Consider the following 65,534-nt stretch of genomic DNA (forward strand, 5'->3'; position numbering starts at 1 on the left):
CCCGCCATCGGCTGGGCCGGTCTTTGCGCCACTTCCCGCGACGAGCGCCGGAGCCGCGCACCGCGGCGAGAGGCGTGGCCGCGCGCGCACGCTGCGAGCGTCCACCGCCTCGGCGCTCTGGGCACACGAAGTGAGGAAAACGAGGAGAACAGGGCTAGCAGATCGGCCAGCCATCTCCTACGCCAGCCATCGGTCGTGTGCGTTTTCGCGTTTCTTTTTCGAACTTGTTCTGGTTGTCTGGTTGTCTCGGCGTGTCCGCTATTTATTCACCCGCGACATTGTCTTTTCAGTGATTCTTCGCGTCCGGTCTAACGCGGAAAGAAAAATCCGGCGCAGTCGCCAGGCCGACCCTCGCCGGCCTAGCCTGACTTCATCGCTCCGGGTTCGCCGCATGGCGTGGTGGAGCCGGACGCGAGTCGTGTACGCCATCGGCCGCAACTACGTCGCGCACGCGCACGAGCTCAACAACCCCGTCCCAAAGGCGCCGTTCTGGTTCATCAAGCCGGCTTCGTCCATCATCGGCTCTGGCGCGCCGCATCAGCTCGCGCCGGGCGCCACCGACACGCACCACGAGCTCGAGCTCGGCGTGGTCATCGGGCGGCGCGCCACGCGCGTGAAGGCTGCCGACGCGATGGCGCACGTCGGCGGGTACTGCCTTGCGCTCGACATGACTGACCGCGGAGCGCAGGACGCTGCGAAGAAGGCTGGCAAGCCGTGGGCCGCGGCCAAGGGCTGGGACACGTCCTGCCCCGTCAGCGAGATGGTTCCCGCGGCCGCAGTGGCCGACCCCTCTTCGCTCGACATGTGGCTCCGCGTGAATGGCGAGGCGGCACCGCGGCAGAGCGGCTCGACCGGTCTAATGATCTTTGGCGCGCGGCTCTAGGGGACTGGGAGACGCAATAGCGTGCTTCACGCCGCGCCGCCGGTTGGACGCCACTCGAGAGGCCGCCTCCCTGCCGAGGCTTGCGCCGCGTCGGTCCTCACTCGCGCCCCCCACACACCACGCACCGCAGGCGTGCCGGCGCTGGTTGAGGCGGTCTCGCGCGTGCACACGCTCGAGGAGGGGGACCTGCTGCTCACGGGGACGCCCGAAGGGGTCGGGCCCGTCGGCCCGGGCGACGTCATCACCGCGGGCATCGACTCGCTCGGTCTGAGCCTCACGGTACCCGTCGTCGCCGCACCCAGCTGACGCGCGCGAGAGAGAGACGGTGCGGACCTTCCCTCTGTGTGCCCGCACATCCAGTGTGAGCCGTCGCGCGCTCCGGATAGAGGCCGTGGGCATGGGACGGCCCTGACCCTCCGGCTCTGTCGCGGATCGGCGGCGCGCGGGCGCCCGTGTGTGGTGGCTTGTGCTTCTTTTGTGCGCACCTCGCATATTTGTGTGCCCGAACCGGCGCCGGCCGACCATCATGGCCGCGCGAGTCCGTCGCTGGGGCGCACTCGAGCGATTTACTAACCCTGGAACACATAAGTACAAGACACAGCCACTTGTGGTATCCGGGCCGCTCTGCGCGGCACACCCAGACTTACACGCGGGTCACGGCTTGAGTGCGCCCGTGAAGCTGAAGGGCTCCGAGGTGACAGGTGTGGAGTGGGAGAACTGGCGACGGCTCGACCAAGGAACATGGGTGAGTGTAGCGGCGAGAGTGAGCAGCGGTGAGAGTGGCACCTTATGCGAAGCTCAGGTCCACGCCACTCTGCTCGCCCGTCGCAGCCCAGGGAGCGCCACTTGGTGACTTGATGCGATCGTAGCTTGGCGGTCCTTGCGGCTTCTTACGTGTTTGTGCGCCTCGCCTCCGCTTGACGCTCCCGCGAGGCTTCTACCAGGCGGAGGTGCTTTGCGCTGTACGTCCCGTGGAGCTCAAAATTACGAGTTGCCTTGTCGCTCTTCTTGCGCCCCTTGCTCTTGACGCCCTCTTCCCCACGGTGCTTCTGCGGCATGAGTGCGGTGGTTGGCCGAGTGGTCTGCGCTCTGGCACAGATGAAGAGGACGCACGAGGTCGCGGACTGAGGGCGCGGACTGGTCGTGAACTCGTCGCAAGGTGGAATGTGAAGAATTCTATGACCGCCAGCCCGTCTCACAGCAGACTGGCACGAACTAGCACCACAAAAGGCACAGCATGTGAAGAATTCTTGCTGGCCGAGTAGACAACCGGCCAAAAGCGCATGTCTTGAAGGTCCGATCCTGGAAGCCCATATAGGCACCTTACACTCCCAGTGAGACGAGAATACGCACATCTTACAAGAATACATACTGCCCCCACGGAGTACCTGCACTACTCGACGATAATACAAGAAGAATACGCAGCTTGGAAGTTGCAGACGCCTTGATTGATTGATGGGAAGGCGAAACACAGTCCGACCAACGACTGGGACACCAACGCGGTATGGGTGGACGCTAGACGGGCGATGACGGTCACACAGGAGCGACACACAGAACCACAAGACAAGACACTCAGCCAAACTGACTGCCACACATCCTGAGCGAACTTCCCTAGTCACCCGCGGCCGGAAGTTACGGCTGTTGCTGTTACCGGTATTTTGCCGCATTTTCCGGGGTTTGCCAGCAAGCCAAAGGAGTCGCACTTCGACCAGGTCCTAGCCAGGTAGAGCCGCGCCGTCCGCCTCGTGCTGTCTCAACCGAGCCATCAGATAGCACTGCAACAACAGCGCAGCATGGTGGAGCTCGCCCGCCGCAGCGTGCTCCTCAATCTCCTCGCGACGCCGCTCGCGCCACGGCTGGCGCCGTCCGCCCGCCTCACCCTGCCGACCGCCTCTGGCGAAGTCGGGATGGCCGGCTGCGTCAGCTACCCCGATTGGCTGCTCGGCACGTGGGACGTGAGCAACACGCTGCAGCGCTTCGTGATGCCTCTCGGGTCGGCGCTGGTCGACCCGCTCACGCAGCTCAGTGCGATGGACGACCTGCGGAGGGACGAGACGCTGCGATATCTGCTGCGGTGGACGCGCGACGGGACGGGCGCCTGCGTGCAGGACCGCGCCTTCAACGGGGCGCAGGAGGCCGCGGCGTTCCTCGGCGACCTCGGCTCCGTCGCCGCATCCGTGTTTGCGACGCCTCCGGACGCGCCTCACGGGCGGCTTCGCATCGACTTTGAGCCTGATGGAGGCGAGCCTCATCGCTAGCCGCGAGATACGGCCGAGGTCTAGCCGAGATGTGGCCGAGGTGCGGTCGAGGCGGCCTCGACGTGGCCGAGATAAGCCGCGGCGCGGCCGAGATCTAGCCGAGGTGCGGGGTTTCGCGTGCTTGAGCTTCTCCACGGGAGAGGCCTCTCACTTTGAGGGTCTGGCATGGCACGCCCCCTCCTCGAGTGTAGGCGGCGCGGGCGGCGGGCGGAGCGGCGGCGGGAGCGGTGGAGGGGGCGTCGGTGGCGCATCGGTCGAGCTGACCGTGACGTGGCAGCGGTCAGAGCCAGCCGCGGGAGGCGAGCACTGTTCAAGACCACACGCATCGGCGCCGCCGCTCTCCTCCTCCTCACCACCTTCCTCGCCCCACCATACCACACAGCACCCTGAAAAGGAGGGAGGGGCGGCAAGCCGCAAGTGCCCCAACGCCCGCCAGTGTCTCATCACGCCCTGGTCCGCTCCCAAAAAATGGCGCACACTGGCCGTGCATCGGTGAGGGGAGTGAGTGCCACAGAGTGTCGAGCTCTGCCGCCGCCGCCGCCGAAGCGTTATCCTCGCATTCGACATCTGGGTCCAGGGCGCATGGCGCAGCGCATAGCGCCTCGTCCAGCACCTTGCCACCGAGCGACGCTGGTGCCAAATCAGATCTCTTGCTGCTCATTGACGCGACTGCGCTCCAGGCGACTTCCTGACCTCGGAGCTGCTCGAGCAGAGGGTGCGCTCCTCGCCCGACGCCGCAGAGGAGGTGATCCTCGCCGGCGGCCGCGACGAGTCGATATCAAGAGAGCGCCGCATCCCAGGCATCTGTTTGACAGGTGAGCCTTGTCGAGTCTGTCACGCGCTTTTCGCCGAGGCAGCGGCCGGGCGGCGCGGGGTGGCGGAGGTGCCAGCAGCGTCTCTTCTCAGATCGTGGGTGTGAGCAGGAGGCGGCCGGGCGGCGGGGTGGCGGAGGTGCGGGCAAGGAACAGGCCCTCTCGCGGCCTCCCGACAGCGGCCACTGTCGGATCGTCCCACCGACGCTTCCCTCGACCGCTCAGGCTCGTGCAGTACGGCGCCGACGGCGGACCGTCCCGAGGCCTCGCCAGCGGGCGCGCCGTCTCGTGCTTCGACTACAGCTGGGAGCTGACGCGCGTCGACGAGGCGGAGAGGGTGCTGGGCGGCGCCGACTTGCTCAGGGCGGGGGCAGCGTAGGAGCTAGGAGGGTCGTTGTGCGACGCGGCAGAACTTGACGCGCCGGATGGCAGAGGGGCGCAACGTGGGCATCATCCGCACCTTTGGTTTGACGACTCTGCAGATCTCCTGGTTGCGTGGAAAGAGGGCGTCGCGCGGGAGCCCCAGCTTCTGCTCTGCAATGTGCCGAATGTCCTTTGCCGTCAGCTCCGGGTCGCGCTCCTCTTCAATCACCTCGAAGATGAGCGCTTCCAGCGCGTCGGCGGATAGTGACGTATATACCGTGTGCAAGCGGGGCTTGGACACTGGGTGGCGTGAGACCCGCCACTCGCGGGAGATCCGGGGCGCGCGGTGTCACCAGCTCGCGGCGCAGGACGAGGTCGACAAGGAGGCGGCAGCCCCCTGAGTGCACTGTCAACATCGGCACGCTGCTCCTTCTCGGCAGGCTTGCGTGAGCAGGTCCCCAGATGGCGCGCGGCCCGGCGGCGTCAGATCTCTCCCAGATGACGGATTTTTGGCGAGAGAGTGTGAGAGAGGACAGAGGTGTACGGAGTAGCGACGGAGAGGATGCATGGGTTTATCATAGAACTCGCAGACCCCCCCACAACGTATAGTTCGTGTGCGGATTCAGCATTGTGTCGTTCTGGACCGCCCACACGCTACACGGCTAGACAGCCTGTGGCTTTCCTTTCGTTATTGTAAAATGAACTCGGGGACGCGGCACAAACGCGAAACGGGGCACAATCTGCGGCACAAACGCCAGGCCGTACAAACACGGGGAGGCGACGTGTAAGTCGTGTACGGTGTCGGTGACGAGGCTTGCCTCGGTAGAGTATGCACGCGTACGTACGCACGCAAGATATCTTTATGCTACCGAAAAAGTAGACCCGAATCCAGCGACGAGCGAGCTCCCCGCCGAGCACTATAAAGCACACCGCCGCTCGAGCACCGCCTGGCTCGAGCGCTCGAAGGCGAGCACCTGCTCCACTCGAGCTCTTCGAGCACGCCACGCCTGGCTCATGTCCGTCTACCTCATATCTGCCCTTCTCGCTCCCGCCGCGCTCCTGTCGCCCACATGCCGCTCGGCGTCGCTGCGCGTCAGCAGCGGCCGCTCGGCGCCGCCTGCGGTGATGGCAGACTCATGAGCCCCGGGTGAGGCCCGCCCCCCCCCCGTCTTTGGGCTACCCCCTCGCTCACCTCCTCGCCCTCACGCGCCGAGGAGGGTCCCCACGGCGGTTGCGACGCGACGCTCGGCGTCGCGGTGGTTGCGCGCTGCGCGCACGAGCGCCTGGAGCGACACCTCGGCTTCGAAGCCCATTCCGATGAGCTGCGCGTACTCGTCGAGGAGGCCGCGGCTGCGCGCGCGGTCCTCCACCGGGCGGCGCGGCGCCGGCGGCGCCTCGGCGCCGTCAGCGTGCTCGAGCTCCTCGACGGCGGCGTTCCACGAGGGGAAGCTGGGGAAGCGAACCGTCGCGGTGATGCCATCGGGGCCGCGGCTGCGGTCGACCGAGAGCAGCCTGCCGACGTCCTCATGGGTGACGCCGCCCCACTCGAACCGCGGGCGGTGGACGGTGCGGCGGACGCGGACGTGGTCGCCAACGGCGAGCTCCCGCGGCGCCACGCGCTCGAGCTCGCGGAGCTCGGCCCTCCATCGGGAGCCGCGCCTCGGGAAATCGACCACGACGCGGTTCGGGTTGTCGGTGGAGGTCAGCGTGCCGACGCTCTCGTGGGTGATGCCGCCCCAGCCGTAGCGCGGCGAGGTCACGCTGCGGCGCACACGCACGCGGTCGCCGACGGCCAGCGGCCGCACGCTGCCCTCCTCTCGCTCCTCCTCGCTCTCGCCCTCGCTGCCGTCCTCCGCCTCCTCCTCCTCGTCGCTCGCCTCCTCCTCCTCCTCCTCCTCCTCCTCGTCGTCGTCGTCGTCGTCGTCGTCGTCGTCGTCGTCGTCGTCGTCGTCGTCGTCCTCGTCGTCGTCCTCGTCCTCGTCCTCGTCCTCATCCGTCGACGCGGGCGGCTCGGCCCGCGGCACCCGCGGCACGGCGCCGAGGACGCGCTCGCCCGTCCAGTCGGGCCACTGCGTCCATCTGCTGCGGTTGAGGTGGCCACAGTGGCCGCACGACATGTCCTGGCGGTACACGACCGAGCCGTCGCGGCGGTCGCGGACGACGTCGCCGTGGTGCGCCGTCATGTCGTCGCAATTGATCTTGAGGACGGGGCCGAAGCCGCACTCGCGGCACTGCTTGACGCGGCAGCCCTGCTCGTCGCGGAACGTGCCGTCGGGGCGGCGGAAGGCGGCGCGCAAGTCGGCCTCGTACTGCGCCGTCGTCTGCGGGCCGGTCGACGCCGCCGCCGCCGCGAGGTGCTCCTTGACCGCGTCGGGAAGCCGCAGGTGGACGGCGAGCTCGACATTCTTCGCCTGCAGCGCGTCGAACGCGGCGGCCGGCATCGCGGCCGCGAGCTCCTTCAGCCCGAACGCCGCGCCGCAGCTGAAGTCGGGCGCCGCGCACTTGACGTGGTAGCACCGCTGCTCCTTCTCGTGCGTGTCGACCGCCGCCGGGTCGCGCGCGATCGACAGGCCGAGCAGCCGCTCGGCGCAGCTGCCGCACGAGAAGTGACCCGCCGGGCACTTGACGCCGGCGGCGAGCTCGACCGACTCGGTGCAGCAGACGACGCACGTCTCGCCCGTCGGCGCCAGCTCTGGCGGCGACGGCTTGGATGCCGCCTTCTTCCGCGGCGAGCTCTCGGCCGCAATTTTGCGCTTCTGCTTGTGCACGGTCGAGGGCTCGACAGCCGCTTCCGCAGCAGCGGCGCGAGAGGGACGCGAAGGCATGCCGCCGCTCGTGTCGGTGGTGACCTCCGCCTGGCCGCCGCGGCCGAAGAGACGGTCGAATAATCCCATCTGGAGCTTATAAGCCGTGCCGGCAGCGTCGCTGGACACGGCTCGGTCGCAAAGAAGGCGGCAAAATCGTAACCAGCTGAAGTGCAAGTTTGGCATTCACAGCAGCGGAGGCTGAGTGAAGACCGCATGCGATGTGCGCGAGGGCACACGACAGGAAGGGGCTTAGGAGAGGTATCCGTGAGTACCCTACGAAAACTAGAGTCGGAAATGGTTTCAACAGTCCCATTGCGCTTTCTTTCTTCTCCTGTGGAGCCTACGTCAGATCTGAACAAACAAAACAACCCTTGTCCCACAAGACCGGCCACGGCTACGTCAAGGCGCATCGCGGTTTCTACCACGACGCGATCTTTGTCAAGCGCAACAACTTCAACCTGCTGCTCCACGAGACGTTCGGCGGCGGCTTCTCGCCCACCGCCGTTCTCAAGCTGCGCCGCCTCGCGCGCAAAGTCGCGCGCGGCAGCGTTGACCGCACGGCCTACTCGCCCAAGTACTCGCTCTCTTTTATGTCCCACCATGCAGAGCGCATCTCTCTCTCTGTTGTGCGAGGCGTGAACCGCGCCATTCGCTCTCACCTGGCAACCCTGTCTGCACGTCTCGCGCGCGCGTGAACAGGGCTCCAGGCCCCAAATTACGTGTGAGTGTTAGAGTTGTTTGGTATTGCTAAAAATCTCTCTCTCTCCAGGTGGCGTTTATTTTTGCTTGGGGCGGACATCATGATGAAATTCTGGAAAAACCTGACCGGCCCCTGCCCTGCCCCTACCTACCTACCTACCTACCTACCTTACTTATGGGAAACTAAAAAAGAAATCACGGGCTGGGTGAAGGTGGGGTACTATACCAACTAAAGTGATGGCTGGTGGTACTATCCTGCAACCACAGTCCTTCCTGTGACATGGCAGGCCACTCTCAAGCCCTACAAGCACCAGATCAACGACTTGGGGAGGGTTGACATCGTGATTTGGACGGAAAAATTCTTTTTCTGCTGTGAAAATTCCGGCGTGAGAGAGGGAAAAACCCGACGGGAGGGCCCAGACCCTACCCTACCTACCCCGTCATGATGTCCGCCCCAAGCAAAAATAATATACAGTGGCCAGGGGCGGGGCTTGCATTTTTGCCGTCGCCTGTCGCCGCTACAGCGCAGCACACCTATTCTTCTCAGAGAGAGTTTGAGCAATAGCCCTTCTCTCTTTTCTCGCGTTTTCCTCCGTTTTCTTTCGCCGTCACAGGGTTCGAAGTAACTTGAAGCCCGAACCGTGTTATTTCCTCGAGCGCCGGATAAGCGATTCACACGAGGGCCGTCACAACGTGTTTCTCGGCTCGCCCTCGCCCGGCCCGGCGCTATGCCGGCGCGTTCGCTAGAGGCTGCTGCCGCAGAGCGGAGGCGCGTGCGTCGCCTCGCTACTCTCGCGGCGAAGCAGCTGCCGCCGCCGAGAAGCGACGCGGCGTCTGCCGAGGAGAGAGAGCCAGCGCGGCGGTCGCCGACGCCGCCTTCGAGCTGTGTGCCACTTCTCGGGTGCACGACAGCTCTGCGCGGCAGCAGCATCAGCAGCCGCCGCACCGCCACCCGCCTCGCGCCTGTCGCGGCCGGAAGGGAGCACGCCGTCGCTGCCGTGGTACCGAGGGCCGGAGCCCGACTCTCGTACAGTCGAGCGGCTCCGAGGCGAAGCGCTGACACACACAGGGCATGCCGCGCAAGGAGAGCGCGCCTCGAGGCCGGCAAGTGCGCGTACGTGCCGCGCGGTCTTGGTGGCGCGATTCATGACGGTCGCTCTCGCTGCCGGCCGATGAACCCTCGCCGCCCCCGCACCAGCGACACCGGCCGCGGCTCGCCTCCACGCGCCGGCTCGGAAGAGGGGCTGTCGGCGGCGCAGCAGAGCGGCTCGCCTCGGCGCTCGAGCCGCCGACAGCCCCACTCCTCGACGTGACGGCCGCTCCCGGAGCCAGCCGGTGCGCGCCCGACCCACGCCCCCTCTCGCACCCCTCCGACCCCCCCTGCGCGGCGCACCCGCCCGCTGTGCGCCGGCTCGAGCGCCTATCGCCAAATCGCGACGTTTGAGCGCAGCGCACGCGTCCCACACGTCACGCGCGCGCAGGAGAGCGTGCGGCACAGCAGTAGCGTGTACTCGCCGAGGGCATCGCGCCGAAAACCCCGCGCATTCCGCCCCAGCAGAGGCTGCAGCCTCTGCACAAGCTACACCACTGTAAGAATGGTGAGTACTTGGGGTTGAGTGGGCTTGCTTGCTCCCCGAGCCGGGAGCAAAAATGCAAGAACACCTGCTCTCTCTGTTCTTTTCACCTTCTTACCTTACCTAACCTAAGCTGGTGACAGGGGACAGGTAGGTGTCACTGTCGCTGTCGTTTGCTGTTGACGTGAACTCTCCATAGTATCGTTGAGCGGCGCATAAGAAGAAGTCGCGCGCCCCGGTTGGCGTCCGTTTTCTTCATTCCGCGCCTTAGTTGACATGCTCCAAGACTCCTCGCCCAGTGCTCAACGAAACCTGATGGCGGAGGACAGCTCGGACGACGTCGAGCGCACCTCGCTGACCGCAGGCAAGATTCCCGACGTTGCGTCCGCCGGCCCGTTCAAGCGGCCCGGGGTCCTCATCTCAGCAGTCGGCACTCATGTTGCTGCCGTGGCGCTCTTGGCGATGATGTGGCACACGCTGAAGAAGGCCCTCTCTCCCGAGGCACCGCTGCTGACGTGGCGGACCTTCCCTCTCCACCCCTTCCTCATGACGCTCGCCTTTGGCTTCCTGTCGCCCGTCGCCGCGGCGGCGTGGCGGTCGTACGAGCACCTGCTCGGCTTCACCCACCGCCAGGTCAAGGTCTTCCACGGAGTGCTGATGGGAGTCGCGGCGCTGACGGGCCTGCTCGGCGTCATCGACATGTGGCTCGTCCACGAGGACGGCGCAGCGGCACAGGCGGCCACAAGGGCCAGTCCGGGCCCTCGGAGGAGACTGCGACCGGCGTCTCTTCACGGCGTGTGAACTTCCTTAGGTCCGCCTCTCACACCCCTCACTGGCCTGCGATGCGAGCTTCTTGTTTCTGATCAACCTACCTGTCATCAGGTGGCGAAGGGGTGGGCGGTCCACTTCCAGTCGGCGCACTCATGGGTCGGGATCGTCGCGCTCGCTCTCTTCCTCCTCCAGGCATGCACACACACACACACACACACACACACACACACACACACACACACACACACACACACACACACACACACACACACACACACACACACACACAGCACACACACACACACACACGCACGCACGCACGCACGCGCGCGCGCACGCACGCACGCACGCACGCACACACACACACACACACACACACACACACACACACACACACACGCACACACCGCTCACCCACGCGCACCGGGCCTTGTACTTTGAATGCCGTGGGGCTCCTGTCGTCTAGACGTGTAGCCGCGAGGGACTAGCCTGGCCCTTCCCCCACCACCTCGCGTGTCCCGTGGAGAAGTGTACCTTTCCTTACCTCACCTCCTCCATGCGACGCGACGCGACGGACCCCGGACGAAAGGCCCCGAGCCACACACGCCCTCGTGCAACCTCTTGCCCCTCTCTGCTGCAGGCGACGGGGGGTGCCGCCGCCTTTGCTCTCCCCCTCGTGCCTCCTGCCAAGCGTGCGGCGCTGCTCGCGCCCCACCGCTGGCTCGGCGCGGCGGCGGCACAGCAGGCTCGCAACCGCCTCCTCCTAGCCAGTAGAGAAGGTTCCGAGAAGGTTCCGAGAAGGTTCCGAAAAGTCTAGACTCGCAGTCCGCCTCCTGTTAGGGAGATCCCTCCCCAGATCTCCCCACATCTCCCCACATCTCCCCACATCTCCCCTCCTGAGCCAGGCTGCCTTTGTCGCTCTCATCACGGGCATCCTCTCCCTCGCCGGCCGCGGCGACAACGTCAAGGAGAGCGACGTGGGGTACAAGGCCGCGGCGGTGCGTGGCTAGTACGTTAGCTAGCCACCGGTATGCCCCTGCCACCTGGCTGCGCACGGCCGGCCAATCGGCCGAGTGCTCAGTGTCATCTCAACTCGTCGTCGAGGCTGCCTCCTCCCTGCCCCGCCGCAGGTGGTTGCCCTCCTCCTCTCCCTCCTCCTCGGCCTCTTGCTGCAGCGCTAGCGCGGCGGCGCCAGCCCGGCGGCCGGGGCTGGGCTGGCGCAGCGTGGAGGGCTCGGCCTTTGCGGTCTCGGTAGCCGGCGGTCTCGTCGCCGGCGGATGGGCGGCGGCGGTGGCGGTGCGGCGGCGTGGCGGTGGCGGGGTGGCGAGGCCGCGGGGGGGGGGAGGGAGAGGAGGAAGGGGCAGAAGGAGGGGGGGGAGGGAGGAGGCGCTGCGTGTGTGTTTACTTCGTGGCGGAGCGACTGACTGACGCGCGCATGCGGTTGTGTGTGTGTGTGTGTGTGTGTGTGTGTGTGCGTGCGTGTGTGTGTGTGTGTGTGTGTGTGTGTGTGTGTGTGTGTGTTGAGTGAGCGTTGGGTTGTCGCGGGTGTGTGCGCCCTGATCTCCTCTCGCTCTCGCGGTCGCGGTGCAAAGTATGTCCTCGGTGTGTATACGGCTTTGAGGCGTGTGACGTGTCGGTGTGGCGCTGGGCGCCTTTCTCTCCGAAAAAAAGCGTGTGTTGTGTGGTACGTACACCGTATGGCGCCAACGGATCACACCAGCCTCGATCCCGCCTCAAACTGGAGGTGCAAGACGCGGCAACCCGAGCATGCGAAGTGGAGCCGGACGGCTCTGTGCGCATCTGTACCTCTCCACCCCCCATCCCCCCCATCCCCCCCACCCCCGCCCAAACCCAGCTCGCCGGGCACCGCGCCTGCCTGCCAGCCCCGCGCGCTCGCCAGCGCCAGCCCGCCGGCGCCCCTTCTTCCCCTCGAGAGGGCGGCGAGACCGGAACAGGAGCCCGGAATCGGAACCGGAGCAGCCCAGACCCCCCCCCCCCCCCCCCGCCGCCCGCTGCCGCCGCCGCGTCACTCGAGCGGCGGCGGCTCCTCCTCCTCCGCCGCCGCACCACTGCCGCCTCCTCCTCCGCCGGCCGGCTGCAACACAGTCAAGTTTGCCGCCTACGAGCTGAAAACACAAACATCGGGGCGGGAAGACGGCATTGTGCAGAGGCGACGTCTCCTCTCGAGCGCTAGCTGGGAGACAAGAACACGCACTCCGCTTCTACGGGTTGCAGCCTTGAGGAGGAGCTGCTCGGCCGCCTACTCACAAGCAGCGGGTGTGAAGAGACGCTGCTCACACGCCTCTCAAGGCTGCTCGGCCTCAACGCTGCTCGGCCGCCTTTGCCCCTTGGCCGTCCACGAGCACCGCAAAGCGGCTCTTCTCAACCACCCACATCTTGGCCACGCCTTCCCGCCCGTTGAGGTCCGGACGGGCGCTGAGCCCTATCGAGAGTAGAGACGCGCGTCCGCACGCGGACGTCCCTCTGTCTTCCGGACGTGGTCCCGCCCGTGCGCTGACTGCCTCCGATCCGCACACGCGCGAGGAGGATCCGCCGGATCTCAGGAGATAGGCTGGCGTCCGCGATCTGCCGCGCCGCCTCCGCCGCCTCCCGCCGCGCCACGCCCTCCGCCGCCAGCAGCGCCGCCTCGCGCTCCGCCCACGCCGCGTCCTGCGCGCGCGTCACCGCCTTGACTGCCTTCTCCACCTCCGCCGCCGACTGGCCCTTCTCGGCCGCCTCCGAAGCCGCCTGCTGCCGCGCGCGCATCTTTTGCTGCCACGCCTACGGGCCGAATCCGCTAACATGAGGGCGGGAGGACGGGATCGTGCAGAGCATTCAGAGCACCGTGCGAATACGAGGGGCACGAATGCAGCGGAGTACAGCGGGATACGGTCGAATAAGGTTGAGTACGTGTCCTCTCGAGCGCTGGTTGGAGTACAAGAATACGTGTTCCGCTTCTAGGCTGCCGCGCCTCGGCCTCGGCCTGCTGCAGCCGCCGCTGCGCCTCGAGGCGGCGCTTGATCTCTGCGGGCGAAACGCCCGCCGCCTCGGCCTCGTGGTGCGTCTTTTGCATCGCCGCCTGGTGCTTTGCCTGCAGCCGCTGCATCTGCTGCTGCCACTGGGCGCACGCCTGAGGGGGGGGGGGGGGGGTCCCCCGCAAGTAGCCCCGCGCATAGGACACCAGCGTCTGTCCCACACACGCACAGACACGCACATCATGGCCCGGGCACCCCCCCCGGCAGTGTAGTGGTGTGAGCACACGAGTACTAGCAGAGGCGGACGCCTGCACGCGGGCCTTTGCAGCCTCGGGCGTGAGGCCCTCTGCTATCGCCTCCTTGTACACCTCCTCGCGCTCCTGCAGCATCTGCCGCTGCTGGCGCATGTACGCCGCGTGCGACTCGCGCACAGACGCGAGCTGCGAGCCGATCTCCTCGCGGCTGCACCCCTGCGACTCCATGTCGGCCTGCACCTTTTGCAGCGCCGCCTGTGGGCCCCAAGGGGGGGCCGGGGCGTGTGGGCAAAGCAGGCGAGAGGAGGGGAGGGCTGGAGGGAGTGAGCGTCGCCAACTAGTGCGGGGCGCGGGCCTCCACACACACACGCGCGCGCGCGCGCGCGCACCCACACACCCACCACCACCACCCACCACCACCACCCCCACCCCCACCAGCACGAGGGCACAAGTGCGCGGGGAGGGCGGTGCTGCAGCCGCCTGGAGCTCCTTCTCGCCCTCGCGAGCGAGCAGCGACATCGGCGACTCACCGCCGCCGCTGCCGCCGCCGCCGCCGCCGCCCTCAGAAACTGCGCCGCCGCCGCCGCCGCCGACGCCGCCGCCGCCGCCGCCGCCGCCGCCGCCACGCGTCTGCTTCGACGGGGCCTTGGCGGGCGCGGCCTTGGCTTGCGCCGCCGCCGCGTCGGCCTCCTCGGCGGCCCTCTCCGCCGCCGCCTTCTCGTACTCCCTCCGCGTCTGCCACTCCTGGAAGCGGAGGAAGAGGTACCCGATGCCGACCACGACGCCCGTCAGCAGAAAGACGATCCCGTACGCGAGCGACATCGGGTCCTGGCGGCGCGGCTCGTAGTTGGGGACGCCGTACGAGAGCACGATCTCGACCGACGAGTCGACGCCCTTGAAGATCGAGATGATGATGACCGCCGCCGTGGTGAGGAGCTGCACCCAGAAGGTCGTCCCGGTCGGCGGCTTTCCCCACGGCTTGAGCAGCTTGCCGATCCGCTTGTAGCGCGCCCGCGTGAGCCAGCGGCCGTCCTCCTCCTCCTCGGGCTGGGCCGCCTTCTTCTTCTTCTCGGACTTCGGCATGGGTTGCCGCCCAGGGATAAGCGAGGGAGCACGCAACGCGAGGAGCCCGAGCTCGGCAAAAAAAAAGACTGCACCAAAACTCGAAGGTCTCCAAAGTGACCGCCATCGCCCGTCCTGCGTCCACCCATACCGCGTTGGTGTCCCAGTCGTTGGTCGGACTGTGTTTCGCCTTCCCATCAATCAATCAAAGTGTGTGTGTGTGTGTGTGTGGTCTCCAAACTGACAAACATGTTGTGCGAGGCGTGAACCGCGCCATTCGCTCTCACCTGGCAACCCTGTCTGCACGTCTCGCGCGCGCGTGAACAGGGCTCCGACGTGTGAGTGTTAGATTTGTTTGGTATTGCTAAAAATCTCTCTCTCCCAAACTGGCACGGACTACACCACAAAAGGCACAGCGAAAAAAAGAAGCGAAATACGTTTGCTTTTGCTTGGCCCAAGGGGCTGTGCTACACGACGCCCTCTCACCCCCTCGGCCGCGCGGCCGTCGCGCCCCTAGCTTCCCGCGCCGCGCGCGGCTGCTGTAGCCTGTGCTATCTCGCAGAGGCTCCGATTCCGTCGCCCCTTCTCCCGCCCAGGCCCCCTCCCCCGCGCCCCCTCCCTCCCGCTTCGCGCTGCGCGGGCGGCCCCGCACCCCAGCCAGGCGCGTCGACCATGAGCCCTCAGAACATGAGCGGCACGTCCGTGCAGAACCCAGACCCGGCGCAGCGGAGGCAGTCCGTGTACACGAGGCACTCTTCGTTTCCCTCGCACGGCGGGCCGTGCTGACCTGGCACGCACTCGCCCTCGGGGGGCGCGCAGCATGGGAGGCTCGAGAAGAGCATCTTGCGACGGCGAGAGCAATCGACGCACGGTGGAGGAGAGGGGGCGGGAGGAGGCGCAGGAGAGGGGGGGACGGGTGGCGGAAACGGTGGGACGAACCAAGTGCCACACGTTTCGGCGAACTTGTCCACCGGAACCAGGTGCCTGCACTCCACGGGGCCGGGGTCGCGGGTGCGATGATGTGGGGGCTGCATCCGCGGTGAAGGTGCGCGCCACTGGTAGTCCGAGTCGGCGCACGCCGACATGAAGAGCTGGGATGTGCACCCCTCCTGGTCGTCTGTGGTATCCGGGAATCCATTTTCGTCGCACTTGTAGGTGTCGACGGAGAAGACCCCTAAAGGAAGGCTTCCGAGAGCGTCCATGCTAGATCCATGATCTTGCTGTCAAACAGCTGCATGGAGGAGGCGCCGTAGCCAGCCGCCTGGTTGGGGGTGGACACGCGGGGTCGGGAAGCGATCGTGGAGAGCGGCGGAACGTGAATTGCGTGGCGAGGCTCTCGCCAAGTGCAGCTATCTAGGGACGTGGAGGCTTTGGAAATGCACATCACCTCGACTGCGTCCTTCATCTCCAGCAAACTGCCTCCGGTGTCGCGCACGCCCTTCATGATGGAGAGCGGATCCGCCGTCTTGGTGCAGATGGTGTTGAAGTAGTCGGCGGCGTCATCCGCTCCGGAGCAGTACCCGTGCTTTGTCCACCTGGAGAGAGGGCAGAGCGACCACAGCTCAAAGCGACAGCAGTGTACTGGAGTCGAAGGCTGAGGGCCGTGGGCGTGGAGTGCAACCGATTCCAGAGAGGGGCATTCTAGGCTTGCCCCACTCGTGGTTCACAAAGTCGAGTTGGTGCGCCTCGCCGTCGGCATCCGGCGTGGGAGGAAAGTCGTAGCAGGGGGCATTCGCCTGCAAAGAGCGGGATGGCCGGGCTCATGGTGGATTAGGGGCGCGGTTTTAAGGGGAGGCTCTTCCGACGGAAGGCTCACCTTCACCCATGCGTAGTCCGGCACCTCGGCCGTATCGCCAACTGCCGCACAAATTGACGTGCCGTAGGAAGGGGTCTCGGGCCACAGGCCGTGCACCGTCGTCGTCTCCGCCGCATAGTAGCCTTCGCCATAGCCGGACTCCAATGCAACCACGCCGCAGAGCGCCGGGCCGCCGCACTCCATGATCTCTCCAGCGGCCTTCATGCGCTCCATCGTCTGCACGGTGGCGGTGTCCTTTGGCATGCCCAGGTAGAGCTCTGCCTGAGCAACCGTCGTGATCGCGCTGGCCGCGAGCATATCGAGGGGAAGAGGTCGGGGGGGGGGGGGGCACAGAATTCGGCCTTTTTACGCAGCGCCGCGTGACTCCCGGCTTTACGGGCCGCTATCCAGCACTCGAACGGATTTTCTTTTTTACCATTTAGGGGCCGGCGGATTTGCAATAAAGAGAGAGAGCAGTTTCGGATGATTTGATCGTCTGTTACGGCCCCATGGCGGAGCAGTTGGACACCCCCAACGCGGACGCCGCGCCGAGGCCTTCGCGCCGGCGCCGCCCCGTCGTGGCGCCTGAACCCGAGACCGCCGAGGGCGACGCGCCGGCCCCCGAGGATGCCGGCGAGGACCCGCGACCGCAACCGCTCCAAAGCCAGAGCAGTCCCTCGCGCGCGCAGCGGCGTGGCAAGTTGGCAGCTCGAATCCCGGCGCCGCGAGGATCCGGGCTGCTGCTGCAGTCGGAGCAGCAGCTGCTGCTCTCACAGCTGACGGTGGACCGGGCCGACGTGTGGCCGACGGGGTGCGAGGCGCCGGCGCCTCCCCGCTCGCAGCCTCTCTTCCTCGAGGACGGTGAGACACCCACTTCGTCATAGAGACATCTGAGGAGACGCCAGTTCAGCCCAGCGGCCGCCTTTACTTTCCGACAAGCGTATTCTATGGGGCAAGCACTGCAGCCTCCGCCGATGTCTCCCTCACGCGGCCTCACGCTGCTCTTTGCAGGTGCCGCTCCCGCATACATGCAGACAGCAGACTCGCTTTCCTTTCGTAAGCTCAGCGCGGCGGCGGCTGCGGAGGTCAACGAGGCGGCGCGCCGTCGTATCGCCGCGGGAGACGCGCCCACTGCGAGCGCGCAGGTCACGAGCGCTGTCATCGGCGCGACGTGCTATGCCGCGCAGGTGCAAAGGGCTCTACTGCTGAGGAGAGGCCCATGCCTGAACGAGGATGTCTAGTCAGCCCAGCGCGTCGCACACACGCAAGTGGGAGCGATCGTCTCACCTCGCTCCTCCCTGCCACACCAGGGTGTGCTGGCGGGCGCCTCCCTGCTGCAGGCGCTGGCCCTGCCGGTTGGCAGCGGCAGCGACGAACTTTCGCCCTTCCTGGCGTACGCGCCGCTCGCGATCAACCTGCAGGCGGCGCTGCTCTGGCTCGCGCTGCTCGCCTTCCTCGGTGCGGCCGACGCCGTCTGCTGCGCTCCGGCGGGCACACTCAGCGTCGCGGCGGGCGTTTGCGGCTGTTTCTTTGCCGCGGTGCTGCTGCTGGCCCTCGAGCTACCGCTCGACGTGGCGCTCGAGATTGGGCACGAGGAGCGCCTCCCGGCGCTCCGCTCACTGCTCGAGAGTGCCGGCGACGATCCACGGCTCTTCTTCTTCCCTCGCGGCAACACCACTTTCCCGGGCGCCCCAGTGCCGATGGGCTTCGAGGCGGAGGGCGACGACGGCCCGTTCCTCTCGATGCGGCTGTCCAAGGACGCGCTCTCGGTATGGCAGTGGCTCGTCGTGCTGCGGACGATCGCGACCCTAGCCGGCTACGCACTCTATTGCGGCCATTTGTCGCCAGCTTCCTTTGCACTGCCGCCGCTGCTGACGAGGTCAACGACCGGCTATGGTCATAGTGGCGGTGGGAGGTGAGAGCTTTTTGCCTGAACACCGAAATGTACATGCGAAGAGTGTTTTTGTCGCCAACCCTCGGCACCTCGGCATGCGTTGGACCCTGTTGGAGCCTGTTGCTGTTGGCACTCTTCCTGGTCCTGCTCCTGCAGCCAGCCCCCACCCTCTGCGCACCGCTCGCAGACGGTGCCGATGCCAACGCTCTTGAAGGGTGCTGCGCAAGCTGGCTGGCGGGGATGTGTAATCACACAGTTGAAGCAACAAAAAAAACTTTTCCCGCCCGGAAGAATGCTCGCGCTAAGCCGCCACGCTTGTCGGCTGCGATCGGCACGGCATGCTCGGCTCTCATCCAGCCATTTGGGCGCGCACGGCAGCCTCGCCGGCGTGTGGAAGGTGAACCTGACCCCACGGGTGCCCGGAGCGCGCGAGGGCATGCCCAAGCGGCTGCGGCTGCTCGAGGGCGACAGCGATGAGGCTGGCGGTATCGAGGTGCCGTACATGGACTGCACCGCGGGCGGGTGGGCGGTGACGGAGACCGACGATCCGGCGGCGGTGGACGGGAACCGTCGCGTCGTCATCGATGTGACGCTCGCAACTCCGCCGCACTCGATCCGCTTCGACGGTTTGTTTGATGGCGAGCGCATCGCAGGCTCGGTCAGCGCGAGCGAGGCGCAGGGCGGCGAGTCAGGCGAGGCGACCGTCCTCGGCGACTTTCTCTGCACGCGACTGTTTACGTTTTGGGGCTCGCCAAAGCCGAGGGCCATCGACGTGACGTGATCCAAACCGGCCGGATGCTTCCCCTGAGACTTGCCGGCGTCTCCCAGGTCCCCAGCGGTGCTGGGCGCCGTTCCCTGGCGGAGCGTTGCGTGCGTGTGTCATTTTGTGCGCCGCGTCCCGATAGGCCCGTGGCGACACTTCTCGCAATCTGTGGCGGGTGTTTGCGTTGTATCCGCCGTTCTCTCTTGCGTCTCCGTCGCTGCCGTCTCGCGTCTGGTCGTAGTGGTACGTCGGGAGCCGGGACACACTGGCTGTGCCTGTCCCAACTCCCATTGCTTCCTGGCCAGAGCAGCCAGGTCCGGGCCAGAGCTGTGTGTGTTGCTTTGTCGATTCAAACCCTCTTACGTGCCCTCCCACTCACACTCACTCACGAAGTCAACCCGCGTCGTCACCCCTGCGGGGACGGCTCCGAGGAAGTGTACCGCTGCCCGACCGCAGCGTAGTCGACGGAGGGCGTGTATTCGCGCGTCGCGGAATAGTCAACCTGCGCATGGGGCAAGGGAGTAGGCACGGGAGGGCGCGAAACGCGCCCCTGCGCCCGTCGCTTTGTCCCCTCTTGAGCGCGGCATGGCGGGCCAGTGGATGCAGGGAAATGGGCATGGCATCTAGGGCGCCGCCGCCGTCGACGAGTAGTCCGCGGTGCAGGTGTAGTCGCGGGTGGAGGAGTAGTCGTTTGACGCCGTGAAGGCTGAGTGCGCAGAGTAGTCGAGGGTGGAGGTGTAGTTGTTTGACGCGCTGTACTCGCGCGTGGAGTACGTGTAGGGCGACTCGCCCGCCTGCGAGGCCCGGGCGACACGCGGGCGCTTGCGCGGGTGCTGTTCATATAGACGGTGCGCGATAGATCTGGGGAGGTCTCGGAAGGGGCTCGGAAGCGGCGCGCCTCGAGCTGACGCGCGGTGCGCTCTGCGTCGTCGTGCGAACAGGACTCGCCGATGCCGGCAAACTCGCGCCGGCAAAACGGGCAGATGCCGTTGCAGAGCGGCACGCACTCGCGGCACATCACCGCCGCGCAGCAGCGCAGTATCCGCGCGTCCATCGCCGACGGCTGCTCGAGGCAGACGGGGCACTCGGGCGTGTTGCCCGTGGCGATGAGCTCCGCCGCGGCGCGCAGGCGGCGCACGGCGGCGGCAGACTCGGTCTGGGCGGCCGCGGAGGAGTCTTGGGCGGCCGAGGAAGCTGGTTGCGCGGGGGCGTCCGCCATGCGCGGTTTGTCGTGGTCCTTTCGGCTCTCGAAAGAATTTTCCCGCCAGCCGGTAACCCGATCCCGATCATCCGGCCAACTGGGTGCGCTCCTCAGCTCCCCGGTCCTGGATGTGAGGCTGATGACCGCACTCCAAGTGCTCCAAGTGCGCCCCGCACATCTCAGCTCCCCGGCCCTGGATGTGAGGTTACTGACTGCACTCCAAGTGCTCCATGTGCACAACACTGGGCACGGGACTGGCGCGCACTGGCACTAACACAGGTACACCACGGGAGCCGCCAGGCGGCTCCCGCGAGGACGGCGAGGCACTTAGCTCCGTGCACTCGACCGCCCTCGCCGCAGGCAAGCTCATTCACAATCTGCTCTGCGATGGCCGTGTATATTCGGCTCGATCGCGTCTTCGGGGCGCGCGATGCGGCCTCGAAGCGGGCCCGCAGCTGCCCGAGGCTGGCGGGCTTGGAGCCGCCGCACGCGCCGCACGACGCGCGCTCGCGGAGAAGGCCCCCGCACGGGGGGTCCCGGGGGGCACCATGATCGTCCGCCAAGGGTCCGGGGTCGCCCAGGCAAGTGGCCCAAATCCGATGAGTTTTCCACGGCGGGCATTACGACTTCGTGTACGTATCGTGAAAAGAATTTTCACGTGGTCGTGAAAAGAATTTTACAACAAAACGTGAAAAGAATCTACGAGCAAACTCCAAGTGCTCCAAATTCACGAGCCGGAGAGGTCGCCCCCCACTGCCACACAACCTTCCCTGTCCGTGTGTGGAGACGAAGTTAACCTTGACTTACCTTACCTTTATTTGGTACAGAGAGAAGAGTAGGTGGAGACAAGGGAGCGTGAGTCGAGACTCAAGAGAGCAGGCGGTCCCTAGCAATGGCGGAGCGCCTGACGCTGTGACGCTGCATGCTTCCTAGCATGCTTCACCCCGAGCCCGAGACACGGAAGCCTCTCGTCATGTACTTGACGACGCGCCGAGCCTCCTTTTCCAGCGCCTTTTGCACGGCGTACTTCCGCACTTCAACAATGTCGACTACGTCCCTCGCTGGTCCGTCCCTTGCAGGCTTGAACGCGTGGGGGCCGAGTCGAATCGTCTGGCTCGCGATTGCGTGGGCTGCAATGGAAGGGAGCACAAACTCGTCTCGCAGATCCTTCGTCACGCGATACGCCACCATCGCAGGGACGATGTCGAAGCCTTCAAGCAGCTCCTCGGCAGCGAGGGACGAGCCGCTCATCGGGTCGCTCGCCTTGACGTACTGCATCACGTTGATCTTGCACGGAAAGTCCCAGCGAGAGAGCGCGCGCTCGGCGGCCCCGGATGGTCGCCTTGCTTTGAACGTATACGGGTCGAGCGGGTCGTTTCGCCGGAGGGTCAGGTGCACCACCCTTCTCAGAGAATATGATCTCGCCTTTAGCCACCGGTCCGCAGGCTGGTCGGTCACGAGGGCTCGCGCCCAGGACCACCTGTCCTGGTCCGACGCCAGTCCCAGGCCCACACATTCTGCGGCCCCCCACTCCCAACCAGCAGCGTCTGCAGCGAAGCGGTGCAGAGCGCAAATTGCTTCCTGCTTCGAGTATTGGACGAGCCCGTCCTCGTTCTCCATGAGAGAGTAGCCACTGATGTCGCTGCGTTGATCGACACACCACTCATCGCCGCAGCCATGCATGTACGCCAACGACGCCTTGCAGTATGGCACGACGGCAGCGAGGACGGCACCAACGCTAGAGCCGGTGACGCTTGCGTCTGGCTCGACGCTGCCTTCGAGCCAGGGAACCCAAATGTCGACGTCGTCTGGAGCCCACGACGCGTCGATGGCCGCGGGGCACGTTGCAGCGCCATGCTCGCGCGCAACGCCGTGTCCGCCGCACGCAGCGCCATGCTCCGAGAGGTGCTGATAACGGTGCAGCGCGAAGCTGCCAGCGACGTGCACCAGGTTCTGCACGCGAGGATCGGCGAGGGGCATGCCCACGGCGCGTGCAGCAACAGCTTTGAGGCCATGCACGAAGGCCCGCTCGTTGAAGGCGCGGAGAGCGAGCTGGTACAGGCTGGGTGCGGAGTGGAAGCTCGGCTCAACGCGTATGCCAAAGCGGAGCAGCAGGGCACGGAAGAACTCGCCGGTTGGCGCCGACGCCTTGTTCGACTCCAGCCTGAAGGCCCGGCAGACGGAGCGAAGCGCGAGCAGCTCTCGAGGGCCCCACCACCACACGGCGCCCAGCGGAAGCGAGGTGGAGAGCAAAACCTCCGATACGACATCAGAAAAGGTTGCAGCAGCGCTCTGCTGAGTCTCGCTGGCCTGCCACTCGATCACCTCCATTTCCTCGCGCAGGTCGCGAGCGATCGCCTCGGCGACGTCCGATCTCGACATGTGTCCCAGCATCGGCGCGGAGCAGCAGAAAGCGGTCGTCTCTGCGTCCGACCCTTTCGCGCTCTTCTTGAGAGAGAAGAAATCACGCTCGAGTTTGGCCAATTTCTTTCAACGTCTTCCGTCAGCTCGCCCCCCTCTCCTCTTGCGCCTGCTCTCCCTCGAGGATGAAAACGGCCTAAATTATACCTCAGATACACGAGAAAAATTGCCCCCTCTGGCACCCGGTAAGGCTTCTTTGACACTTGAGGCAAGAAGAAGAGAACGGCTGGTAGTCGACAAGCTGCCGAGCGCAAATCACTCTGTGTGACACATTTCTTGTTGGCTTCTAAAAATCTCTCTCTCTCTCTCTCTCTTGAGGCCGTACGTGTTGGAGTATACATTCAAAAGAATTTTTAAACGCACAGCACCAACAAGCGGAATCACAGACAGCTTATTGCGCCGTCGTCTCATAAAGGCCCTCGGGCACGGGCAGCGGCGCTGGCCACGGAGGACGGGACCTTCCACGGAAGAGCGAGCCAAGGGTGCTCGCCCGCGAAGCTGTCTTCGGCTTCGACACGCGCGAGCACGCTCGTGGCATTCATGGCCGTCCGCGGATCGCCGTCCGCTATGTAGCGGCGTGCGAGCGTGAGCAACATCGAAGTCTAGGTCAAAAAGAATTCTTATAAAATACACAAGCCTCTCTCTCACAGACACAGTTAAAGAGAAAGAATTTAAACAAAAGAAAGAAAGAAAAGAGACAGCTCAAGGGAGGGATGGGAGGACGGCACGCCGCCACCACACACACAGATGCACGCCACTCACAGCCCTCTCCGCATCATCTCGCCCTCCAAAATCTCGAGCAACCACGCACGGTCCGCCGCGGGTGGGATCTCGCAGCCAAGCTTGCGCAGCTTGGCGATGAGATCTCGGACCCCAACCTTGGTATCGATCACGAGGCTGGGGTCCTGCAGCACGAGCAACCCAAACCTAGAAATACGCAGGCTGTGAGTGTGCACCGAGCAGCACACCGGAATAAGCATTAGTCGGGCGTGAGTAGCGAAACGACAGGAGTGCGCATTCTCAGCATCTTTCCTCCCATACCCAGCCGACGGGGAGAACCGCTCCGAGCACGAGAGGAGCAGCTCGTGCTTCTTTGTCCGCACAGCGAGGTTGCGCAGCCCGCCTGGCGCGCCCACCGCCTCGGCGGCCGACATGGCCCGGAGCAGGAGCTGGCAGGCCCCCGGGACATGCCTCGCCGCCTCAGACGGCGAGAGCGTCGACTTGAGCACAGTGCCGTCGCCGCGAAAAACCTACCAGGTAGGGCCGCCATCCAGCAAAGCTGCTCGGCGGCGGTGAAAGTGGTGCGATGGAGGAGAGGCGCATCTAGAGGCCTCTCACGACCGTGCCAAGCACGCCGTGGACTGACTGCATCCGGTCGACGGTGGCCTCCATTGCCCGCTCCGATTCACCCGCCCTCTCCACGAGGTCGTTGTGATGCGCTGCATGCCCATTCTCAGCGGGCCCCACAGCGCTGGTGTGCGCTGTCGCCGCGTCCTCGCCGTGGCTGGGTGCGCCCATCTCGTCTTGCTGTCCAGCCTCGTTGTGGAAGCCATTCTCATACGCTTCGCTCGTCATTGAAATCGCCACCGGCGCAGGCAGCCACCGTCTGTTCGATTCGGGAGGCTGGTGGCGGGCTGGGCGCGGGGGGGCCGTGGCGAACTCGAGCTCGGCGCGCTTTGGCCGCCCGACCGAACGCTTCGTTACAGTATACTCCACCCCACACACACACAAACAAAACAAACACACAGTGCGGGATACTCCTCTCCTCATAGGTTAGAACTAGGAGAGCGCAACCAGTAGGAGGCCCGCGCCTGCCCCCGTGCCGCCGGGTGCAACCTGTCCTATACGAGAGAGGAATCCCTGGGACCCTGTCGTGTGGGTGAACCCTGCCCAGCCCCCCTCCGTGTCGCGATGCGCTCCCCGCTCCCGTTCCCCTGTGTCCCTGATCGTCCTTACAAGATCCTGCTCGTGCAGGTGGGGACCCTGTCCTTCTCCCACCCCTCGTTTGGCGTGCCCGTTTTATTTATTTATTTATTTATTCATAGGTTAGGTTAGGTAGAAAGGTGAAGAACAGCCAGGCTCGGACTGGACACCAACGCGGTATGGGTGGACGCTAGACAGATGATGACGACACGCACGAGCGACACACAGACACAAACAGGCCCGCACGAATTCTTTAAATCCATTTTGGCTTTCCGCCGGGCGCCTCAATTTCGGCCTGAACTCACTCTCTGCCGGCCCCGATGCCGAAGCGCGCGGCTCCTGCCCTCGACAGACAGCTACCCTCGATGGTCGTGCACGGACGCTACTTACGGCAGCCCGACAAGGGCTCGTACGTGAGGCCGGCGGTCCCGAGCGGCGAAGCCGTGTCGGTGAGCGAGACTGGCTTCGACGCCGGCGGCCTTCTTGACTGGAGCGTCACTCGCGTCGCCGCCGGCAGGCTGAGCCGGCAGGACGTGAAGGACCGCGCGCTGCTGATGATCTCCGGCGAGACCATCGCACGGCTGAAGGCGGACGCCGCCAGCCTCCCGTTGCGACAGCCGCTCGAGCAGAGCAGTCTCCGAGGCGGCAACTTTGCGGAGAACATCTTTGTGAGCGCGGCGGCCGGCGCCGACTCGCCCTGTCCCGACTCGCTCTGCGTGGGCGACGTGCTCGCCGTCGTCGCGCCGCGCGGCAGCAAGCGCCGCTGCGCGTCGAGTGCCGCAGCCGAGTCGCCAACCCTGCGGCTGCAGGTGAGCTCGCCTCGCCGGCCGTGCTCCAAGATCGACGCGCGCTTCGGGCGCACGTGGAACGGCGGCGGGGTCCGAGCTTTGTGCGCGCGGACCGGTCTGTCGGGCTGGTTCGTGCGCGTGCTCGCTCCGGGAGAGCTGCGCGACGGCGACGGGCTTGGAGCCACGCGCCTGCCGTCGGCCTGCGGACGGCGTCTCTTCACGGTAGCAGTTTGCGTGAGCAGGCGACGAGCTGCGCGTCGTCGAACGGCCGCACCCGCAGTGGAGCCTCGGCCGCGTCTCTCGGCTGCTCTACGGCATGGAGGGCGCCTGCGACCCGCCAGGCGGCTACGCGCTGCCCACGACGCGCGAGCAGGCGAGCCGAGCAGCACATGGAGACAACGAGAGAGAAAGGTCCGCTAGCGGTCGCCCGGTCGTCCCGCGCGCGCGAGCAGGTGCTGAGCCGGTGGCAAGGGACACTCGGCGAGCTGCGAGAGCTCGCGGGCATGCCGGAGCTCGCTCGGTACGAATATCGTCGCGAGCTCGAGCGGCTGTCCGCCGCTGTCGACGAGGAGCCGCGGCGGTCGTGCGCTGTGATGTAATTGGGGCTGTGCTTTTCCGCGCCTCGAATCAGTGCATATTGGCCATTGGTGCCACTCGAGTCTCGACCACCTTAAACTTGTACTTAGTCCGTTAGAGTGCCTCCCCCCTCTTCTTGTCGCTCGCGGCCGCGGCGCGGCAGTGTTTAAAATTAAAACGTAGCTCGTAGGATTTGTTAAGCGTTTCGCAAAAATTAATTGGATTAAGAGCACACACGGGCCGATCACGGGGGTGCACGCGCCGAAAACGACCTCTGGCTCTATAATGGTTAATGCTGCGTGCTGTTCGCAGTGACTCTCGGAGACCCTCACACGCCGACGGAGAGGGCGGAGGGGTGGGCGAGAACCGCCGCCGCGCCGAACGTCTCGTTGTTTATAAAATGAACTCGGGGGCACGTCTCGTTGTTTTGCGATCAGTGACTCGAAAAACACACTCACACGCTGGAGACAAGGGTGGTGTTTAGAAACACCGGGGGGGGTGGCGCGCCGCTTAGGCGTTCGACGTGTACTTGGTGACGGCCTTGGTGCCCTCCGAGACGGCGTGCTTGGCGAGCTCGCCGGGGAGGATGAGGCGGACGGCGGTCTGGATCTCGCGCGACGAGAGGGTGCCCTTCTTGTTGTAGCGCACGAGCTTGCCCGCCTCGACGGCGATGCGCTCGAACGCGTCGTTGATGAACGAGTTCATGATGGACATGGCCTTGGAGGAGATGCCCGTGTCGGGGTGCACCTGCTTGAGCACCTTGTAGATGTAGGACGAGTACGACTCGACCCGCTTCTTCTTGCGCTTCTTCTCGCCGCCCGAGGGCTTCTTGGCGGACTTCTTGGCGGGGGTCTTCTTGGCGGGCGGCATGTTGTTTTGGAGTTGGTTGGGTGGGTCTCAATTTCGAGGGCAGGTTGCCTCGGGCTCGGCCTCACCCGCAGTTCCCGCGCCGCTGCAGAGTACTGATTGCGCCCGTCGCTGCCCGTCGCTGAGTGGCATCACGATGTCAGAGAGCGAGGACGATTTCGCTACCGAGGAGGAGGAGGACGCCAGCGAGGACGACTTCCCTGCCGAGGAGGTGGAGGACGCTGGCGACGCGTTGCCGGAGGAGTTAGCAGAGCGCTTCCGGCAGATCCGAGAGGAACAGGAGCGGCATCTAGCCCAAGAGGCTGCCGCGGCGCGGCAGCGAGAGCTCGAGGAGCAGCGGCAGCGACAGCTCAACGAGGGGCTCGAGGAGAGCAAGCGGCGACGGGTGCACTGCCAGCTTGGCAAGGTCAACGTGCCCGCGCTGCTTCGGCACGTCCGCACACGGCTGCCTCTCAAGGGCCCCTTCGATCTGGCGGCCGAGGGCCCGGCTGCTCTCCGGAGGCTGGTGTGCCATGCGCGCGAGATGATCATCCCTTGGGACGACGATTTTGATGCAATGATGGAGGCCTTGCGAGGAGCCTTGCGAGGAGTTTCGGTGGCTCCCGACTTTCGGCCAGCACGCCACGCCGCCCTCCTCGAAGCACATTGGGTGCGTTGGGCATCCGATGACAACAACACCCTCTACTGGCTTATGACCGGGGGCTCCACTGGCAGCACCGGCGCCGGTCCACCCAAGCAGCTCGCAGATCTCAAGGCATGGGTTGCGACAGTAAGGGCGTCTACGCCCTTAGCGCCAGCCGCCACTACGTGGGACAACTCTCGCCGCTTTCGCGCCTACGTCCAATGCGTCCAGCGCGCCGCCGCGAGATGGGACGGTAAGCCCCCCCCCCCCCCCCCCCCACCTCCGTCGCGGAAACGACACTCCCACGACATGCCTCCCGCCTCCAACGCCCCCAGGTGAGTACCTTCGTTTGCCAGAGCTGTACGTGGTGCAGCTGAGCACCGCCTTTGTCCACCTCAGCTTTCACGCGGCGCCGCTCACGGCCGGCTCCGAGGAGCGCAGCCGGCTCCGCATGCTCGCGGTGTCGCGGCGGCACGAGCTCGTCGAGCGCGGCTTCCTCAACCTTCCCGAGGCGGCAGAGTGGCTGCGCACGCTCACGCTGCTCGGCGCAAAGTTTGGACTCCACTCGCACCCGGGCGACTTCCCCTTCGTCGCCGCACTCATGGAGGCGTTTGTGGCCGCGGACCCCGTGCTGTGGCACCAGTACATCGACGACCCCCAACTGGGACTGGGACTGCCGCGCCCACCTGCATCTCGGGGCACGGGTGGCAGCAGCGGCTCGGGGCACACCTCAAATGACGTGTGACTTCTGGGGTTTGGCGATGCCGCCTACTACCAGAGCAACTAGAGGCCGACGATTGGCGGTGGGGCTCCTCTCAGGGCTCCTCGGCACAAGGCGCGCCCCGGGGGCGATACTGACTTGGACTTGCGACACTGCATGCAATGTAAATGGCTCGTGAAGTCGCAGGTGGTTAACCCCTAAACGGCTACCGAAACGGGGTGCCCGGAAGGGCGATATCACGGCGGCCTAACTGTGCCTCCGTGCGCTCGCCACATACCCCCTGCTGCCCGAGGGTCGTGTTAGTACTTTATTGGGCACATACAGAGGCGGTGGGAAGCCACCACGTTCCCTTCAAATTTTCCGCCACAGAGCTCCGGAGCGCGCTCTGCACGAGCTCCTGGGACGCGGTTTCGTCTTTCGATCCCAGACGGTCGTCGCACGTCGGCGCCCCTGAGGTCCGCTGTCATAGGTGTAGCACGCTACTAGATACACTGCCTCCAAGTTGAGCGGTGGAAAATTGTGACGAAGCCACGCACCGAAGCGCCGGCGTCCCTCTGGCAATCTGCCACCGACAGCAACACGCCTTTGATCACCGGCTGCTTGCGCTCCGCATACTCTCCAGAAGCTGTTGGTTGTGTGGCTGGTGCTACTTCTATCAGCCTTCCTCATGCACAATGTTGCCGTTGAGCTACGAGGCTTCACCCCGTCGTCATTTGAGTTTGCTGCCAGCCACACACAGCGCGTTCCTGCTGCACGAATGGTTGGACAGGTGTGAACAACACCTCGTGGGGGCGGCACCGCAGGCGTCCATTGAGGGGTCCAGGTGATAGCCCTGGGCGGGCAATCCATACGCCTAGTTGGGCTTCAGATCGCCCGATCGCGTCCCGGTGAACTGACGTCGGATTTGTGACGCCGCCGCACCGCGCCGCGGCCGGGGGCCCTCTGGAGGCTGAGGATGGCCGTGGCGGACCTAGACGAGCTCTGGGAGGTAAAGTGTTAGTGTATATATTGTAGAGGCTGACCACGTGCACAATATCTCTCACTCTAGCTAAGCCAGGGGAGGCTATTCTGGGCGTCCACACGGCTTGCACCGGTGACCCTCGCGACAAAGCGAGCGCGTCCGGCAGAGCGACTGAAGAATCGAGGACAGAGTCACAAATCCCGCTTGTTGTGCATGTTTTGAGGTCGGACAGTGCTGCTGTCTTCTCCACGCAGCAGCCGACGCCACCAGGCCTCGGTAGCTGAGCAGCAGGAGCCTCCTCGCTGCTGGCAGAGTTGCGCCTCTGTTTGCCGCCGCTAAGAGATCGCTGTTGCGGGAATCCAGGGAATCTAAAGGAATCTAGAATCTGTGGGTCCGAGATTCGATCTGGGACCTGAGCCGCTCGGGACCAGCTGCACATGACCGGGGCCACTGCCATGTCGCAGAGACGACTGCTGGATCGGCCGTCGCTACGACCAGCCGTCCTGCAAAGGAATAAAATAACACCCGGTTCCCGTCAGTACTGACGGGAACGCCGTTTAGGGGTTAAGCTACCAAAGGGGGATAGCCCAGGCTGCTGGTAAAGCTGTCTTTTAGAGTAAACGAAAAAGAAAACAGAAACGGGAAACCCCCAACAGAGGGAGAGGGGAGGGGATGGGAGGACGGCACGCCCGCCACGCAGGGAGTTTAAAAGAGAGGAGTGTGGGCTCGAGCAGCCGTAAAAAGAAAGAAGCGAGCCAGCCCAAGGGAGGGATGGGAGGACGGCACGCCGCCACCACACAGGGATTTTAAGGAGAGGTGTGTGATGCGCTAGCCGTCGCCCACCCTAGGGAGTCTGCCTCTTCCTATCGAGCAGCCGTCGCCCTCTAGTAAAAGCGTGGCGAAATTCTTTATTTGTAAAATTCTTTATTTCCCGCCAACCAAACTCCCCTGCATGCCGGCCTCGCAAGGCCCACTGGTCTTTGCTCCGCAGCGCGGCGTCCCAAATCCCTCGGCGGTGCGCGAGCTGAAATCCCTCTCGTCCACACATTACGCGCTGTGGCTGCACGGCGGACTTCCTCTCGCCGAGTACCTGACCCGCAACCGCCTCGCGTTGACGTCCCCACTCGAGCTTCCGGCCCTGCGGGTGTCTGTCACGCCGCTGCCCGCTGCAAGGCCCGCCCCTCGGGAGGGCCGAGGAATCGAGCTTGGGAGCCGCACGCCCGTCACGGGCGCGGCGCCTCGCTTCGAGGCGCGATCGACCGGCGGAGAGTGGGCGAATGTGCAGCCGCGCCAGTTGTCGCAGCAGCTCAGCTCTGTGCCTTCGGCCTCATCCCAGGACGCACCAACCACCTCCGCGCCGGCGTGGGGCCAGTCGCAGCAGCACCAGTCGTTCCAGAGCTTTGCCCTCGCGCCGCTGCAGGAGCCGCCGCCGCCAGGACGCAGGGGCGAGAGTGAGGCGGGAGGAGGCGCCACCGCCGCTGCTTCGGCGGAGGCCACGCCGTGGCCGAGGACCCTTTTACCGACGGGCGAGCGAGCGTCCGCCCCGGCCGCTTCCGCCCCTGCTGCTTCCCTCCCGGCTGCGTCCGCATCTCTTGCCGCCGCCGCCTCGCCTGCCGCCGCCTCGCCGCGTCCGGGCGTGTACTACTTCAAGAAGCAGCGCCGCGCGAGCTTCGGCGAGGCGCACCCGCAGGCTACCTGCCGCGCGCCCCCTCGCGACGCGTCCGTCCAGCATACGCGAGGCGTTGCAGGGACGGATTCACATCGATGGCTCGTAGGAGGGCCCGCGCGAACTCGTGCTGCGGATGGAGCTCGCATACGCAAGCCTCTCGCCGCTCCAGCGCCGCCCCTTCGAGGAGGCCGCGTCGGCCGCTGCGGCCGCCCCGACCGCCTCGGCATTCACTTCTGGTGAGACGGACTCGGACTGCCACGCCGCCGCCGCTGCCGCTGCTGCATCTGCTGCCGCTGCACCTGCTGCTGCCGCGGCTGCTGCAACCGCTGCTGCCGCCGCTGCCGCCGCTGCTGCCGCCGCTGCCTTTGCACCCGCTGGTGATGCCGCCGCGACTACCTCCGCCGAGGCTGGCCGCGTGGCCGCGCGGGGCTTCATTGATTGCTCATTGATCAGTTAGTTGATGGTCAATTGATAGGCTGGCCGCGCCTCTGCTCGATCGCAGCAGCAACCGTCGCAGCAGCAACCGTCGCAGCAGCGAACGTCGCAGCAGCAACGGTCGCAGCCGCCGCCGCAGCCGCCGCCGCAGCCGCCCTCGTCTCAGTCCTCTCTTTGCGGCTGGATGGGCCTGCCGAGCGAGCCTTCGCAAGGGACGGCGGCGGGCGTGCGGCCGCCGCCGGCCAGCGCGAGCCAAGGCGGCGCTCGCTCGGCAGCGGCGACTCCGCGGCGCGAGTGGGGTGGCAGCAAGGTGACCAAGCGGCGGCTGGAGGAGGAGGGGGCGCTCCTCGCGCGGGGCTTGCTGGCCTAGAAGCGGAACACGGGCTCTCGTACTCCAACCAGCGCTCGAGAGGACACGTACTCAACTGTACTCGGCCGAATTCCGCCGTACTCATATTGTATCTGTGTCGCCCGTATTCACGCAGCACTCTGAAGACACTGCACAAGGCCGTCCTCCCGAGGCTGGCGTACTCAGCACGTAGGTCTGCGGGCGATGGAGGCGCTCATACAGCCGGCAACTTCCACGCAGCTCGACTGTCTCAAGGCGGCGGACGGCGCCGTCCTCGTCTGGCTGTACGAGGACGGCTCGACCTCGGCCAGGCCGAGCCTGCGCCAGAACGACTCGCAGCAGCAGGCGGCCGCGGTCATCGGCGCGTCGCTCCTCGTCCAGAGCCGAGCCGCCGCCGGCGGAGGAGGCGGGGTATGCCATGTTGCCTCGGCCGGTTGCGAGCCGTGTCTCTCCACGAGGGGCATTGTGAGGACAGGCGGGGGACAGGCGTTCCTGCACCTCGACTTGCGCGGCGCAGAAGGCGCGGGCGGGAGAGGCGCACTCCGCCGCCTCCTCCTGCGCAAGAAGGGAGTCGACGGAGGCGGCGGAGGCGGCGGAGGCGGCGGAGGCGGGGGGCATGGCGGCGGAGGCGGGGGGCATGGCGGCGGAGGCGGGGGGCATGGCGGCGGAGGCGGGGGGCATGGCGGCGGAGGCGGAGGCGGGGCGGTGTCGCTGGTCTGCCCCAATGCACAGGTGGTGCTGCTCCCCATATCTCCCCATATCTCCCCATATCTCCCCATATCTCGAGCCCCAATGTACAGGTGGTGCTGCGCTCCGCCCTCTTCACTCTCGATGGAGTGAGTTCGGCGCTCGAGATCGAGACGGGCCTGTGGGTCGTCTTGCGGGCGGCTCGCGCGGCTCGAGGCTGTGAACGGCGCCTCTTCACACTCTCCAGCCGTGAGTAGGTCGACCCGGTGCTGATGGCGTGGCTCGAGGCTGTGAACGGCGCCTCTTCACACTCTCCAGCCGTGAGTAGGTCGACCCGGTGCTGATGGCGTGGCTCGAGGCTGTGAACGGCGCCTCTTCACACTCTCCAGCCGTGAGTAGGTCGACCCGGTGCTGATGGCGTGGCTCGAGGCTGTGAACGGCGCCTCTTCACACTCTCCAGCCGTGAGCAGGTCGACCCGGTGCTGATGGCGTGGCTCGAGGCTGTGAACGGCGCCTCTTCACACTCTCCAGCCGTGAGCAGGTCGACCCGGTGCTGATGGCGTGGCTCGCCGAGCCCGACTCCACCGAGGCGGAGCTGGCGCTGCCCGCGCTCTACAGCCGCTACATGGTCGGCGCTGGCGCGGGGGGGGCGGCGGCGGCGGGCCACGCAGCCCTCGGTGCGGAGCCTGGTGGCGCCGAGCAGCTCGAGGCCGACTTGCGCGCGTGCTGGGCCCTGTGCGGGCAGCTGTGCGGCGTGCTCAAGGCGTCTCATGGGCCGGCGGGCGTGGCTGTGATGCAGCGCGAGCTCACCGTGGCGCAGGTGCTCACCGACATGGAGCTGCACGGACTTCCCCTCCACCTCCCGACCCTGCGCCGCCCGCTCGGCGAGGTCCAGCGGCGGTGCGAGGCGCTGTCGCGCGAGGCAGAGGCGCTGCTTGGAGGACCGCTCAACCTCGGCTCGCCGCAGCAGGTCTCCGAGGCGCTCTACGCCCGGCTCACTCTCTGCTGACTAGTTGGCTCGTGCCCATAGGCTCGCCGCAGCAGGTCTCCGAGGCGCTCTACGCCCGGCTCACTCTCTGCTGACTAGTTGGCTCGTGCCCATAGGCTCGCCGCAGCAGGTCTCCGAGGCGCTCTACGCCCGGCTCACTCTCTGCTGACTAGTTGGCTCGTGCCCATAGGCTCGCCGCAGCAGGTCTCCGAGGCGCTCTACGCCCGGCTCACTCTCTGCTGACTAGTTGGTTCGTGCCCATAGGCTCGCCGCAACAGGTCTCCGAGGCGCTCTACGCCCGGCTGCGCCTGCCGCCGCCGCCCGTTCCGGCGGGGGCGGCGGCGAGGTCCGGGCACGGCTCCACCAATGAGGCCCACCTCGCCAGGCTCGAGATATGGGGAGATATGGGGAGATAGGGGGAGATGTGGCACGGCTCCACCAATGAGGCCACCCTCGCCAGGCTCGAGATATGGGGAGATAGGGGGAGATAGGGGGAGATGTGGCACGGCTCCACCAATGAGGCCCACCTCGCCAGGCTCGAGATATGGGGAGATAGGGGGAGATAGGGGGAGATGTGGCACGGCTCCACCAATGAGGCCCACCTCGCCAGGCTCGAGATATGGGGAGATAGGGGGAGATAGGGGGAGATGTGGCACGGCTCCACCAATGAGGCCCCTCGCCAGGCTGGCCGCCTCGCGGCCTGACTGCGCGCTGCCCGCCATCGTGCTCGAGTACCGCCACCTCCGCAAGGCGGCCGCACTGAGCTAGCTAGTGTACACCCATGCATCACCCGACTGATGAAGTGACGAATCGCAAGGCGACCGACGCCTTCCTCGAGCCCCTCCTCGCCAAGGCGGTCTCCCCACACACATCTCCTCATATCTCCCCATATCTCCCCATATCTCGAGCTTCTCCTCGCCAAGGCGGTGCCCGACTGCCGTCCAGCCGGCGCCGGCGCCGGCGAGGGCGGGGGCGACGGCGAGGGCGACGGCGAGGGCGAGGGCGAGGGCGAGGGCGAGGGCGAGGGCGAGGGCGAGGGCGAGGAGGGCGCGGGGCGAGCCGCGGACGCGCGCATCTACACGAGCTGGCAGCTGCTCGCCACCGGCACCGGCCGCGTCGCCTCGCGCAACCCGAACGTGCAGCAGGTGCCTCGCGCGTCGCCGGAGCCGGTTCCCGGCGCTGCGAGCGGAGGGGCGAGCGAGGTGCGCGTGTGCGTGCGGTCCGCCATGCGACGGCTCAGTCGCCAGGCATGTCTCACTCAACCACTCACCCACAGGTGCGCGTGTGCGTGCGGTCCGCCTTTGTCGCCTCGGCAGGGGCTGTCCTCGTCTCTGCAGACTACCGGCGACAAGAGACGTGCTTTGCCCATCGCCCCTCCTCTCCCGGTCTCCGAGCCTCCCCGTAGCCGTGCCGCAGGCAGCTGGAGATGCGCCTGCTCGCCGCCTTCTCCGAGGCTCGAGATATGGGAGATATGGGGGTATATGGGGAGATGCGCCTGCTCGCCGCCTTCTCCGAGGCCGGCTCGCATGCCGCGCGCGCGCTGAGGGCGGCGGCGTCTCTTCACACCTGCGCCGGCCGGTGAGCAGGACCCGCTCCTGGCCCGGATGCTCCACTCGAACGAGGACCTCTTCCGCTCGATCGCCGCCGCCTTCTTCAAGCGAGAGGTCGGCGCCGTCTCCGCCGCGGAGCGCGAGAAGACCAAGCAGCTCTGCTACGCTCTCTGCTACGGGCTCGGGCCAGAGCAGCTCGGAGGCCACCTCAAGATCAGCACGCCGGAGGCGCGGCGGCTCAAGGAGGACTTCCTTCGCTGCTTCGGCGGCATGGGGGCGCCGCCGTGGAGCACGCCACGGCGCGAGCGGCGCCTCGTCACGCGCGCAGCTGTGAGCAGGCATGCGCGCGTTCATGGAGAAGGTCAAGGCGCGCGCGCGGAGGTGCGGCAGGACGACGACCATCGGGGGGCGCATCCGGCAGCTCGCAGACATCAACTCGCGCGACTTCACCGCCCGTGCGCGAGCCGAGCGCCAGGCGAGCGGCTCTCGGTGGCCAAAGCACTTGGCCACAGGCGCCCAGCTGAACAACGGAGCGAGGCGCAACTGTTCAGGCGATCAACTCGACGATCCAGGGCTCCGCGGCAGACATCGCCAAGGAGGCGATGATCCGCTGCTGCGAGGAGCTGTCTGCCCACAACCTCCCCGCGCGGCTGATTGCGCAGATCCACGACGAGCTGTTGCTCGAGGTGCGTGAATGAAGAACAATGTGTACCGATAATTGATGATGATGATAATAATTACGACGAGCTGCTCGAGGTGCTCCCCATCTCTCCTCATCTCTCCCCATATCTCCCCATATCTCCCCGTATCTCGCTCCTGCTCGAGGTGCGTGACGAGGCGCTCGCGCAGACCGTCACGAGCGTCCGACGCGCCATGGAGGAGATGCAGGGCGTGTTCGCCGCCTTCCCGCTGCCGCGGCTGCCTGCCGAGGTGCGGGTCGGTCGCGACTGGGCGCACATGCGCCCCTTTGACGAGCAAGCGTGAGGCCGAGGGTAGCTCTTGAGGGAAAGAGGGACACCGCCCGGACTTGCGCGCCCCTTGCGGGTCATGGCGCCGGCGCGCTTGAGAGGGTCTCTCCTCTGGAGCGCGCGTGGCGGGACAGGGCTCGCGAAGGCGCTGGAGCGTGGCGGATGGCGGCGGGGTACTGTACGGTTGCATACACGTATGGGCGGACTCGCCGGATTCACACACGCTCTGCTCGCGTCCGTGTCGAGACGAGCGCGTCGTCCGTGACCAGTCTCCGTATCTACATACATACGCAGAGAAATTTGCGCCCGGTCCCCGGAGAGTCTATTCACACACCACGCAGACCGCCACCAGCGGAAACAACGGTACCTTTAAGGTACGCAGACAGGCGACAGGGCAGGTGGTGGTGGTGGTCTGGTGGTGGTGTAAAATAAGGGAGACGGCGCGTTTGGCCGCGAACGGAGCCTTGCTAGACGAGTAGGCCATGCTCTGGCGGCGGCTCGCGAGCGGCGCTGCACGCGCGGTACAAGCCCGGCCGGGGCGCTGGGAGCCTATTCACAGAGGGCCCAACGGGGATTTCTCGCTCGAGATTTTTCGCTTCGCTGCGCGGCCTGGGAATTGGTAGGTAGGTGGGGGGCACGGAGCCTGGCGGTTGGCGCCCGCGCCGCGGGGTTTTTTTTCGGAGCCGCCCGCCGCTCTCTCCTCCTCTCGCCGCCGCTCTCCTCCTCTCGCTGGCCTCTCTCCTCGATGGCCGGCATCTCCGCCGATGACGAGCTCCTTCACGCCGCCGCCACACCCGACGATGAGCTCCGTGCGGCCACCGAGGCACGGGCGCCGCCCGCCAACGAGCACAACTCGTCGGATGAGGGCGTCACCGACGACCACGGCTCCGATGATGAAGGTAGCTACGACGTTTCGCCTGGCGCGTGGATCGTGCTCCACAGCCTACAGGGGAAGCCTGCACTCAACGGCATGGTCGGCTTTGCCCTGGAAGCCACCAGCGGTGCCGGTGGCGAGAGCCGGTGGCTGGTCCAGCTCATGCCCTCCTGCGAGCGTCTCAAGGTGAAGCCCGCGAACTTTCAAGTGGTCGCCCCCGCCGATTGGAAGCAGGGGTCCGAGCCCGAAAGGGCGGCCGCCGAGCGCTTCGCGCGATGCATCCTCGAGGCCTTCGCCGACAGCAGCGGCCCGGCGAAGCTAGCCTTTCCGATTTGCGAGAGTCACCACAACAAATCGCGCAGCGTCGTCCACGGGGTGGCTCGCGACATGCCGGACCTCTTCTACGAGACGCGGTCGACGGGGCCCAAGGATAACCGGCAGCTGGTCGTGGAGCGGATCGAGAAGCCGCCGCTCGCGCTGCCGCCACCGAGCGACGCTGCGGGCGCCTCCGACGACCTGTCCCTCTCCAAGTTTGACGAGCTCTGCTTGCTGCTCAACGCCATGGATGCGGTGCCGAACGAGACGGGGGCAATAGAAAAGCGCAAGCGCATGAGCGCAAGGTTCTGGCGCGGCCTGGCGCCTTCGGGACGCGCGCGGCCGCGGCATGCGAGACCCGGCCTCTTCGCCGTCATGCGTCTGCTGGTGCCTCACCACGACTCTCGGCGGTATGGCCTCTCCACGGAGAGGCTGGCCGCCACGTTTGCGGAGGGGCTGGGGATCGGCAAGCCGCGCGCCAAGGGGATCGGCAAGGCGTGGATGCTCGACGAGAGCGTGGCGCTCGGAGTCACGGGCGACGTCTCGCTGGTGCTGGAGGCGCTCGCAGTGGAGCGGATCGACCCGCGGCGCGATACGATCCTCACCGTCGGCGCCGTCAACAAGGCTCTCGACGCGATGCAGAATGCCGGCAAGGTTGATCTGCTGCTGGGCCTGGCGGCGCGGGTCGCCAAGCCGCGCGAGATCAAGTGGCTGACGCGCATTGTGCTGCGTGACCTGCGGATTGGCTCGCGCCCGAGCAATCCCGTGCCGCAGAAGGGACGCCCCTTCGCGCGTACTCAGTAAGTGATATCTTCCACACACGTACCCCAGCCCCTCTGTCCAAGCTAGGCGAGTACCCCAAGCTCGTCATGGACGGCCTCTGCCGCGCCAAGGGGCGGCTCGGCAAGCCCTCCGACCAGAGCGCGGGCTCGCCGCCCATGATGTACGCGACGCTGCGCTACCAGAACAACTTGGAGCGCGTGTGCGAGGCGGCGGAGCGCGGCGTGCTTCCGCGAGCCTACCCGCCACCAGTGCAGCTCGGCATACACGTAAGAGCGCAGCTGAGCGTGCCGTGCCCCAACCTCGATGCCGCCGCGCGGCAGCTCGGCACCAACGACGTCTTCATCGAGACGAAGTTCGATGGGTTCCGATTTCAGTTGCACTGGCACGGGCGCGACAGGCAAATGCGCTGTTTCTACCGCAGCGGCGTCGAGTGCACGGCCGACGTCGGCGACCTGCTCCCGGCGGTGGAGCTGGCGCTTGGCGGCGATCCCGAGCAGGTGCTGCGCCGCGACGCTACCGACGAGGCGACGCGCTTGCGTTTCACGTGGCTCGAAAAGGCGTGGGCGAAGGTCACGCCGGAGCAGCGCGCGGCTTTCACGCACAACACGGCGGACCTCGTGCTCGACGGCGAACTGCTCGTATACGACGAGTCGATGACACCAAAGGGCCTCTACGACGAGCTCGGCACGCGATCCGGCATCGCCGCCTTTGGCACCAACTTTTGGGTGCGGCAGACGGCCGACGGCAAGCCGTCAGGCTACTCGCGGGAGGACGCGCGCCGCCACTACCTTGTCAAGGTGTTTGACGTGCTGCGGTGCGGCAACACTTCCGAGAGGCTTCCGAGACGCTTCCGAGACACCTCCGAGACACTTCCGAGACACCTCCGCAGGTACAACGGCGAGGAGATTCTGCGCCGGCCGCTGCACGAGCGGCGCGAGCTGCTCGAGTCGGGCCGCTGCTTCATCGCCCTACCGCACTACTTGGAGCTGACGCAGAGCGATCGCGTCGACCTGGCCTCGCCGGAGGGACCGCTGCAGGCCGCCTTTGACGAGGCGCGGGCGGCGCAGGCCGAGGGCTTGATGGTCAAGGCGGCGCACCAGCCTTACGTGCCAAACGGCCGCACCAATGTGCTCAAGTGTAAGGTCGAGTTCATACCTGGCCTCGGCGACACCGTCACACTGCTGCTGCTGGGGGCGCGTGTGCCGCGAACGCTCGGCGCCGGCGACGAGGCGAGCATGCTGGTGGAGTTCGCCATTGGCGCGCGCGAGTCGGATGCGGCAGCTGCGCCACTTGTGTGGCTCTTCAACACTTCGGCGCTGCCTTGGCGCGGCTCCTCGCTGACCCAGCCGATGCTCAAGCGGCTCTACTTATGCCTGACTGAGGGCTGGGGGCACCGGCCCGCCCTAATGAACCGGCTAGGCGTGGACGAGCCGCCACCGGCATGGATGCGGCAGTGCCCCACAAGCACGATGGCGCGGCCCCATTGGGTGCTGCTGGATCCCGAAAGCGCGCCCGTCGTCGAGGTGATGGGCTCGCGCTTCTTGCGGCGGTACAACCAGGACCAGGACGCGTCGTCCAACCGGTCGCTCCCGTGGACGATCCGCTTCCCGCGCGTGGCGAGGTGGTTCGAGGAGACGGACGGCGTGGTCGTGGACACCGTCGCGAGCTTCCGCGCCAAGGCGGTCGCCGCGTTCAGCTCGAGCGGCCCGCAGGACGACGACGACGACGGCGCAGAGGAGGAGGCGCCCGCCGAGCCGCTGGTTCCGCTGAAGCCGCTCACGTGGCACCTCGCCCCACCATCGGTGCCCGTCGAGATGCCCGAGACCAGTCGGTGGCAGGCGGAGCTGCGCGACGCCGCGCCGCCCACCCCCGCCTCGTCCAGCTCGTCCATGCCGTCGATGCGTTCGCCCAGAGGGCCGGCCGCGAGGCGATCCGGCTACCCCGGGGACGCAGCGAGCAAGGCCAAGCAGCAGCCCTTCACCGAGGTGCCGCCAACCACTACGCTGCTCGACGTGGACGAGGCGACGAGGCAGCTGCACAAGGCTAAGACGGCGATCGTGCAGTGCTCCGACGGCACGCTGTACTACTTGCGGGGCATCGACGCGGGCGGGGCTGTCGTGCAGCCTCTGCACGACGGCGGCGAGCGGACACACCCTCTCTCGAGACTCCGACAGCTCACCGGCTACGACAGCGACGAAGTCGGGCTGTTGGATGACCCGCGAGTGAGCCTTGCAAAGCGCCAACGCAGAGGGGCGTGAGGTCTCTGGATCTCCCGTCTGTGCGCTCACGATGCGGCGGCGGCGAAGCTTAGTACACTATATACGTAGAAGCGTGTACTTACCACGCAAGGCTCTAGCGTCTAGCGCGGGTCGTCTACTCTCGTGCGTCTGATGCGTTGCTGAGCGCCGCTATCTTGTGAGCGTAAATACACACACGCACGCATATGTACTGTGTACAGCTGTACAGCTCATGTCTCACAAGATGATGCACAACGGCCAAGACGATGGCGAGGACGAGGAGACACGGGACGACGGCAGGCGAGACGAGGAGGACGGAGGCGAGGGCAGAGACAGCGCCGCAGTCGACGGAGGCGACAACGATGGAGAAGGGGAGGGAACGAAAAAGCGCACAGAGGATGAGGATATAAACTGGGACGACGCAGCGGAGGGGATAGACGAGGGAATCGAGGGACCGGAGGGCTTTCGCGACAGCGACGATGACGACGAAGTAGGGGGAGAAGACGGAGGGGCGACACGCAGGAGGAGCAAAATCGCGAACGGCCCGAGCAGAGAGGGCGACGGCGGAGCACGAGGGGGCAGCGGAAACGCTACCAATGACGCGAACCGAGGCACGGGCGACGGCGGGGACGGGGAGGGCGACAGCGACGTCGAGGTTGACGCAACGGTATCGAGAGCGCCACCCAAAAGGAGCCGGACAGCCATGGAGGTCACCGAATGGAGGGCGAACGGCACAATACGAAAAGGCAGGGCGAGGCGGATGGAGAAAGAAGTGCCGAGAAGGCCATGGTGGAGGGGAGGGACGGGAGGACGAAAGAAGGGCGAGGAGGACGAGCGGCCCGCACAGGCCGCGAGCAGACAGCGCCTGCTGGCCATCTCGAGACATTCGCAAAGAACGCTAGCTACATGGGAGGGCTTCGTGAAGGATGGATTGAAACACATTCGAACAAAGAAGAGGCGACGGGAGGAACCGGCAGAGGATGCAGTGACGTGACACACACACACACACACACACACACACACACACACACACACACACACACACACACACACACACACACACACACACACACACACACCGCTCACGCACGCGCACCGGGCCTTGCACTTTAAATGCCGTGGGGCTCCTGTCGTTAGACGTGGAGACGCGAGGGTTGCCCCCCCTTGCCCCACCACCTCGTGTGTGTGGAGAAGTTTACCTTACCTTACCTTACCTGATGCATGATTGCAATTTCTGGATCTCGTGTCGGGCATGAGTGTTTGCGTTGAGCGGGGTGGGGTGCGCCCCAAGCCCGCAGACCCACGCCCTCCCCCTTCTTTGCTATAAGCGGATTCGCCGAGCGAGACTCGCACACGGAATCGCTCGACACTTGCACGGTCGCGCACAAAAGACCTAAACGTGCACAACACTGGGCACGTCAGGGCACGTGACACTGCTCACTGGGCACGTATAAACTGGGCACGTGACACTGGCACGTGCGTGACTTGCGCACCGGCACCAATTTGCACAACACCGGACTTGCGCACCACTGGCACGGGACTTGCGCACCGGGACGTGCAAGTTGCTCAACACGCTGCTGTGCCTGCTCAGCACGCAGCCGCGCTGCATGCGCAAGTGCTGTGAAAGCATCGCCTTCCGCAACCCATCCGCCGCATATCGCGTCCGCCATATCAGCCATACCCGTCGCCCCATCGGCCAGCCCGAGGTTGAAATGCACGCGAGCCAGATAACGGTCGCGCACAGCGTGGAGCGCGAGCTGCTGCTGCGTCAAAGATGCCTCCTGCTGTAGCCTGGCCGTCTCGCTCTCAAACTCGTTGTGGAGGCTCTGCTCGCGCATCGCGTCGGTGACGATGAAAGCACCGTGCCTACGATGGTGTAATCCAACTCAGCGCTGTACGAGTGGCGCGGCACAAGAGCTGAGACCGCCCGCGGCAGGCGCTCTTGGCGTCTGTCTCAGGGCCTGCGAGGCGGACTTCACGGCCATCGCGCACACAGCGGGGAGATGGCTTCGCTACGCCGCGACGTTGCCTCGCCGCCTCGCTCATGCAGCACCCGTTGCGCCTGCAGCGATCGGCACTACGGTCAGGAACTGCCACACGTGCCTTTGGGGAATCAGCTGGGACCAATGAGATCAGCTACCTCTCTCTCTCTCTTTCTCTCTCCCGTGCGGTTGTGAGGAGCTTTGCGATTTACCACCGAGCTTCACGGGAGTCGCGTTCGGATGACCGCTCGGCTTCGTTCATGCAGACCTCGTCGGAGAATGCTGCGAGGAAGTCGTCCAGCCTCTGCAGACCCCTGCGGCGTTTCACGCGTGGCTCGTGCGACATATTTCCTCCTCTTGGTCGCCTGGCCGCAAGGCAAAGCGACGTTGTCCACGCTGCGCTGATGTCACCGCGAGGCTGCGACCCTATCAAGGTCGCGCTCGGAACCAGCGCGGCATTTCATGGTGAGTCTATCAGTAAGCGCCGGGTTAGCGTGGGTTCCACCGGGTTAGTGCTCCACTAACCCAGCACGGGTCAGCACGGGTTAGAACGGGTTACCATAACCCGACGCTAACCCGGCACTAACCCGGCACTAACCCATCCTAACGTATGCCCCCGAGCAGCGCGGGTTAGCGCCGGGTTAGTCTCGGGTTAGTCTCGGGTTAGTCTCGGGTTAGGTTTGGGTTAGAGCTCTACGGCTCGTTCCGCCCCTCTCTCGTGCGTTCACTCACTCGCCACACCACAAAAACAACTCTCTCCACACCACAGGCAGCGTCGGTCGCCTTGGCACAGGTGGCGGCCACAGCAGCCGCGTGCAGCGGCGCGCGAGCGCGCTCGGCCTGGTTGCTCTCTTCGGCAGCCGATGCCGCCTGGGCAGCCACTGCCGCGGCAGCCTTGGCGCTCGCCGCCGCAAAGATTTGAGCCGACGAAGGCCGGGGACGAAACTCAGCCGGTCGCTGCCCGTTGGAGGATGAACAGACGCAGCGCTACGAGCTGGCACGCTCGTGCCAAAGGCAAAGTTGCTCGTGCGATGTGCCGCCGCTTCCCTCAAGTGACGATCGTACTGGTGCTTCGATACACCGAGCGGAAAGAGCATGCCGCACGAGTCTTTGGCGCACGTGTAGCCGACGGCCTTAGCAAGCGCCTTGGACCCGTCCGAACTGCGCACGCGGGTGTTCTTCTCAATGAGCAGCTTGGCATCCACGGCCTTCTGCAGCCAAGGCTCCATCGCGGAGGTCGGCTCGGGTGCCCGCCGCAGCCGTTTCATACACACCGTGCCCTCGCAGTCCGAATCGTGGCGCCCGCCTTATTTGGTGGGCGTAACGGTCGCGGGACGGACCAAAATCACCCTCGAGGTCTTGCGGTTCATCTCGCCAACCAGCTCTAACCCGGGGTGCGCTGCACTAACCCGGCCCTAACCCACCCCTAACCCGGCGCAGACCCATGCTGACGTATGCCCCCCAGTCGCACGGGTTAGTGCCGGGTTAGTGCCGGGTTAGTGCCGGGTTATGGTAACCCATTCTGACCCGTGCTAACCCGTGCCGGGTTAGTGAGCACTAACCCGCGCTAACCCGCGCTTACTGATAGACTCACTTCATGCTCGTCGTCTAGGTACTTGTAGCACCTTTGCGACTCAAGGGGCGGCGGTGGGGCCTGGTAGCAAAGTTTGCAAGGGGACATCCAAGGTGTCAAAGAAGGCAGGGTCGAGGACAGGTAGGGCAAAGCAAAGGCATGGCGAAGACAAAGACATAGCTTAGCAAAGACAAAGACATCAAAGACATACATAGCTTAGCTTAGCAAAGACAAAGCTACATAGCTTAGCTTAGCAAAGACAAAGACAAAGACATACATAGCGTAGCTTAGCAAAGACATACACAGCTTAGCAAAGACAAAGACATACAGCTTAGTAGCTTAGCAAAGACAAAGACATACATAGCTAGCTTAGCAAAGACAAAGACATACATAGCTTAGCAAAGACATACATAGCTTAGTAGCAAAGACAAAGACATACATAGCTTAGCTTAGCAAGCTTAGCAAAGACATCATAGCAGCAAAGACATCATAGGAGACACATCATAGGTTCATAGCCTAGGAGACATCATAGGAGACATCATAGCCTACAGTGGGTTGCGGGCATTAAGAAAACAGGATTCGGCGGCACGCCGCCGTTTCTAAGCCTTTCCACAGCCCTCATCCACCCCACGCCGTGGTTTCTTAGCTCCGGCCGGCACTCAGGCCAGAGCCGCCCCCCTAAGGATTTTAGGTAAGAGGTAAGCTGCGGTCCGCGAGGGCGATGCCAGAGTCTGCCGCCGAGTCGGCTCTCTGGATGACGGGAAGACGCACACACGCCTCCATCTCCACTCCACTCAGAACACCGTAGACTTGGAAAGTGACAAGTGCGCGCCTAGGAGGGTTGGGCTAGGAGGGTTGGGCTAGGAGGGTTGGGCTAGGAGGGTTGGGCTAGGAGGGTTGGGCTAGGAGGGTTGGGCTAGGAGGGTTGGGCTAGGAGGGTTGGGCTAGGAGGGTTGGGCTAGGAGGGTTGGGCTAGGAGGGTTGGGCTAGGAGGGTTGGGCTAGGAGGGTTGGGCTAGGAGGGTTGGGCTAGGAGGGTTGGGCTAGGAGGGTTGGGCTAGGAGGGTTGGGCTAGGAGGGTTGGGCTAGGAGGGTTGGGCTAGGAGGGTTGGGCTAGGAGGGTTGGGCTAGGAGGGTTGGGCTAGGAGGGTTGGGCTAGGAGGGTTTCAGATCTCATTCGCGCCGAGCGTCTGGATGGTGACGTTGCACCGCCCGGCATGGGCTACTAGATAGTTGATCGTCTTTTGGAACGCAGCCGGCACCTTGTAGCGGTTCTCGATATCTCTGTGCCTTGTTGACGCGTCGTGATACTCCAGAAAGACGGCGTCGAGCTGACAGAGCACGCCATGCGCGAGCATATTGGGCAGCACGTTGTACTCCTCGCCCTCGACATCGAGCTTCATCACGACAGCGGGGGGCAGCGCTGCCGACCGCCTCTTGCTGTGTGGCTTCGGTGCTCGGCGGAGCACCTCCCTGTGCGTCCACCGCGCGAGGTCGACGGTGCGAATGTCGACGTGGCCGCGATCGGCGCTGCTCCCGCCGGCCCGGTCGAGGAGGGAGGAGCCCCACTCATGATACATCGGATGCGAACCTAGGATGAAGAAGGGCTGCGTGCCGTCGCGGTTGGAGGCAGCAGTGCCATTCAGGACCAAGATCCTGGCGGGCGCGTACCGCCGCTTCAGGCCCCGCAGCACATCCGCGTGGTGCGGGTTAGGCTCCATTACCACTGAGCACACAAGCTCAGCGCGGTAAGAGGCGGTCGAAGGTTGGCTTCATCCGCGAATTCTTTCCCTCGTAGACGTTTGTGATCTGCACACCGACGTTCGAGCCGATGTCCAGGAAAACGTGATGGCATCCGTTTAACGCAGATTGCTCTGGCTGGACTGTGCCCATGGCATCGAGGCCAAGCGCGAAGCCGATTGACCCGAACGCCACCAGTGCCGCCGCCGCCGTGGTTGTCGATAGCACACACATTCGTACTCGTCGCCGTGGCGAATGGTTGGGGCAGCTGACCCGTGTGCGGGGTAACCCGCGCGCGGGGAAGCTTCACGGGTTCGAGTCGTCAAACATTGAGCAGGAGGTGTGCCGAGGGGGACCGGGAGGCGGTAAGCCGTCGTCGCCCGGCGCTGCTTGCAGCACCATGGCGAGGGCGCTAAGAGGTTCCTCTTTTCCGCGCCCCCCCCGCAAGGCGCGCGATACACCATAGTCAGGGCACGATGCCGGCGTGAACACGACTAACTGACGGATCCGCTCCTGACAGTGGCATGCACCGCGCTGCGGCCACTGTCTTTGTTTGAAATTAAAAGTCGAATCAGAGCGGCGTCGGCGTTGCCCTGAGTTTTCTCCCCCGGAGCGCCCGTCCGGGACCGCTCCGGGACGCACGCCGGCGAAGCACCATCCCGCGGCGCGGTGCGGCGGCGTCACAAATCCGACGGCAGAGCACCGGGACGCGGGCGAGTGATCTGAGGTCCAACTAGGCGTATGCATTGCTCATCCAGGGCTATCACCTGGACCTATCAACAGGCGCCTGCGGCGCCGTGGTCAGGAGGTGTTGTTCACACCTGCCCAACCATTCATACAGCACAGTATACCAGCACATGTACAGGGTTGCGATTGGGATGTGGAGATCTCATTTTTTGAGCTAGATCTAGCCTTCGTATGAAACAAAAGCAAGGCGGACATGGCAGATCGCTCTCGGGCCCACAGACGGCTAGCACCACACTCCTCTCCTTAAAATCCCTGTGTGGTGGCGGCGTGCCGTCCTCCCATCCCTCCTTCGGGTTGTCTGTTTTCTTTCTTTCTTTTTCTCGGGCCCACAGACATCCCGCACACCCGCCGCCCCCGCGCGCGCCCCACCCCGGCCGGGAGAAAGGGGAGTGACAGTTTGGGACGGCGACAGACGAGATACCTCGCACTCCAGAGAACGCAGAGAAAGTCCGGCTCATGCGCCCCAAGCTGACCATCTACCGCACTGCACACTTCCGCCCCCTCGCTCCCAACCCATCCACCTCGCCGAGTCTGCACCCGGCCGCCAAGCGAAAAATTCTTTTCTCGGATCGTGTTGCAAGTCCCAAAAAGGCACGTGTGGGTCGTGAACTGGCCGGAAGGTCCCAGTCATTGGAAAAAGAAACAAACCGGCGCCGCGCAGTCGAGCACAGTGCGGGGTGTGGACCCTGAGTTGACCAGGGGTTGTGCGCTGGGCTCTCCTGCTCGGCTCCAGCCAGTAGACAAGTCTTGTCATCAACAGAGTAGAAGGATCTGACCTCGGGGCCGATGTGACCAAGCGCTGGTAGCGTGGTTTAACCTCACACCCATGGTCTCACAGTGTGCCGGCAGTCGCCGAGCAGTGTCGCTCACACAAGCCGCAGCACAAGTGACTGAAGGCCAGTGAGGGCGAGCCCATCGCTGTCACAGCTGTGGCAGCCGCACAGTAGGCTGTGTCAACTGTGCAGAGTGTGTGAACAGCAGAGGAGCTGCTCTCCAAGCCAAAGAGCTGCATGCCGCCGATGGGAGGCGCTGTCGAGGTTCGCCGAGCGCGGCGCAGGTTGGAGGACACCGTCACCGACGAGCGCGTTGGACTTTTCACTCCGGACAAAAAACGCGGCACAGCGGACGGTGCGGGGCGTGCCGCAAACTTAGCGGCGAGGCGCGGGACCGTCTGTGGCGAAGTGGGTCGCGTCCTCCGATTTCCTCAACTCACGGTCCACTCCCTATCTCTGTCCCTCGTTTCGGTTGTTGGTTTTCTTTTTAAATTCTTCTTTTTCGGGAGAGGCTTCTCCGACCTTGGTTGGTGTACGTGCGCGCCCCGTAGTCCCCGTGGTGCGTGGATTCGGTCTCACTACACCGTGCGTGAGTTCTTGAGCACTCCAAGTAAAAAAGTAAAAAAAAAGTGCTCCCTAACCTAAGTGCTCCATCCAACATCTCTACAGGGTACAGCGCTGTACACTCTACACCCTCTACACCCCCCCTCAGGGCTCGACTGCGTGACTGAACTCGTGGCTGGGACCACTAGACAAGCGGCGCGGCGTGTGCTTGCCGCCAAACATACAGCCCAGGCGCACAGACAGGTCAGCTAGCGAACGGGCTGGCTGGCTGGCTGGCCCAATCACAGCTATCACCTCGACCCAGCTCGACCGTCATGTTGAGGTCGCCAGGCACATGCTGCTAGTGGGTGACGGGGTGTGGGTCGGTACCAAGTGTGCAACAGCGACTAGACGTCGCCGGGGAGCAAGACTCCATCGACCCTAGACAGAGGTCTAAATCGCAACCGCGCCCTCGCTCGACTCTCAGTTCTTGTCCTCGTTGTCGGGGTCCCAAGGGTCCAGGTAGACGTTCCAGTTAATGGCGTTGCCCCACTCGTCGTGCGAGGCCTTCTTGTTCGCCTTCTCGACCTGCAGCTTGCGGCGGCGGTCCTCGTTGCATCCGGTCAGCCAGCCCTTGTGCTCGCAGAAGGACTCCGAGAAGCGGCAGATGCTCTTGCAGACGTCGGTCTCCTCCTTGTAGGCCTCAAAGTTCCAGATGGCGCGGTCGGGCATCGGGTCGTCCATCATGTACGGCGGAATGTACGGCTCCAAGCCGAAGTCGGTGGGCACGTGCTGGCTAGACGAGCTAGGGTCGCAGGCCGAGGCGAGCCCGGGCTCACGGCCCGGCGGGAAGGGCGGGCCGTCGGCTGTGTTGACCTCAGGGCAGGTCTCGACGGTCCAGCCCTCGTAGTAAGAGGCGGGGCAGCGCGTGCGGCCCTCGAAGGCGGACTTGATCGCCATCTCGTTTGGCCGAATCGAGAGGATCTCCTTGATCGGCTCGTACTCCTGGATGGCCGCGCCCACCGCGAAGTTGAGGTAGTCCTTAAACGGCAGCGCTGTGAGGGTCGCGTACGCGCCGGCGATCGTCCCGCCGTGCGTGTGCATGCAGGGCATCTCCTTCATGTAGTCCATAACAAAGGTCTGGGGGGGGGGGGGGGGGGGGAACCCCCTGGGCATTTTTTCGAACGGGAACCCCCCCTAACTCATCACCTGGGGGACCACCGGGGAAGGGACTTTCTTCTTTCTCTTTTAAAAAAAGAATTTGCCCTACAAAGGCGGCTCCTCCGGGATTTGGGGGGGGGCCCTCCTCCCAAAGGGGATGCACATGAGCGGACCCTTGGACTCGCCGGCGGCAAGCAGCTCGTCGTACTCGGCGGCGGTGGTGAGGGCCGAGTCGTAGAGTGGCGTCGTCACAAAGGCGAGGTAGGGGTCGAACTCCTCAAGGCGCTCCTTGAAGGCGGTCACGACCGTCACGCAGCTGACGGTCTTGCTCTGGATGAGCGAGGCGAGATCGGTCAACGGCATGTAGTAAAGGTCCGAGGGCCCGGTGTACGCCACTGCGGTGGGCAGGTCGAAGGTGACGTCCTCCGGCGAGTTGGACGTGGTTGGGAAGTCGATCATCTCCTTCACCAGCGTCAGGTCGTCGTTGCGGTAGAGGTAGGAGGTGGCCTCGGGCGACACGGCGTTGTAGATGGTCTCGGTGATCTTGTCAATCTTCACCGTCTCGGTCACGTGCCACGAATCCTCGTCCCAGAACTTTGAGATGAGGGCGTCTGTCCAGAAACGGGCAGCCGCGCGTGAGCAGCAGGTACGATCTAGGCTCATGGTAGGACGTCGTGGGGTTTAAGATCTAGTATCGCGGTACCATTCGGCGGGACGCCCGTGCGCCACGCCTCCATTCCTGTCATGTGCGACATGATCTTGAGAACATACGAGTTCAGCTCTGGAGTGCTGTTGATCACCGCCTTGGCGACGGTCTCAACGCTGTCCTCGCCGAAATTGGCGCTCACAGCAGCAAAGTCTTCGATGAGCCCGCTAACCATACGAGCGGTCATGTCCTCCAGCGTGTTCGGCGCGCTGGCAAAGGCATCGACGTTGGCGATGCCCAACAGGCCGAGTAGGAGGGGCGTGCGTGCGACGAACATCTGTGCGCCGCAAGCGCACGAAGGGTGACTTGGATGGGGGTACAGAGGGGTGCAACTCACAAGACGCTGAACACAAAAGAATTCAACAAACAGAACTCTCTCGCACAGCACACAGGTTCGACACAGGTACCAAAAGAGGCACAGCCTGCGACGGACCTTTAGAAGGCGCCGTCGTCCTCATGGAGGTGGGCACGATCGGGGGGACAGTCGAATCCGCGAGCACCGTAGTGCTCGCCGAAAAGACCATCCCCATCATCCCAACCCCCGGCGACCCCCTCGCCGCTTGCCCCGCCAGCGGGCACTGCGCGACCCACCCCCGCGCCCTCGACCGCGCCCCCCGCCAGGAGCATATCGCATCACCACCGCCCGATCCTCGTCGAAGAGCAGAATCTTTCCCGCCTTCACCAGCTCCTTCCACCCCTCCGTGTCCTGCAACGTCGTGGCGCCAGCCCATAGCTCCGGCCCTCCGTCGCAACATCCCGGCCCCTGTTCCGGCATAGCGTCCAAAGCCGCCCTAACCCTAGGGCAGCGCGCCGCGTCCCATGCCGCCTTCTCAGCCGCCTGGATAGCCGCCCACTGGGCAACCGAGTAGTGGGAGGGGCGAGATTGGCGAGCAGTGGGAGGGCCGTCCGGCTCGGCGCCGCGCGCCGCGCCCGAAACCGCCCCCGCTGCCTCCTCCTCGACCTCCTCGTCGGTTGCCGTGCCCACCGCATGCTCCTGGGACCTCGCAAAAGAAGAATGAGTCCAGACTCCGACCCCCGCCGCAACGTTCGGAGACTGCGGTGTGGGTTCTCGCGCAGCTGCGCGTGCGGGTAGTCCGCACGCTCAGCCTCGCTCGCAGCCGCCGCCGCAGCCTTCTCCGCCTTGTTCGCCTTCTGCCGGGCCTTTTTGGCCCTGCGAGCCGCGGCCCGAGCATCCTTCTGCTCCTCCGTCAGCTCCTCCTTCCGCGGCGCGGTGCGCTCGACGAACGAGCGCTCCGCCGCCTGCACCGGCTCGCGGTCGCCCGCGGCCTTCTCGTGCTTCAGGTCGAAGGTCGCCGTCCCGTAGCCAGGGACCTCATACCTGAGCTGCGACACATGCCTAAAAAAACCCAGGCAGGCAGGCAGGCCAGTAATAACCAAGCTTTTTTTCAGTGTATGTAGCTCTTACGTACATTCCCGGAGGAGGACTGCTGACGGGGTTTGCGATGAGGAGCGATCCGAACGTGGTATTCGGGTGATCAGATCACTACCGCCGAAACGCAAGAGCACTGCGACGCATCGGGCTCATGCTAGCATCCACCTCGCGAGCCGACCGTCTGGCTCAGCGAGGCTGCTGCGGAGCACTCGCGGGCCGATTTCTGGCCCCCAGCGAGGCCGCTCGGTTCGCTCCTCAACGCAAACCCGGTCGAGTGAGCTTTTTTTGCGAAACCTTCTCCATCCAGCACCTCCTTACCACAGCTAGAGTAAGAGAACTAAAAGGGAACCCGTAGTGGTGATATACACAAACGGAAACAGGAAAACACTGCGGGGTTGTGCTTGTGGGGCTGAAAATGGGAACCGAACGGCCGCGAGCGTGTGGGAGTGCGTTGCGCTTGCCGAGCCTACTGTACGAGCTACGAGCTACGACGGGTTGCGACCAGAACAGTGGCCAGATACGCGGGGTCGCCGACAATCACAAGAGCTCTTTCGTAAAGCCGTAGGGGGGGCACTTGACCGGACTTGACCTGACGGTCACGTGCCCCCCCCCTTTGGTGGGGGGCTAGCTACTGCGAGGTCCACCATCTGTGCACGCAATCCATGACGGTTTCACAGCTATCACCGCTAGCTCTAGCGCAGCTACTGCGGGGTCCACCGTCTGTGCACTGTTGCGAGGACAGCGAAGAGGCACTGGCACTGGGGCACTGCACTGAGCTCTGTGCACTCGAGTCGCTTAGGCGTTGGCGGCTGTCCAGTGCCCGACGACTGCCCAGTGCAGTGTCAGCTGAACTTGACCGTCGCCGCTCCGGGCGCCTAGAAAAGGACGGTGCGGACGATAAGGAAGAAGCGTGTGTGAAGAGGTGTCCCCCCGCCGCGCCGCCTCGCGCGCCGCGGCGAGCAGCGCGTCCAGCACCGGCTGTGAGGCGTGGTGGAAGACGGCGAGGTGGAAGGGAAAACTGCCCGTGTGCTCGTCCTGCCGTGGCCAGCGGCAGGCGTGGGCAGGAGAGGGCAGAAGGGAGTGGTGGCCCCGTGCGTGCGCGTCCTGCTGCGCAGCGCTCGGCTCGCGCGCTATCAGACTCAGCGCCGCCTCCTCGCCTGCCGCACCTAGCGACCACGCAATCTGGGGTGAGCTCGCCCAACCGACGAGGACGCCCCGTCCACCTCCTCGCCCGCCGCGCCCAACCGCAGCAGCTGCGGCAGCGTCCAGCTCCCGTCGCCGCGGGGCGGGTGCGCCTTGGAGAGCAGGCCCGCCACTTACAAGCGCTGTTCAGCTACTATTACTGCTACTACTGTCATTATTGTGCGCCTCGGAGAGCAGGGCCGCCACTTATTGGAATCGCTGTGATTATTCTGCTACTGTTCCTATTCCCATTGTGCGCCTCGGAGAGCAGGGCCGCCACCGCAGGCACTCGGCCACCCGCGCGCCTCGCCTCGCCCCCGCCGGCGCCCGCCTGGCCGCTGTCGCCGTGGCTCGCGTAGTGCAGAGGGAGGGAGAACGTGCGGTCCTCGGTCGAGGCGGCGGCGGGCAGGGCCGAGAGCCTACGTGCTGAATACGCCGACCTCAGGGCGGGAGGACGGTATTGTGCAGTGTGTTCAGAGCACCGCGTGAATACAACGGAGACGAATACAGTGAATCCGTATTCCGCTTCTAGGGCCGAGAGCAGCGCGCGCACGACGGCGGTGGGCGAGGCGTGGAGTGCGGCGAGGTGGAGGGGCAGCTTCCCGTCCTTCCGCGGCGCGGCGGCGCTCTGAGGCGCGGACTGCAGCAACAGCTTCACCGCGTGCACGCTCGCGCGCGCAGACGCGGCGGCGAGGTGCAGCGGCGTGCTGCCGTCGTGCGTCCTCGCGGCGGCGGAGGTAGTGTCCGCCTCTAGCAGCCGCTGCAGCAGGTCGAGCGGCGCCGCGTGGTTCGCCGCCGCACAGTGCAGCGGTAGCCTCGCCCCTTTCCCGGCAGACCTCGCCGCCGCCGGGTGCGCCTCGAGCAGAGCGCTACACACCCCGGCGCTCGCGCCGGCCACTGCAGCGACATGCAACGGCAGAAGGCGGCCGGGACCCCAGGTGCGCGGCGCGGCGGCGTTCGCCTGGACGATGGCCCGCACCGTCGCCTCCGACGCCCGCCGCTGCAGCGCGACGTGCAGCAACAGCCGGCCCGCCGCATCGGGCTCGGCCGCCTCTGACGGAGCAGCGCGCAGGCGAGTCGCAATCGCGCGCGCAGGTGCGCGGTGCTCGAGCAACACGTCGCACGGCACGGCGGCTTGCCACGCGCTCGACGACAGCACGTTCCGCGCGGCGAGGCGCCAGGCTCGTGCGACGCGGCGGACCGCCAGCACCGTGCCGATCGGCAGAAGAGCGATGACGGCCTCCAGCGGGTCGCCCTCGAGAAGCACACGGTCATTAATTGCCTCAATCGAAGCCTCCATGGTACAGCTTGGGCGATTGCACAGCGGGCGCGGGGTGGAAGCTTGGGTAAACGGGCTCAACGGGCTTGAAGCCAGCGAACGCCCGGTTTGTCTTGTGCGTGCTGGGCTGTGTGTGGCACTACCTCCGCGCCGATTTTCTTTTTTCAGGGTGTGCGTTGAAGTAAACTTAGGTGTATTGTTGGCAGACAAGACTCAGAGCTCACACAGAATCACAGCGGGAGGAAAGCGGCGAGTCGCAATTCCAGGGGTCGTTGTGGCGGGCCACCCTGTCCAGAGAGGCATGGATGCCAATCTGGGGTCTCTCGACCGAGTCTGATTTCGCCTCGCCGCCTCCCGGTGGTGGCTGTAGAGCCAAAGCGGCGGAGATGGCGGGGGAGGGCGGGGGATCGAGGAAAGCACGACTCGCACCGACCCTTCACGAACCGAAAGGCTGCACCCGGGGAAGGCACAGTAATCCCCGGGCACGTGTTGGGCGCCCCGTTCCGTCTGGGGCTAGGTCGGCTCAGGGCCCCGTAAAAAGAATTGAAATGCACTCTCTCTCCCTGTCGACATTGTCCCGATTTGCTGCTCTGGCTCATTCCCTGCGTCGCGAAGGGGCTCCTGGTAGGTTTTCGCCACAGCGCCGCCCTTCGGCTTGGCGAATATGGCGACCGTGCTTGACGGTCCGCAAATGTTCCTTCTCCCGCTGCGCGACATCGAGGCGGGTGAGGAGCTCACGCATTACTACAATTTGGGTTCCCTCCTCCGCCACGTGCGTGAAGAGAAGAATAGGATGTAGCGTTGAATGAGTATAGGATGTAGCGCTATGTAGCGCTGAATATTTATGATAATGAGAAAATGGTGACCACGCGTTATATTGTCGGAAACTCATTGTCGGAGCCAACCCTCGGAGAGTATTCTCATCATATACATCATACTAGCTAGTGTCGTGTCCACTAGCTCCGAGTAGGTGCGTTCTGCTGCTAGGGGAAACTCAGAGCGCGGTATACTTACTATCTATCCCTCGGAGACCGTGTTATGGATGGCCCTGCGACTGCGCACCCCCCCCCTAGGGCTAGGGCTCTCTAGCCCGTAACCCGATGCCAATCGTCTGGCCCGCTGGGTGCGCTTCTTAGCTCCCCCCGGCCCTGGGCGTGCGGTTAAATGACTGCACTCCAAGTGCTCCAAGTCTCCGGCGCGACCGCGTGCGCTTTAGAGCGCAATTAGAGAAGGCTGCAAAGTATTTTACGCAACGAAGGCCTCTCTAGCCGTCAGTGAGAACTATTCTCGAGGTCTCGAGGGATTAAAATACGGTTTCGCCGGCGCCGTTACGCGTTCCCTCACGGTGTGTTGGGCCATGCCGTCTGCAAAGGTCGCTCCTTCACTGCCTGGAGATGCGCCGGCTGCTGAGGATGAGTGCACCTTCAACTTCATCAACGCCCAGTTTCTCCGCGACTACGGCGGGAAGAACCTGCCATTCTTCCAAGAGCTTCGGGCGAGGCACAAGGACCAGATAGTCGAGCAGACGATGACGTATACCGACGTCGTGCAGGGCAAGTTCCGCGACGACCTGTTGTCCGTCTCGCATCGTTGGATGCAGGGGGACGAGCCTGATCCAGATGGTGAGCAGCTCAAGGCCATCCAGGAGTTCCTGCGCGAGGATCCAAAGGGAAAGGAGATAAAGTACGTGTGGATGGACTCGGTGAGTATGCCGCAAGACCAGCCCAAGGGCACCATCAAAGACGCTGATAAGACGGCGTTCAAGAAGATGCTCGCGGAGGTGTGCGCTGTGCGCGCGCGCAATGGCACCGCGGTTCCATGGGACTGACTCGGATCACGGCCACCCTCGCCGCAGGTCAACATGCTGTACCTCGGCACGACTGTCCTCATCCTCCTCGACCGCTCGTACACCTCGCGCTTCTGGACGCAGTTCGAGGCGTGGCTCTCCATGCAGCAGGCGTTGCCAGGAGGACTCAGGTCGAGTGTTGGAACGCAGGGTGAGCGCTTCCACATCAAGTGCATTCAGAACGCCGTCGAGCAGGCGGATCAGCACGCGCAGACGCTCAAAAACGACTGGGCGAATAAGACGCCAGACGACGCACATGCCATCCTCTCGAAGCCCGACATTAGTGTCACCAACCAAAAGGACAAGGATGGCCAGCTGCCTAAGATCAAGGCCCTCAACACGACGGTGCAGGCCGCCTTTATCCGTATCAAGCAGCAGAGGGACAAGGTGGAGCGAGAGGCGAGGGACGCTGAGACGGCGCTGGACGACGCGGCGGCGGACCTTGAGGCGTGCATGCAGAAATTGAAGACCGAGAAGCTGGAGCACGAGCGCCTCGCGGCCGCTGTGCAACAGGCAAAGGAGGAGCTGGAGGCCTGCAAGAAGCACGGGTGTGCCACGGACCTTCCTCGGCTGAAAGAGGAGATGGCCAAAGCGGTCAAGGAAGAGGACTACGACAGAAAGGATGTCCTGAAGGAGAAGATCAGCGCCATCTCCGGTATCGAGCCCGCAGCCGCGAAGGTTGAGAAGGCCGAGGCGGAGCTTTCCGAGCAGCGGAAAACGTTGGATCAGGCGGAGGACGAGAAGGCGGATCTCCAGATTGCGCACCGCGCCTCTTCCCGGCGGCTCACGGAGGCGCAGAACGAGGCAGCCAAGGTCCGCAAAGAAGCGGAGCAGCAGCAGACGACGTCCGGGCTGGCTACTAAGCCCGTGCCAGCGCGCAAGCTCGCTCCCGACGCCCGCTCGGACGACCAATCGAATGGGCAGCCTGCTCCCGCAAAGATGATGCGCGACGATCTCGACCCCGTGCGTCAGAGCAAAGGGCTGCACATGGAGGCGGACGGCGAGTTCCCGGGCATGATCTCTGCCGAGAAGCTCGACGGGTGCTGGTGGTCGGCGATGCCCTTCCCACCGTTCATCATCCCGCATATGTGCATCAACCGCGTGTCGCAGGGACCGCACGAGTACAAGCAGTTTATCTGCATGCACGTGGTGGGCCCCATCTTCATCCCGATCAACAACGTGCGCCGGCGCAAGAAGAAGAGCAACGACTTCGCGCTGGTAGGAAACGCCGAGTACAGCGTGGTTAAAATGGACGATTTCGACCACTCGACCAGCTCGTGGTGTGGCACGTGGGCCGGCGGGGCTTTCTTCCAGATCAAGCTTTGCGGGAAGGACCCGCCGCCGCGCTACTAAAGTGCTCGTAGAGCGTAGTTTTTGCATACGCCGCAGTGTATGTTTCTCGGCGCCACACGCGAATTGCGCGCAGCGACGCGGTGGTAGCTGGTACGTTACGTCACTAAAAGGCACGCTCACGCTGCTCAGAGCTCACACAGCTCGCAGCCTGCGCCTCGACGGCGCGCACGCGGCACGGGCGGCTTCGGGCTTCGCTCGCTCGGCCTGCTCGCCCGCCCCCCGCTTCTCCCAGCAAGCCCCACCGCCCTGCCCGCCCCTCGCGCCTCGGAGCCCTCCTCCACTGCTCCTTTTGTGTTTCCCCTCCTGCTCGATCGGCGTAGGCCCGGTCAATCACAGACCGTGGGTCCCCACGCCACCCCCTCGGCCGGCGTGTCGAGCCGGGTTGCGCACGCCCTCTCAGTTGTCCCTCTGGCCATCCACGTAGGCGCAGCAGAGGCCGCCGCAGAGCCGCGGGAAGAAGGTGCAGGTCTGCCAACAGTCGGCGGGGCCGAAGGAGCTGCAGCAGCTCTTGAGGCAGCCTAGAAGCGGTGAGCCGCGGCACGAGATCACCCGAGATTGCCCGAGAGAGAGAGAGCACGCGTCACCCGGCGCTGCGGGTCTTGAGGGTGCCTCCAAGCAGGTTGCCTATAGCCTCTTCGGACCCCATGCTTCGCTCATGCTTACCTGTGAATCACGCCCGCTGTGAAAACATTTTGCGGGGGATTTTTTCGCCAGTCAATAGAGCATGAAAATACCTTTCAAACGGTACCTTTCTGTCCTCCAGAGTCGAAGAACTCGTCCGGTGGCTGGCCGCCAAAGTGCTGGACGCGCACACTGGTGAGCGCGGAGCACACTGAGGGAGCTGTCCTCGGCGCAGCCGATCGGCTCCCGCGGCCTGGATGGTGGCAGTGGCACTCTCTGAGGCTCCCTGATTTTTTCTGGTATTTGTTGAGCACTCTCTGGTCACCTTCGCCGGGCGAGCCTGGCTCTCGCTGCACAGCGGCGCGACCCGCGGTGAGGCTGCCGATCATCGAACTGAGAGACCGCATGTAGGGCGCGGCGGGCACGTCGGGGCTGCTCGCCTCGAGCCTTTGGCCTGAGGCCGTCTCTAGCTGTGAACAGCAAATTCCATCTTTATTTTTTCTCAACTCCCGTCCCGTCGAAAAGGCCTCGGGCCGGCTTTCCCGTGCTGCCGGCCGCCGCATCCCGCCGCCCATCTTCGGCCACGCGTATTCTTTTTCCTATTTGCAAAATTCTTTTTCTCCGCCTTCGGCAACACCGAGGCGTTCTACCGGAACATGGTCGAGGGGCATGGCGCATGGGCCCTACCGCGCGGAGGGAGAGGGAGGCGAGGGGGAGGGGGAGGGGGATGGAGGGGAGTGTGAGGGGTATGGGGGCGAGGGAATGGAGGGAGAGAGGAAGAGCCAAGGAAGGGCGAGAGGGGGAAGGGGACTGGTCGATGGCATACTAGGGGGGGCAGGGTAGTGGGCGGCGATCGCCGCATACCGTCCTATGGCGGCGAGTATCGCTACGCCAGGGAGGACAAGGACGTCGACGTGCGGCTGCTGCTGTTCGAGTCGTTCGGTGGGTTTGGGAAGGGGGTCGGCGAGATCCTCTGGGGGGCGGCGAACGTGCTGCAGAACAAGCTGACGCGGGCCCAGTACCTCGATGAGGTGACTTGGACCACAAAGAGCTGGCTGGGGCTGCAGAAACAGCGCATCTCAGTCGTTCTTCACACGGCCATCGCAGAGCAGATTGTGAATGAGCTTGCCTGCGGCGAGGGCGGTCGAGTGCACGGAGCTAAGTGCCTCGCCGTCCTCGCGGGAGTCGCTTAGGCGGCTCCAGTGGTGTACCTGTGTTAGTGCCAGTGCGCGCCAGTCCCGTGCTTAGTGTTGTGCGAGGGAGTTTTGTGAGTGAGTATTCTTGATACGAAACCACGACGACGCACACCAGTCGACTCGCATCGGTTGCCTCCATTAACGGCGGAGCTATTCTCGCGCCCACACACACACACACACGGGGGGAGGGCAGTTTTTTCGTTAAATTCTTTTCCTCGCGATGTCAGCCCCGCGGCGCCGCTCGCGCCGCCTCGCCTCCGCCGCCGCCGCCGCACACTGCCCCCTCACCGACCTGCCCCTTGAGCTTCTCGCGCGCGTCATCTCCCGCTGCGACCCCGCCGACATCGCTCGCGTCGCGGCCGTCTCGCTGCTCTTCCACGCCTCGCTTGCGCTGGAGGGCATCCGCTTGCGCCTGCAAGAGGCCGGCTTCGAGCCGCCGGCGCAGCTAGAGGGCGAGAGCTGCGCCGTGCAGTGGCTGTGCTACTCGGCCTTGCTGCGCGAGTCCAACCCGCCGGCGAGGCTGGCGGCGGGCCTTCGGCACAGCGTCTTCATCGACGGCGAGGGGCGGCTCTCGTCGTGCGGCGCGGCAGCGGAGGGAGAGGAGGACGAGGAGGACGAGGAGGACGAGTTTCCAGGCCTTCTCGGTCACGGCGATGGCGTGCTGCAGCTGAAGACGCCGACCCGCCTCCCATCGCTAATTGGAGGCGAGCGCGCGATTGGTGTGGAGGCGTCACGATACTTCAGCCTCGCTCTCTCCGCGGACGGCGCCGTTTGGTCCTGGGGCTGCGGTGAGCTGGGACACGGCGACCAGGAGGATCAGTGGCAGCCAAAGAAGATCGAGGCCTTGGCGGGGCAGCGGGCCATCGCTGTGTCGGCTGGACTTAACCACAGCCTCGCCCTCACCGCCGACGGCTCCGTCTGGAGCTGGGGCGATGGACACTTTGGCCGGTTGGGCCACGGTGACGAGGAGAACCAGCTGCTGCCGAAGAAGATCGAGGCTTTGGCTGGCCAGCGCGTCGTCGCTGTGTCGGCTGGAGGGGGGCACAGCCTCGCCATCACCGCCGACGGCATTGTCTGGAGCTGGGGCTATGGATACTTGGGCCGGTTGGGCCACGGCGACCAGCAGAACCAGCTGCTGCCCAAGAAGGTTGAGGCCTTTGCTGCCCAGCGTGTCGTCGCAGTGTCGGCTGAAGGCGGGCACAGCATCGCCATCACCGCCGACGGCGCCGTCTGGAGCTGGGGCGTTGGCTACTTTGGCCGGCTGGGCCACGGCGACGAGCAGCACCAGCTGCTGCCCAAGAAGATCGAGGCTTTGGCTGGCCAGCGCGTCATCGCTGTGTCTACTGGAGGGGCTCACAACCTTGCCATCACCGCCGACGGAGCCGTCTGGAGCTGGGGCTATGGAGCCTCTGGCAATCTGGGCCACGGAGACGGGCAGGGCCAGCTGCTGCCCAAGAAGGTCGAGGCCTTTGCTGGCCAGCGCGTCGTCGCTGTGTCGGCAGGGGAAGACCACAGCCTCGCCCTCGCCGCCGACGGCGCCGTCTTTACCTGGGGCGGGGGCGAGAGCAGCTGCCTAGGCCATGGAGAGGACCTGTCCAACCAGCTGCAGCCCAAGAAGATCGAGGTCTGGTCGCAGGAGTGAGAGGGGGGCAAGGGGCGCGTGGCTGATAGGAGTACGACCGACTCGGGAGAGGCCAAGATTCGGATGGGGTGGGAGGGCTGGCCAAGCGGAAGCGCTAGTTCCCTAGAGCTACCGATCTGAGTCGCGCTAAAAAATTCTTTTTCTGCGATGAAGAAAGAAAGAAAACAGACAGGCCAAGGGAGGGATGGGAGGAGCCAGTCAGTCAGTCAGTCTTACACACCTCCAAGCAAGGAGGACGGGCCCACACGCACACACACGCTGCACACGATTGGCTCGGGAGCCGACACGAGGCACGCTGTCACCGGCCGTAGCACTGGGTCCGGACTGCTGGACGCACAACACACAGCTCACAGGACAGCTCACGAGGTGGCGCTGTATAGTGGGGTTCTCAGGGACCGACACGGGAGAAGAAGGTGGAGCACAGGGACGGGGACACAGAACTCACGAACTGATATCCCACCCCGCGCCGGGGGCGGTGGCGCGCGCGAGCGCCGGGGTATTTGGACCCGCAGTCTGGCAGGCGCCAGGCCACAGATCCGCCGGCAGAGCCTTCAAGCCGCATCCGCGATCCGCGCCGGCTCTCAGAAGAGATCCGGCGCGGTGCTGACCGCGTCCTCGCAGCGGACCACCGAGTTCACGATGATGTCCGAGGAGAAGCGGTGCAGCTGCGGCACGATGCGGTAGTCGCACAATGCCGCATTGCGGTTTGCGGCACTCCTGCTGCAACGCGCGCGCGGCGGTGAGGAGAGCGCGAGCCCTTGAGCTGCTGGAGTCAGTCCATCGCCCGCGCATGCGCGCTGGCCTTGAGGTGGTTCCACCAACAACTGGCCCAGGGGTTGTGACCCTGCGCAAAGCGCAGGAATTTGCCGAGCGCGCCCTTGGTCCTAGGGCCCCGCTCGGGGAGTTGAAGGCGGCCGCCGTGGTGCGCGTAAGGGTTCCGGAGAACCTCTTGGCACCACGCGAGTGGCGGCCGCCACTCCGACGCGCCGCCGGTGGCGCCGCGCAGAGCGCGCAACACCACCAGCTCGTGATAAAAAGAAAGAAAGAAAGAAAACACACAACCCAAGGGAGGGATGGGAGAACGGCACGCCGCCACCACACAGGGATTTTAAGGAGAGGAGAGTGTGATGCGCTAGCCGTCGCCCACCCTGGGGAGTAGTCTGCCTCTTCGTATCTCTTTTCGCAGTCTCTCGCCGCTTCTCGCTGCAACCTTCATGCCACCTCGCGGCCGTCCCACTCTCGTCGTTCTCTCCCTTGTCACTTCCTCTGATAGAATTTAGACAAAACAACTCTCTCTCACAGCAGACAGGCTTCTGATAGAATAGGAAGGCGCAGCGCGGAATTCTTTTCCTCGCGATGTCTGCCCCGCGGCGCCGCTCGCGCCGCCTCGCCGCCACCGCCGCCCCCTCGCCAATCACGCCGCCGCCCTATCGCCTCCTCGATCTCCCCACGGACCTCCTTGTGCGCGCCGTCTCTCGCTGCGACCCCGCCGACATCGCTCGCGTCGCGGCCGTCTCGCTGCTCTTCAACGCTTCTCTCGCGCTGGAGGGCATCCGCTTGTGGGCGCAAGAGCGCGGCTTCGAGCTGCCGGCGCAGCCAGAGGGCGAGAGCTGCGCCGTGCGGTGGCTGTGCTTCTATGCCTTGCTGCGCGAGGCCAACCCGCCGGCGAGGCTGGCGGCGGGCCTTCGGCACAGCGTCTTCATCGACGGCGAGGGGCGGCTCTCGTCGTGCGGCGCGGCAGCGGAGGGAGAGGAGGACGAGGAGGACTGGCAGGAGTTTCCAGGCCTTCTCGGCCACGGCGAGGGCGTGCTGCAGCTTAAGACGCCGACCCGCCTCCCATCGCTAATTGGAGGCGAACGCGCGATTGGTGTGGCGGCGTCATTTTACTTCAGCCTCGCTCTCTCCGCGCACGGCGCCCTTTGGTCCTGGGGCTGTGGCTACTCTGGCCAGCTGGGCCACGGCGACACGCAGCACCAGCTGCTGCCCAAGAAGATCGAGGCCTTTGCTGGCCAGCGCGTCATCGCTGTGTCGGCTGGAGGCGGCCACAGCATCGCCATCACCGCCGACGGTGCCGTGTGGAGCTGGGGCAGTGGAGGCGATGGCAAGTTGGGCCACGGCGACCTGCAGAACCAGCTGCTGCCGAAGAAGATCGAGGCCTTTGCTGGCCAGCGCGTCATCGCTGTGTCGGCTGGAGGCGGCCACAGTCTCGCCATCACCGCCGACGGAGCCGTCTGGAGCTGGGGCATGGGTAGCAGTGGCCGGTTGGGCCACGGCGACGGGCAGGAGCAGCTGCTGCCCAAGAAGATCGAGGCTTTGGCTGGGCAGCGCGTCGTCGCTGTCTCAGCTGGAGCTTACCACAGCATCGCCCGCACCGCCGACGGCGCTGTCTTGACCTGGGGCAATGGAGGCGTTGGCAGGCTGGGCCACGGCGACCAGCAGAACCAACTGCTGCCGAAGAAGATCGAGGCCTTGGCTGACTTGCGCGTCGTCGCTGTGTCGGCTGGACAGTACCACAGCCTCGCCATCACCGCCGACGGCACCGTCTGGAGCTGGGGCTATGGAGACTATGGCACGTCGGGCCACGGCGACGAGCAGGACCAGCTGCTGCCCAAGAAGATCGAGGCCTTTGCTGACTTGCGCGTCGTCGCTGTGTCGGCTGGAGCGTACCACAGCCTCGCCATTACCGCCGACGGCGCCGTCTTTACCTGGGGCAAGGGCGAGAGCGGCTGCCTGGGCCACGGAGAGGACCTGTCGAACCAGCTGCTGCCCAAGAAGATCGAGGTGTGGTCGCAGGAGTGAGAGGGGGGCGAGGGGCGTGGCTGATATAGGAGTGCGACCGGCTCGGGAGAGGCCAAGATCCGGATAGGGTGGGAGGGCTGGCCAAGCGCTAGACCCTAGAGCTACAGATACTGTGGTGGCTGGGGAGCTGGATGACGTGAGTCGTGACGATCTCAGCCAGCATGTAAAATTCTTTTTCCATAAATTCTTTTGTGTACCCCCTTGGACCATCCGCGATCCCTGGGAGCGAAGTCAGCTCGCGAGGCATGTCCGTCTTGCCGCCTCTGCTAGCTCCTCTGCCGCGCCCACAACCACCGTGAGCTTCGCGCACTGGAACCCGCGCACTACGTCTACGAGTGCTTCCTCAAGGAGCCGACGTGCAGGCGCAACGCCACGGCGGCAGAAGGGGCGGCGGCGAGGGAGAGGACTGGGGAAGCGGCGGCGGGGGGGAAGGTGACGGGGGTAGGAGGGGGAACGGCGATGGGGGCGGTGGAGGTGGCGGGGGGGCGAGGGGGGGGGGGCGGTAGGGGGGATGGCGAAGTTGGGAGGGAGGGGGCGATAAAGGAAGAGGCAGCTGAGGAGAAGGCGGGCCAAGAAGATCGAGGCGTGGGGTCCGGGGCAGTGAGGGAAAGGGCGAAGGGCGCACAGGAGCGTGCGGCCTATTCTTCACAGGCACGCCCGAGGTGCACAGGAACGTATCCGAGAGGTGAACCGGGACGACCGGGCGTGCCCTCCTCCACCTCGCGCTTCGCCTCTGTTCTCGTCCGCATCGGGTGGTGCGGTGGGTAGTCGAGGTCTCTGAGGGTAAATTATGTGGCATGTCGCATGTGGTCATCAGCGGGCCTTGGTGTGTGCTCAGCTCTGCTCAGCCACAGGCTACTCTCTCGTGTAATGGACGAGTTCGTGTGTTCGTCGGTCGTGGGAGGTGCCGAACAGAAGTTTGAGAACAGACACCCCACCCCGAGCGGGGGGCGCCGGTGTGGGGGGTGTCGATGTGGCGAGGCGCGGCACGAGCGCGCGTCCGCGCCCCAGTCCGGTGAGCGGTGTCCGCTCGGGCCTCGGGGCACATATACGCGATACGCCACACGACGGGCCACGCGCACGCTCCAGCACACCCGTGATGCTCGCGGGTCGCGCGGCTGTCGCGTTGGCTTTTCTAGATCTCGCCTGCGCTGAGCGTGCGGGTGCCGCTCGGCGATTCATGAAGTGTAAAAACACTAAGCAGAGCCGCCGCGCCCCGCGCCCCGCCCGCCCCGCCCACCCCGCCCGCCCCGCCCGCCCCGTCCACGCCCCCCTCTCCCCCCTCGCCTACCGACCGCCGCCGTGGCGCCCACGGGCTGAGCCTGGGGCGCGGGGCGCGAGGGCGGCTGGTGAACAAACGTCGTCTGCGCCGCCACCAGCCGCCCAGTTGCGGCGATGGGCAGCGCCGGCTGGCGGCAGGCCGGGCAGTTGCTGTCGCGCTCCAGCACGCGCGGCGCACACGTCTCGCAGTACAGCGCGTGGCCACACGCAAAGCGGACCGATCGAGGGGCGTCCCAGCAGAGGTCACACAGGCGCTCCTCGGCCCCAGCCGTCTCCTCCACCTCCCCCGCCGCCTCGACTAGCGCCTCCAGCCGCGGCAGCGCCTCTGCGAGCGGCATCCGCCTCTTCTTCCTCACGAGAGCCAGCCCAACCACCAGCCGCGCCAGCTCCTCGGCCTGCGCCGCTGACCAGCCCGCGTCGGCCGCCGCGATGCTCTCCGCCGTGTCGGGCTCCTCCAGCGCGTCGTCGCACGCGTTGAGCAAGCCGACGGCGCCGCGGCCGGTCAGGGCGACGAGAAGCGTGATGCCGAGCGCAAAGCCATCAGTGAGCTGCGAAGCCTGGTTGTCCAGCGAGATGATCGGGTCCATGTAGCCGGGCTTTCCAAAGATACGCTGCGTCGACAAGTGCGAGACCTGCTGGCTGCCGCCGGCCGTCGCCTCTGCCGCGCGCGCGAGGCCCACGTCGGCGAGGTAGCCGTTGCCGCGCTCGTCGAGCAGGATGTTGCCCGCCGAGACGTCGCGGTGCAGGATCATCGGAGAGAGCGTGTGCAGGTAGTGCAGCGCGCTCGCTGCGTCGCGCAGCACGCGGAGCCGTGCAGCGGAGGAGAGCGGCGGAGGCGGCGACTCGAAGCCGAGCATGCGGAGCCGCTGCAGTGCGGCTGGCGAGCGGTAGAGGCGGTCCTCGGCATCGATCTCGGCGTGGCCCTTCTCCTTGGCCAGCTGCAGCGCCGTCTTGCCGCTCGCACTGCGCGCCGTCGCATCTGCGCCAGCCCGCAGCAAGCGCCGCACGACGGCGAGTTGGTTGAAGACGGCGGCGTACATCAGCGCGGTGCCGCGTTTGCTGGTCTGCAGGTTGATCTCCGCGCCGTGCCGCAGCAGCAGCTCGACCACCCGCTCGTGGCCGCAGTTGGCGGCGGCCATCAGCGCGGTGATGCCGAGGCTGTCCTGCTTGTTGATCTCCGCGCCGTGCTGCAGCAGCAGCTCGACCACCCGCTCGTGGCCGTGCTCGGCGGCGCCCATCAGCAGCGTGATGCCGCTCACGATGCCTCTCTCGTACGTCGCGTCGACCCGCCCGCCTTCCTCAAGCCACGCCAGCACCGCCTCCTCGTCGCCTCGCCCAGCCGCTGCCACGACCGCATCGGAGACTGCCACGCCACCGCTCGGCGCCGCCGCCGCCGGCGACAGATTACCCGGCCGCACCCGCACGCTCTCGCCGCCGCCCTCGAGCGCCACCGCGTACCGCCCGCCCTCGAAGCTCCCCGCCACGCCCCGCTGCCCGTTCAGCTCGGGGCGGGAAGAGAGCCCGCCGAGCTCGACTCGCTGGCCGAGCAGCGGCGCGTCCACAGCTGCCGCTGCCGCGCCCGAGGAAGCTCCGCCCGGCCCCGCCCGGCCGTCTGCAGCCGCCGCCGCCTCAGCCAAGACCTTGACGCACTCGGCGTGGCCCTTCTCCTTGGCCAGCTGCAGCGCCGTCTTGCCGCTCGTGGCTCGCACCGCCCAATCCGCGCCCGCCCGCAGCAAGCGCCGCACGACGGCGGGATGGTTCAAGAGGGCGGCGTACATCAGCGCGGTGTGGCCGCCGCTGTCCCGCAAGTTGACCTCAGCGCGCTGTAGCAACTCGACCACCCGCTCGTGGCCGAATCCGGCGGCAGCCATCA

The 65,534-nt window shown here is 65.2% G+C and overlaps 15 protein-coding genes across 15 annotated transcripts in view; 8 read left to right on the forward strand and 7 right to left on the reverse strand.

The window, feature by feature from the left end:
* The window catches only part of EMIHUDRAFT_110549 (hypothetical protein), a gene marked incomplete at both ends in the record, with an annotated part of 2,283 nt that extends 2,109 nt beyond the window's left edge, over window positions 1-174 (reverse strand). Inside the window, one exon of the mRNA XM_005788325.1 lies at window positions 1-174. This exon is cut by the window's left edge and continues 642 nt beyond it. Coding sequence (XP_005788382.1) covers window positions 1-174 — 174 coding nt within the window.
* A 217-nt stretch (window positions 175-391) lies between these two features.
* Window positions 392-1,189, forward strand: EMIHUDRAFT_70982 (hypothetical protein; the record flags this gene model as incomplete). Its single annotated transcript, XM_005788326.1, has 2 exons — window positions 392-854; window positions 1,014-1,189. The coding sequence occupies 2 exons, from the start codon at window positions 392-394 to the stop codon at window positions 1,187-1,189; spliced, it is 639 nt and encodes a 212-aa protein (XP_005788383.1).
* Window positions 1,190-2,676: 1,487 nt separating this feature from the next.
* On the forward strand, window positions 2,677-3,141 carry EMIHUDRAFT_110551 (hypothetical protein; the record flags this gene model as incomplete). The annotated part of the gene is made up of 1 exon (XM_005788327.1): window positions 2,677-3,141. One exon carries the CDS (start codon window positions 2,677-2,679, stop codon window positions 3,139-3,141), a length of 465 nt encoding a protein of 154 aa, XP_005788384.1.
* Window positions 3,142-5,518: 2,377 nt separating this feature from the next.
* Window positions 5,519-7,210, reverse strand: EMIHUDRAFT_110552 (hypothetical protein; the record flags this gene model as incomplete). Its single annotated transcript, XM_005788328.1, has 1 exon — window positions 5,519-7,210. One exon carries the CDS (start codon window positions 7,208-7,210, stop codon window positions 5,519-5,521), a length of 1,692 nt encoding a protein of 563 aa, XP_005788385.1.
* Window positions 7,211-8,290: 1,080 nt separating this feature from the next.
* Window positions 8,291-9,266, forward strand: EMIHUDRAFT_362787 (Hypothetical protein; the record flags this gene model as incomplete). Its single annotated transcript, XM_005788329.1, has 2 exons — window positions 8,291-8,356; window positions 9,021-9,266. A coding segment is annotated over one exon (246 nt), but the record flags the coding sequence as incomplete, so codon positions are not given.
* A 405-nt stretch (window positions 9,267-9,671) lies between these two features.
* EMIHUDRAFT_440801 (hypothetical protein) lies at window positions 9,672-11,483 on the forward strand (the record flags this gene model as incomplete). The annotated part of the gene is made up of 5 exons (XM_005788330.1): window positions 9,672-10,131; window positions 10,279-10,359; window positions 10,808-10,912; window positions 11,073-11,165; window positions 11,298-11,483. Coding segments are annotated over 5 exons (790 nt in total), but the record flags the coding sequence as incomplete, so codon positions are not given.
* Window positions 11,484-19,269: 7,786 nt separating this feature from the next.
* EMIHUDRAFT_227084 (hypothetical protein) lies at window positions 19,270-20,129 on the reverse strand (the record flags this gene model as incomplete). The annotated part of the gene is made up of 2 exons (XM_005788331.1): window positions 19,270-19,322; window positions 19,820-20,129. The coding sequence occupies 2 exons, from the start codon at window positions 20,127-20,129 to the stop codon at window positions 19,270-19,272; spliced, it is 363 nt and encodes a 120-aa protein (XP_005788388.1).
* A 3,061-nt stretch (window positions 20,130-23,190) lies between these two features.
* EMIHUDRAFT_423377 (hypothetical protein) lies at window positions 23,191-24,216 on the reverse strand. Its single transcript, XM_005788332.1, has 3 exons — window positions 23,871-24,216; window positions 23,574-23,782; window positions 23,191-23,459 (listed from the first exon to the last, which is right to left on the reverse strand). The coding sequence occupies exons 1-3, from the start codon at window positions 24,105-24,107 to the stop codon at window positions 23,291-23,293; spliced, it is 615 nt and encodes a 204-aa protein (XP_005788389.1). The 5' UTR covers window positions 24,108-24,216; the 3' UTR covers window positions 23,191-23,290.
* Window positions 24,217-24,775: 559 nt separating this feature from the next.
* On the forward strand, window positions 24,776-25,842 carry EMIHUDRAFT_110557 (hypothetical protein; the record flags this gene model as incomplete). Its single annotated transcript, XM_005788333.1, has 2 exons — window positions 24,776-25,465; window positions 25,696-25,842. The coding sequence occupies 2 exons, from the start codon at window positions 24,776-24,778 to the stop codon at window positions 25,840-25,842; spliced, it is 837 nt and encodes a 278-aa protein (XP_005788390.1).
* Window positions 25,843-33,899: 8,057 nt separating this feature from the next.
* On the forward strand, window positions 33,900-35,935 carry POLV (DNA polymerase v; the record flags this gene model as incomplete). The annotated part of the gene is made up of 5 exons (XM_005788334.1): window positions 33,900-33,974; window positions 34,210-34,263; window positions 34,705-34,998; window positions 35,220-35,354; window positions 35,494-35,935. The coding sequence occupies 5 exons, from the start codon at window positions 33,900-33,902 to the stop codon at window positions 35,650-35,652; spliced, it is 717 nt and encodes a 238-aa protein (XP_005788391.1). The 3' UTR covers window positions 35,653-35,935.
* Window positions 35,936-36,381: 446 nt separating this feature from the next.
* Window positions 36,382-37,629, forward strand: EMIHUDRAFT_227093 (hypothetical protein; the record flags this gene model as incomplete). The annotated part of the gene is made up of 1 exon (XM_005788335.1): window positions 36,382-37,629. The coding sequence occupies one exon, from the start codon at window positions 36,382-36,384 to the stop codon at window positions 37,627-37,629; it is 1,248 nt and encodes a 415-aa protein (XP_005788392.1).
* Window positions 37,630-37,694: 65 nt separating this feature from the next.
* Window positions 37,695-39,866, forward strand: EMIHUDRAFT_227094 (hypothetical protein; the record flags this gene model as incomplete). The annotated part of the gene is made up of 2 exons (XM_005788336.1): window positions 37,695-38,422; window positions 38,498-39,866. The coding sequence occupies 2 exons, from the start codon at window positions 37,695-37,697 to the stop codon at window positions 39,864-39,866; spliced, it is 2,097 nt and encodes a 698-aa protein (XP_005788393.1).
* A 4,699-nt stretch (window positions 39,867-44,565) lies between these two features.
* Window positions 44,566-45,120, reverse strand: EMIHUDRAFT_110560 (hypothetical protein; the record flags this gene model as incomplete). The annotated part of the gene is made up of 1 exon (XM_005788337.1): window positions 44,566-45,120. The coding sequence occupies one exon, from the start codon at window positions 45,118-45,120 to the stop codon at window positions 44,566-44,568; it is 555 nt and encodes a 184-aa protein (XP_005788394.1).
* A 3,348-nt stretch (window positions 45,121-48,468) lies between these two features.
* EMIHUDRAFT_227100 (hypothetical protein) lies at window positions 48,469-50,615 on the reverse strand (the record flags this gene model as incomplete). Its single annotated transcript, XM_005788338.1, has 7 exons — window positions 48,469-48,974; window positions 49,067-49,346; window positions 49,570-49,647; window positions 49,707-49,832; window positions 50,007-50,070; window positions 50,115-50,426; window positions 50,578-50,615. 7 exons carry the CDS (start codon window positions 50,613-50,615, stop codon window positions 48,469-48,471), a joined length of 1,404 nt encoding a protein of 467 aa, XP_005788395.1.
* A 12,961-nt stretch (window positions 50,616-63,576) lies between these two features.
* Window positions 63,577-63,999, reverse strand: EMIHUDRAFT_313566 (hypothetical protein; the record flags this gene model as incomplete). Its single annotated transcript, XM_005788339.1, has 1 exon — window positions 63,577-63,999. The coding sequence occupies one exon, from the start codon at window positions 63,997-63,999 to the stop codon at window positions 63,577-63,579; it is 423 nt and encodes a 140-aa protein (XP_005788396.1).
* Window positions 64,000-65,534: the final 1,535 nt, after the last annotated feature.

The sequence above is a fragment of the Emiliania huxleyi genome, assembly GCF_000372725.1.
Source record: "Emiliania huxleyi CCMP1516 chromosome Unknown EMIHUscaffold_136, whole genome shotgun sequence".
Classification (NCBI taxonomy): domain Eukaryota; phylum Haptophyta; order Isochrysidales; family Noelaerhabdaceae; genus Emiliania; species Emiliania huxleyi.

What these genes read in the sequence shown, in the direction of transcription:
- EMIHUDRAFT_423377 (XM_005788332.1), bottom strand. Translation starts at nt 24,107, where the DNA reads ATGACGAGCGAAGCGTATGAGAATGGCTTCCACAACGAGGCTGGACAG. An exon ending in ACGGCGTGCTTGGCACGGTC is followed by an intron (nt 23,783 to 23,870) that starts GTGAGAGGCCTC and finishes CCTACCTGGTAG; the next exon opens with GTTTTTCGCGGCGACGGCAC. An exon ending in CGGTTCTCCCCGTCGGCTGG is followed by an intron (nt 23,460 to 23,573) that starts GTATGGGAGGAA and finishes GCGTATTTCTAG; the next exon opens with GTTTGGGTTGCTCGTGCTGC.